Source organism: Lepidochelys kempii, chromosome 12 (assembly GCF_965140285.1).
Source record: "Lepidochelys kempii isolate rLepKem1 chromosome 12, rLepKem1.hap1, whole genome shotgun sequence".
NCBI classification, from domain to species: Eukaryota; Metazoa; Chordata; order Testudines; family Cheloniidae; genus Lepidochelys; species Lepidochelys kempii.
Window position 1 is genome coordinate 36,851,796 of NC_136391.1, and position 72,089 is coordinate 36,923,884.

Sequence of the window (72,089 nt, forward strand, 5' to 3'; positions counted from 1 at the left end):
GAATCAAAGAGATAAGCAAGAAAGCAATGCCAGATGCTTTGGGGGGGAGAAAGAGAAATCTCGACTTAAATCAGATGTAAACAGATGTTCTGATGTCTAGAGTTTGCCAAACATTTCATATTCAAAATGCCTGGTGTTTTTATTTGAACCCTGTCTTCTCCAGATGGGAAAAACCTGTTCAGATCAAATAAAAGCATCAACCTGCATCTTTACCAGAACTTGATCCCAAAGGCTTTTTGAGGTTTGGAAGACTTTGGTTAACTTGTTTTGCTTCTTTTTCTTTTCTTTTTCATTTCTTTCTGTGCTGGTCTCAGCTGAGAGTAGCAAAAGTAGCAGGAAACTAAGAAGAAAAAAGGCTATTCTTGCAGAGTTACAAACTCAGGAATGATAAGAAATATGTTTTTGTAAGATTCTAAAGAGGTTTAGATAAGATCAGGGTTGATTCAACAGTAGGCAAATTGAACCTCCAGATTTTCAGAGATTCCTTCATCATTCATACATTTTAATCACACTTGGGAGTTGAAAATTTAAGACTTATATGAACATTGCTAGTTTATTATTAAAACCCTGAGCTTTAAAAGAACAGCTTCCAACCACGGGATTCAATCTATAAGTGCTGAAAAACCGGCTGGGCACATTCAGCACTGCCAAAAGCAAGGTGTGCTGAGTATAACCTCTCAGATTAGGGTAGAGAGACAAAAGGTGAAACCCTGGCTTCACTGATGTCAGTGACAAGACTCCCATTGACGTCAATGGAACCAGGAATTCCCCCAATAAATAAATAAACTTTGCTGGAGTTGCTCAAAACAAGAGGAAAGGAGGACTAGTGGCACCTTAGAGACTAACCAATTTATTTGAGCATAAGCTTTCGTGAGCTACAGCTCACTTCATTGGATGCCTCCGATGAAGTGAGCTGTAGCTCACGAAAGCTTATGCTCAAATAATTTGGCTAGTCTCTAAGGTGCCACTAGTCCTCCTTTTCTTTTTGCGAATACAGACTAACACGGCTGCTACTCTGAAACCTGTCAAAACAAGAGGTTGTCCGAAACATTGGAGGCTTGTATAGGTTTAACTGTAAAAGATTTCAAAGGCCTACATGTGAGTCTTGATCTTGATCCCATGGCCCTTCCTGAAGTTCTTGCACAGATAAACTTCTCATTGAACTCAAATGAGATTTTTTTGGGTGGGGGCGGGAGAGGAAATAGGGGTTTGAAAGAACGCCTCGGGCAGATTCTTAATCAGAATGGTGGATACCAAGCGCATATGAGGATCTAGTTCTGCTTTCTTCACTTACCCAAACATCAGTGGGATGATTGAGGATGCATACAGAAGGCAGGATCAAGCCCAAAATGCGTTGTTTTTTTAAGCTCTAGAGCAAGAGTTTATAAAGAAACACCCTCTAAAGCAATTCTACTGGCAAAAACTCCACATTAGACAAGAGTTTACAGTAGAGCTCATAGAGCTAGGAGAGTGCTCCTTTGTCTAAATGCCATTAGCCTAATCCTTTGGAAAGCCTAGTTACAAGAGTCAGAGATCTAGATGTGCACATTGCCTGACATCTTCAGAGCTACACTGGGGCTTTGCCACAAGACCTGTGAATGGGCCAGTGACTTGTTGCACTGCCCCAGGACCAGCTCAGGAAGCAGAAGAGATTCATAATCTACCTCCCGTTCCATACCTGCTCTGAGGGTGACAAACCCTGTGCCACTCCCATACCTGGCATTCATATGACCCCAGCATGCTGGCACAACTGTGCTGCCCAATGCATGGGGAGGTGGAGCCAAGACCGTGGGAGATGCTTCCCTCCCATCAATGCTGAGAGCTGGTAGAAGGGAGTAAGGGAGACCCTTATACCCACTTATTCCCCTCTGCAGGCACACTGGATGGGCCACGATCTGACCTCAGTGAAAAAGTAAAATGGGATTATGAAGATCAGCAATTTGGAGAAACGTCTAGTAGAAGAAACGGGCCTCACTTTTTTTCGGAATGAGTGAGTGATTGTCTGAATCAACAAGGGACAAGTTTGGACTCAATCCAAATGTGTTACTTAAAATTCAGCTCAAATCTAATGTTCTAACTAGATTAGGAGCTCCTGGGGCAGGGACCAGTCTCGAGTTTTGTCTGCAAAAGACCTATACAAATGATGACTAGTCATCATCATAGAAACTAAAGATGGAATAATCTATTCATCTAATATAATCAGTTCTATAGGTTTTTTTTATTCCAAATACAAGTAAACCTCAATTTATTAAAGTCTTGAGGGACATACAAAACAGGCTTTGTAAACCCATCTTTTGGATAACAAGGAAATTTGGAATTCAGGTGAGCTGCTGATGAAAAGCACTATGTAAGAAATAGCATTATCATCATCACAGTCCAGTGGATAGGGCATGAGACACCTGGGTTCTATTCCCAGCTTCATCACTGATTCACTGGGTGACCCTGGGAACTCACTTAGCTTCCCTCTGACTTCAGTTTCCCCATATGTAAACTAGGTATAACACGGCTGATCTCTCTTAGAGAGATCTTTCAGATTTGTAGATTACAGATACCCTCTATTTCTTCTCAGAACACATTCATTTCTCTTTCAGAACATGTCCCTCCGCAAACTGAAAGTAAAATCACTCATCGCTCATCTCTAATTTCCTCCAAATGAGCTGTTAAGGTTTAGTTTGCAAATACGTCTTAAATTCTAGGAAGAAATCTAGTGAGGAGAAGGGCAGTGATATATTTCATAAGCTAGAGAATTTGTGTATTACTAGTATTTCACTCATCTATGTTTTCATTTTCTATCATTTTCCCTCCTAAAATCCAAAATTATCTATGTTATCCCACTATGGTTCATATTCTGCAGGGACACTTAAAGTCTGTGATACCACATGGCTTAACCAGTTATTCTTTGCAATAGGGTATGTGTAGCATCAATGCTGATATTATACAATAGACAAAGGATCCCTATTACAATTAAATCATTTTTTTCAGTGCAGCCAAACCCTAGAAATAAGGGTGAAATCTGCAAACTTCTCATTCTGAGTCGCTGCATATATCTTGAGTGTTCTCTGTGTGTGAATACGTGGCCTTGAATTCTTCATAAACAATCAGAAAGTAAATGTCATACCATATGTAATTTAAAAGGCAACTTTCCCTAGATTTGTGATAAAGTCTATTTGAATTATAGACTAATGCACATGGCATAATTAATAAATCTCATTATTGGTAATTTACAGGCAAACAAATTATGCTGTTCTTTTGTTCAGCTCCTAGAATTAATTTATAAATGAAGGCTAAGTAAGGGGCTGATCTGAAAACAATTGAAATCAATGAAAATACTGCCTTTGCTTTCAACAGGCTTTGGTCAGAGTCTAAATCATTTAAAGTGAGTATTCACATTACTAGGATGGATAGGTTGCGTAATATAATTTAGCAATATTTGCAGGAAAAGATACAGTTTGCTTTTCATATGCCACAAAAGCAAAGGAGAGGCTAGTAGACAGATTACAGAAGTATTGTCTGTGTCTTTTGAAGTTTAATATCCAGTTCATAATTAATATCTGGATCCTGTAGGGTAGATTTTTAAACAGTTTAAGTGAACAAAAGTATATAGAAAATGCAGGCCTAATTTTCATACGCAATAATGATTGCGCAGGAGTTAAGACAATACATAATGTACATAAATATCCAGTTCTGGTCCTTTGTACATGCAGAAAATGGATTTGCATAGAGCAATTAGGATAACTACACATGCAGATTAGGTATGCTATCATGCACACATTAAAGATTTGGCTCCAAACACTCATGCACTTCTGGGCAGTGTTCAAACTGCAAAATGTATAATAATTATAGCTATTAGGATGCAGAGGTGAAGGAAACAGAATAAATTCAACTTGCATGTTAATAGAGAGGCAGGGCTTTAGTTTCCTGTTTTAATGTATTAGTCTTCCATGAGTGGTTAGTACGTATTTGGAATATAAGGAGTTGGACTGAGCCAAAGAAAGTTCAGTGCAAATTTCACTATTTTCCAAACGATGCCTCATTTATAACTGTCGGCAGCTCCGAGTCTCCGGGGATTAACATTTTGGCTGCACAGAATGATTAGGTTCACGATCAGGAGGAGCCCTGAAGTCTGAAGCTCAAAGTATTTCATGCAACAACAGAATCGTCAGATGTAACATAATTTGCCTTTCTCTTCTTATGCTCCAACCAAAATGCAACTCTGAACTCTTCTCAAACAAGTACTGTCCGTTTTAAGTATTTGACATAAAAAATAAATATAACACTTTTTTCACTATAGTCTGAAGGTAACTGAGCCACCGCCTTTCTCGCACACAGATCTTTGTATAGCTGGGCGTCTCCAACATTATCCAGGATTCAGAATACATTAATTATTATTGCTAATCAGGATACTTTTCACTGAGCACCTTTCAACAGAGGCCCTCAACGCATTTTTGCAAACAAGACACAGATCATGTAAATGCTCAGCCCATGAGTAGTCTCATTGACATCAACTGGACTGCTCATGTGGTTGAAGTTAAGCAGCATTTACAGAAACAGGCCTTAAATCATTAAGCCTCAAAACGAGAACTAATTGAGCAGGTCATCACAACTCATGTACTCAGTGGATTTAGCCTTGTTCTGCTCCTGGAGTATCCAAAAGTAAGTCAGGATTTCTCCAAATTTGTTATTCAAATCTGGTCAAGGAATCGCTTTTCAAATTAGTTTCTCCATGCTTTGATCACCAATATTCAAAATCAGAGCGGTGTTGCTTGGTGTGATTTGTCGGGTAACACGCATGGTTTGTTCCCTGATGGGATGAGCACACAAGCATTTCAGGCATAAATACTTCGGCACAAAATTTCATATTTGGTTTCTGTGAATCCTCGAGTCTGTATCTCTGAAATTTGCTTTCCACAAATGTTTTTGTTAGTCACTTGAAAGTGAACTCAAAAGGAGCATGTATTATGGTTTGCTCTTCTACATATTGTATCTCACTTTAACAGAGGTTTTTCTGAGTTGCCCTGAGTCACAGAACAAATGGTTATGGAGCCTGGTATAACCCAGCAGCACTGATCCATAGATCCCTCCTTTAACCACCTCACTGCATTGCCTCTCTTATGAAAAACTTCCTGGCACCTAACACAGTAAGAAAAGAGTTAAAAGTTTACTGCACAATTGAAGGGAAAGAATCTCCACTTAGTCCTTCCTGAAAGGAACTGTAGGCCCAGGTGCAATTATACATGAAGTGTCTTGAGGGCTATGTCATACTCTATATTCTCTGCAGAGCTCTTGACGCTCAGCAAATAACATAACAGCAAATTAATAAAAGTTATTTTATACTTTACCCAACCAATTGTACTGTACTCTAAATCTCAAATGCAAGAGCAATTCAACTAGTAGTTTCGTGTTCAAACTGAGCTGGAAGACACCATGGGCAATTGTACGTTATAGATACACCAGCTTCTGAGTCAAGATTTAGGGCTAGATAAACCTCCTCTTTTTTGTCTGTGTACAAGGAGCAAGAACAAGGGAAAATGCCTTGAAACAGCCCAAATGTTGTTGGAAAAAAGATGCATTATCACCACCCTTCCAACGCCATCTGCATTTCATTGTATAAAAAAATAATAGAAAATAATAAATATTAAGGGGCGGGGGTGTTGGAACTAACCTTGAAAACAAAATAGAAAATGGATTGCTGTAAACTTCTGTAGAATCGTCTTACATTTCAACAGCGCCCTCACAGTCAATGGGAAAATTTTCAGAGGCACAAATGTTTCAGTGGGAGATGGGGGATCGAGCTTCCCTCAGAGACTTTGAAACTTTGCCCCATAATCCCTATTAAAATTTCCATCAGGGCGGAGCTCCCTGCTTCGGGTGGGTGTAGCTGGATGAGGAAAGAGCAGGGCCCTACTTCAATCTCATCTTTCCACAGAAACCCCGACCCGGGCTCCCTGCATCCTGGTCTGCTTCATTAAGGACCATCCATGGCTGTGGAAGACACACACGTTTGGCCCAGAGGGGGGGAGAGAGAGATGTGTGTGTGTTATTTTCGTCCTTTTTTAATATTAAACAAACACCATTGGGTGGATCCATGCGTACGTGTGCACACACACACACACACACGATACCAATGTATACTCCCCAAAATAGGATCCTAGGGTAAAAAATAGAGTTATATTTTTCCTGCTAATTTCGGGAAACCATCCCAAATTTCCGTGGCAAGGTAACCAGCCTCGATTCACCAGGGAAAGGAAGTTTACATACTTTAAAACAGATTGTTTGTCGCCACACTCAAACCAAAGAGGAAAGCATTGAATATCGTATAATAAGGAAATTGGGAAAAGGGAAAGAAGTAGCAATATTGTTGGACATTCATCTCTTAAGCATGAATTGCGGATCTGTAATTGTTCACAAAACTGTAATCTAAACAATTGGTGCCTTAAGCTATGGCAGAAGAGCAGCATCAGAAGGCCAGATCTAAATTTAAATCTCCATTCACTAGGAATTTTTTGTAATGGGAACCCTTTCAGCATTGTTTAGGAAGACTCCTATTTAGTCCATATCAGGAAAAGCAGATCCTCTTATTTCCTTATAAATGACAAATAAAGCCCAGGGGGTCTGAATTCCACACAGATATACACCAGCCTTCAGTGGTGCTACAGGAGGTATAAGCCAGCACATAATTTGGCCTGGTGTATTGTTCATTGTGATATTGTGACATGAGCCTTTAAGTCTGAGGTGGCGTGGCAGGAGCGGCGGGGAGGGTGGGTTGGGTTTTTTGGTACTCAAAAGAATTAGGAAATTTTTGGATGGAAAGCAAAAAGAAGGGGTGGGGGGGTTATTTAGGGATAAGTGATAAGCAATTGATCCAAGATGTAGAGAAGTACAAGCTGCTAGGCCTTGGAAATTCTCTCCCAATGGAAATAGATCTCAACCTGGACTCGCCTACACTGGAACCTAGATACCACAATGATGGACATACTTGAAATGGTACACGTTCAATACAGGTTGTGAGATTTCAAAATTCATTGCAAGCCACATTTCATTGTCTAGATTTTCCAACTGAGCCCGATCTAGGGAACACCGGGCACTTAGCCAACTGGGTGGGTTTTCTTTGCTGCATGGGGGTGGGTGGGGACATGATGCAAAGGCTCCTTTCATTAGAAATGCTAAAGGAAACCAATTGAAACCATGTAAAATGAGCCAAATTCCACAGTGATGGACATCCAATAAACACATGTAATAATCACCATCATAAATCAGTCAGATTTTTCTCCCATTCAGCACAATCACAGAATTTCTATTGGGCCAAGTTCTCCACTGGGGTAACTACTTTGATCCAGTGGAGCTATGTCAGGTGAGAATTTATCTTCCCCAGGAGCAGGGTGATTCAGGGATGAGATTCTTCTAGTTAAAACTGATGCATCTTGATTAATGCTAAGACAAAACCTATGGATCTGCATTTTTGGCACGTCTCCAGAAACTATGAAATCATATTGTGCGAAATATTGTGGATTTAGTTATGCAGCCTAAGACAGCAATCAGAATGTCTTGCATTGCACCTTGCATGTAGCTCTATTGTGGTGCAGAGGATGTCTATGCGATTCTCATCTGTTCAAATCCCATGGGAAAGAACTAGTGCAATTTATCTTAGGCCAGTATTTTCAAGGTATTCTCTCTCTCTCTTTCTCTCTATTGTTTGTTAACTGCTGCAAGTTTGGACGAGAGGCTGTGGGTCAGAGCCAAGGCAGAGAACAGAGATTTGCAGAGATCACGCAATGCTTCTCAGTCTGTGGCTGGAGTAAACAGAATCTCCTTAAAGGTCACTTCTTCAGGCTCCCGCTGCAATTGCCAAAGGAAGCTGCAATCATTTTTCAGTCCCTTAAATGCCAAGAGTAAAATGCACTGAGTCACAGTTTTCCTACATGTTCCTGGTTTGTGATGAGTCTTCTTAGGAGGCATTTCCTTGCCAAGAAAAGCTTCTTTTTCCTTTTGAACCCGGAATAGACCCATGGCACCTTTTTACAAAGTTAAGGGTCAGGGCATATTGGGTTAGGAATTGCAATCGGACCCATTTGTGTGCCCTATACAAAGTGTTTTCTGAATGATCAACAGTGTACTCTGAACAATCAGATCACGGTCTCTTTCTCCTTTACACTCATACTAGTCAAGGCTTTTAATATGGCAAGAATAATTAGTGTTGGGTGAAAAATTTGCAACACATTTTGCTCAATGCACGAAATCTCTTTTTCTGTTTGCAAACTTTCTTAAATTTCCCACTGTCGTTTCATCTCCTTCTTCAACAATGGCCTCTCTTGAGCTAGCCTACAAAGCCACCCCTTTCTCTTTATTTAGGATGTGGAGTTGGGTTTTTCCATTGTCACTAAATTTATCCTCCGTCTGGCACCAAAGCGATCATATCTGGAAGGAAATCCAGATAAAATCTGAAGAACTACAACCCTTATCCACAGATACGAGCAGCCTCAATGAAGCCAACAAGACTACTTGTATACACGCTACTCAGCCTGAAGAAGAGTTGTCAGATCTGGCACTGAAGTCCAGCCTTAGAAACATCCTTACATCAATAGTCGTGTTTATATGAACCATGCAACTAATCTCTTCTCTCTTACCCCAGAGTTCCAATCCATGTCCATAATAATCTCTTGGTTTCATTAGGCAGCCCTGGCTGGATACATAAATAATAAGGCTGTTGTCAGATTTCTCTATGGTGTGCAAGGGCAGATCTGGAAACGTAAAGGCCCTGACCTTCATGTTTCTCAGCAGGGAGTGAAACACCCTCAGAGCTGAAGCAGTGGGAAAATGAGAGTCTGTGTTATGCTTTAACGTGATACTGACAGGCAAATGTAATTTCTCAGAGCTCACTTGAGTGAACGCTGATCTGGTTTATAATCTTGTGCATTTAACACTGAGCCAGTTGTAACTCATAGGCTATGGCAGAGGCTTTAACAGGGTAACTTCCCTTTTAAGCTCTGCATAGCTTGGAAGGTGGCAAAGGAGAGCGGGTTGGTTTATCATCCCCTCCTCTGTTGTTAGAGGCAGGCAGAGAAGATGGAATTGGGCTCATTTAACGTTGGCCAAGATGTGAGTAAGGTAAAAAAAATAAAAGCTAGGTCATTGTGCTGCGTGCAGGAGATTGCTTAGGTTCAAAGCAAACACTTAAGGGAGGGGCAAACGTTCAAGTCCTTTCAGAGCCAGGGCAAAAACTGAGCAAGATCCTCAGGATTTGGTCTTTGATGCACGAGGCCAGACAAACTGTAGCTCTGCTATCTGAAAGTAGCAACACTGAAGTGACAGATGTGACGAGCCAACCTCTACTATGGCTTGTTCCTCTGTCTTCCAGCATCTCTCACCTTTCTCCCTCCCCCAGGACATCAGTCAGGGGGACGCACCGATCTCAATTGCAATGCAAGAGCCCAATGCAGTTTCCTAGAGCAGGGGGTCTCAACCTTTTCCTTTCTGAGGCCCCCCCAACATGCTATAAAAAGTCCACGGCCCACCTGTGCCACGATAACTGGTTTTCTGCATATAAAAGCCCGGGCTGGTGTTAGGGGGTAGCAAGCAAGGCGATTGCCTGGGCCCCATGCCCCGGGGGACCCCGCAAAGCTACATTGCTCAGGCTTTGGCTTCAGCCACAGGTGGCAGGGCTCAGGGCCCTGGGCTTCAGCCCCATACTGTGGGGCTCCTGCCCTGGGCCCCAGCGAGGGTAATGTTGGCCCTGCTTGGTGGACCCCCTGAAACCTGCTCATGGCCTCCCAGGGGGCCCCTGAGAACCACTGTGCTAGAGGAAGGCAACAATTCTCAGCGTCCCAACCAGTGGGCCCTGGGGAAAAGTCCTCCCCTACAGGAAAAGTGGGCCCAGTCATGCCACACAGATGTACTCTGGGTGTACTCTGGAGCTGCAGCACCCCCAAGGGGGGCTCAGGGAGCCATTGCAGTACATCACTCTGTGCAGGGGGAGGGCGTCTGCATCTACACGTCTTCACGCAGTGCACATATTCCTCTGCCAGCTGGTGCATATGAGGTGTGGGCAGATGCTGGGCAGACTCTATGGCATAGGAGTGGGTCCTCGGGGATGTATTATCACTGTTGTCATGGCTTCAAAATACAAGCTCCAGCTCCAGATATAAATCTAGCCTTCTCAAGCGGAGCAGGAATTTCCAGATTACACCCACACCTTATGTAAGCGTCGCTCCAAAAGACAGCTTCCAGCAGCGCCGCTGTTCTCTCAAAACATGGCAGCTCAGCAGCTCCCCATCACAAATGACCTTATCAAATGAAGACGTATGGCCAGGAGTCAGCATCCCTGCAATGCGCTGAGGCTTTGCAGATGGAGAGCGACTGGAGGAGTGGATCTGACTTGCAGCCTGAGCAGTAGTTTGGGGGGGTGTCATTATGATGGAAAGCTAACTCCTCTGCCTGCCCCCGGGTCACTGGAGAAAAGACTCCTTTAGGTTACACCATGCCTCCTTCCAAACCACCCCCTACGCATGGAACCTATCCAGGTTAAATCTCCCCCTGTCTTCCTCTTGCAAAAAATGTCCTTAAAACCCACTTGTTCCATGAACGATTCATTCCACTGATAATTGCCATCAGCCACATGGTTTCTGTACTTGTATTGCCTCCTATTGTTTTGCACTATATTCGGTTGTGCCTTTAGCTTGTGCTTCTCACCCTTCAGGGCAGGGAACTTGTCGGCAGCACAGTTCTCCCCTTTTGACAGCACCATGCATGCTTACATCACTCCAAGTAATAGAAATAAGCATGAGGTGCAACATTCAGCTCTGAATCTGAACAGTGTTTACACAGCTCTTACAGCTAGTTCAGGCCATTATTAAAGAGTCAGCTACAAAATCTGGGCTCAGATCTGGGCTCTACCAATTTCCCCAGTGCCCCAGAGTGTTCCAATCCAGACTTTTTGTTTGGGCCCAGTGCTAAGAAAAGAACACTGCAAGAGCACAAACATACGCCCCACTCGGGGCCAAGCCTTTGTGCCACAGATATACAGAAAATAAATAAGACGCTCACCTGGGCTATGAAAGAACCCAAGGGCGATCACTCTTCATGGGAAAAAGGAGAGGTGGTGGTGGAAGGAACATGTCTGAGCAGCTCTACAAATGTCACGGGAATGAAAGGCACATTGAGCAGAGCGTGGTGAAACAATTCAGGAACGTCTCTGCCTCATGACTTCATCCTGGCATACGCTAGAGAAAAAAAGGGTTGTTTACATCTAAATGTTGTGCAGTGGCTGAGAGCAACGGTTAACTAAATATTGTCAGATGAATTAACGAAAACTATATACAGAATGGTTCGCGGGAGGATTGCACATGCTGAGTGTGAGCATCATTTCAAGACTGCATGAAAGGCAGTTCATGCGTGGCATGGGTGATTTCTCCTGAAAATGACATTTGGACAAAGGGAAATTGAATGAGGCCGAATGATAGAACAGCCTTGAGTGCATAATAGATAGCAACTGAGAGAGGAATTATAGAGATGGTATGAATTTCCCTGGAAGGGAGACAAGGACAAGGTTTGCAGATGACTTTATTAGCTGTGGAAGTAGGAGGACACTAGGTCTCCTGCACAGGAATGTATACCATGTTCTTCAGCACGGTAGTGGAGTTAATCACACAGCAGGCAGGGGGGACTTGTGCAGCACACGCAGCAGAGCTGGTAAGAGGCAGGAAATGTTTCCAGGAGCAGGGCAGGAAGGCTCCTCCAAAACGTTTATGGCCCAGAAGAAATCTCAGCCCCCTGGTAGTGGGAGGAGTGTTGCGTGTGTGTGTGTGTGTGTGTGTGTGTGTGTGTGTGTGTAGCGTGCAAAGCCAATGCAGTCTGGTCCCTGTGTGGTCTAGAGGGGGGTTGTGTGTGTGGTCCTCCCAAAGCCCTGCTCATCTGTCCAAAGGCTGCTAACTGCCTGCTGAATGACCACGTCTGTTTACTTTAGCTCTGTCTGCACCAACCGAACTCTGATCGCTGTCTTCCTCCAGCTGGGCCGACTCAGGACCCCAAAGCGAAAGAGAGAGGGAGAGATCTGTGTGTGAGCCTCCAGAAAAGAATGGACTGCAAATGGACTGCAGTGTAAATCACAGTGAACAATTTATGGGCCATTTTCTCTCCCATCATTTCTCCCCTGACCCCCAGCCCCTCTTCACTCAAACAGGCCAGGCTCATAAATCGCCTGTGCTGAGTGCTGGCAGAAAGGTTTTTTGTGTTCCTGACAGATACAATAAAAATATGCATGGGGGTGTCTGTTCACTGGGGGGAGGGAGAGGTGAGGTGGGTGTGTATGCGTGGTGATTGTTTGTATCTGTGTATACATATGTGTGGGGGGGTGCAGTGACTGTGCGTGTGCATGGGCAGATTGTGAGGGTATGACTGGTGATTATGTCTGGTAATTACGTATGGGGGAGACTGCATGTCTGGTGTGTGCACATGAGTATACGGGCTAAGAGTTTTGTTGGGTCTGGTTTGTGGATGAGGCATAGTGGGGGGAGAGTTGTGAGCACATGTTGCATGTGTTAGTAGAAAAAAAAAGTATTCCCAAATATTCTTGCAAACAAAACTAGCAGATACACTTTGCTCATTTTTAGAGCTGGGTGGGAAACCGTTTTCCCATCCTGGGAAAATAGTTGAGATTTCAATAAATTTTCCCATCCCTTATTAGGACAAAGATTTGATCTCGAAAATTTTCATGAACTCACAAACAAAAACCAATTTCAATTAAGGTCAGTGAAAATATTTTGATTCTATTTTGATCACTTTTATTTAAACTATAATTTGTTCACTTTCAAAATGAAAGTCATTTCTAACTGGGAAAACAGAATTGTTCATTTTCAAAATGTCAATATGGGAAACTGACAATCTGAGAACTTATTATTACAAAAACCTTTTTTTTTAGCTGAGACTCCCATCAAAACTGACCCTTTCCCAGGAAATTTCAATTTCAACTAATCGACATTTATAGGCAGAAAAAAATGGCTTGCCAAAAAATAATAATAATCCCAACCATCTCTACTTGTTTTCATAACCCTCTTTTATTCCCCGACCAAAGAACATTTATTAGAATGATTTTTTTATTCAGAAGAATATTCATGGAAAGTAAAAGCATGGAAAACCCTGGCATGTGACACTCTCATGAGTTTGTGTCTATTTGAGAATGGATTAGAAGAATTATGAGTAAAGAGCAACCTAGAATGTGGACCTGGAATATTTGTGATAATACACTAAAAGAATTAGGAATTCCTCCTGTTTAGAAATTTGTCAGCAATCAGGAAACAGACAAAATACCATGTGATTTAGCTAGTTGTCCAGTCACAAGGTTTTAATAGCAAATATTCAGTGAACAATCTGCAAATAACTCACTCACGGACACTGGTTTGCTGAAACTAGTCAGACAATTGAAAAAAATTAAAAATGCATAAAAATCATAATTTGTTCACAGATAATTCACAAACAGAAAAAAGAGGATGGATAAATTAGCCACAATGAATAATTTGACCAGCCCCAAGCTCTGCATGTTTTGTGTGAGAGCCTCTGAACAGAAGAGGTGAATATTTTTATGCAGTGTGTGTATATACATATGAATGTGTGTGCCTTTGTGCATGAAAGTGTAAGAGCAGTGGGCGGGGGGTCCAAAATAAAGAGAGTGGGTATCTGTGTCTCTGTGTGTGAGGGTGTGTGTGTGTGTGTGTGTTTTATCTATATGTGCCTGTGCAGGAAACAAAGAAAGTTGATAAAAAGTGAATTATCCACTTAAGGTTGTGCCAGTTTCCCATCATCAATCTTATTTTAGAGGTTATTTATTAATCACTCTAGTCTTAACATTTGCATATATAATATGGTCTGAAAATTGGAAAAAATGTATTACCAAATTGTGCTTTTTTATATATATATGATACTATCCTCATTATATGATATAGATCATGATATATAATGAGTTCACAAAATACAAAGGTGTGTGTGTATACATATATATCATTAATCTCAGACGCTTTTAAACTACTCAAAAAAAAAATCCCAAAGTCTGAAAGTTATGGAAACAACTTACTGAAACAACTTTTGTTGTTTAGCTAACAGTAAGAAAAACCACAGTTCATCTTAAAACAAATAATATTTGGCAAAACAATAAAGTGCTTTCATGGAATTTTGGAAACAATTCAACTTGGTCATGATATTACACTTTCAATTATGACGTGAAGTTTATGGGGTCTAGAATAAGTCATGCCCTTTGGAAATGAGAATATAAACCCCTATAGAGTTTTAACCGATAGACTGGAACATATATATATAGGAGCAGAACTCAAGAACTGCTCTGATCTATAGGGAAGTGAATTCAACCAGTTATTTGTTTTTCTTTGTACCTCATTGACCTATTCTATTGAAATTTATGCTATTTCCCCTGATGGTCTGACTCCACTAGTGAGGATCTTTCCACTGTTACATGCTTGTAAATAATGAACTATATTTAATGATGGTATTGATCTACACCCTAGTCCTTCACTATCTGTGACTATCTAAAATACACTTTAGAAGTACATCCCACATACAGAGACAGAGCTAGACAAAGACAGAGGAAATGTTCCATTATACTGGGTACCTACCCCATATTGATTGTAAAAAAACAGAGGACCATGTTTTAAAGAAATAGTTCACAGTCTCCCTCCTGGAAAAAAAAAGAAAAAGAGAACTGTAGTTATTCTTTATTGCCCAATGATTTCATTGGTGTCCAAATACTTATTACACTAGAGAGACTCTTAGGTAAATTATATTTTCATTGCCTGAATATCTATTTAACAGACAGATTAAATGAGAAATAATATGTGCTGTATAATTTTCCATATTCCTTTCCCTTTGGATTTTAATAAGATAAAAGGAAGTCACATACAAAGCAGTAAGAGTGACTGACATTAAGTTTGGGAGACAAAGTAATAAAGATAATGGTTACTCCATCTCTTTTAGCTGCTATAATTGTTTCTATATTGTCACAACAGAGAGTTAAGAATGAATTAACAGATTCCAAAGCACATCTTCTGGCTTTTGTCACATGTGTTATAACCTGATCGTTATTTTAAATTCTCTTATTTGTATGACTGTAGATTTAATTCAGAGTTATGCAATGCATTTATATTCAGTTTATTTCTCCAGGTTATTTCTGGAGCCAGATAAGATTGTAAAAGCTGACTTTCCAGGTCTATGGAAATACATGCACATTGTTAAATGGTCTTCAGCATGCAAAACAAATACAGATTGGTCATTCAATATCCACGGTCCAATTTTACTGGCTAAAGATACTGATCTTTCAGCTTTACAGTTGGCTTCCAGACCTGATCAGTGTCCCATAAATGCTCATTTTTATTTTCCACCAATAGAAAAAACAACAACATGTGAGTCCTTAATCCCTGGAAAGAGGCAATGGCAGCAGCTTTACAGGGCTATTAGCTGTAGGTTATCTAGTTTGCCAAGAGAAAGGAAATAAGCCAGAATCAGTGTCTGCTGCTCCCAAATTGTGCAATGCCTTTCTGGGCGCCAGTCTATGCGCCAAATAAGTCCCTGACTCCTAAAATTAACCTCTCTTGACATGGGAGGAATACCGGTTAAACTAGACTACACTCCCTAAAACAACTGGCAGCTTTCGTAATTCCATAGGAGCACATGGATGGCTCCATGGACTAGGATAACCAGATTTATCCACTGGACCTACAACGACTTTGATTTTCAATTTCCCATCCGAATGGGTTTACATTTTAAAAAAACCCTGCCCACTATGAAAGCAAATCGGATCCTTTATTCTGAGACATCAATTAGCAAACGAATTTGTTTTGTTTCGTTTTTTAAAAGTCTAGAAACTAAGATGGCTAAAAACTATTCCCTGCTAAAATGCAAGAAATAAGAGGAACCGAGTTTCAGTTTAACTCTAGCATCATTGTGACTCGTGCTAGATTAGTTTTGATTTCATGATATTCACACAGAAAGGCGATGTATTTTCTCATTTAACAATCCCACCCCCATCAGAGATTCTTTGGTTTCTCCTTTCTGGTCTCTCCGGAGCTGTCACAATTTACTGGAGGCAGTTAGTTCATTTTATAGGAAAAGGAGAATGCTTTCTGCCTAACAGTCTGTTACTGTACAAAAACAACAGGTACGTTTAGTCCAGGATCGCATGCTAGTGTTTTTTCAGAGTCATTCAATTGCATCCACGTTATATTTCCTATAATTAGATAAGCCACTATTTCTTTTTGGGAGATTAGCTCTGAGCCGGGGGTTGTTCATTGACAAACACAATGTAACACGTGGGGGATTTGTATGCAAAAGAGATTCGTTTTCCGCAAGTGTATTTACGAAGGAGAAGTTAACGCGACCCTGTATTACGTTTACGGCGGGGGGGAGGCGGTTTGAGGGGGGAGGGAATGAGATGAAATTCGGAAAGGATAAAGAAAGGAGTTTGTACCCAGGTTGTATAAATACATATTTGCATTTTGCGGATTTCCTTTTGAACCCCCATCCCCCCGCTGCACTCCGATCATTTGTTTGGAAGAAAATGAATCTGGTCTTTGTGTTTAAATACTTGAGCTTCAGCATCTTCTGTGACACGGGATTTTACAGGCACCCGCCCCGAGAAGCCAAATCCAAACAGCGTTTTAAAGCCGAGGAAATCTCAGTAGAAATGACCAGGAGTAGGAGACCAAAAAAAAAAAAAAGAAAAGAAAAGAAAAAAAGACAAGCTGAGAGTTTTGATTCCTGCCACTTTAGCACCAGGCATTCTTATTATTGCCAGGTCTCTAATGACATCCCCGAGAGCTACCGGCTTTGAGTCTTTGCTTGGGAAGGGTAAACGCATCTCTTCTATGGGGGATCTTTTCTGCCACCCGGTCCTCCCCAGGAGGATACTCAACGTTCTCAACACGTTCAAGCCAGTCAATTTCCTCCGGACCATTCACCAGGCTGCCCTGATGACTCTGGTCTGTGGGTGATCTTCCAAGGGACGGGGGGGGTTACTTCTTGTGTTTTTGTATTCAAATATATTTGCAAAGCACCGACAGAAGATCGACAAAGGGGGAGAGGGATAAAAACAGGGGAAGGGCAGACCAAGAGCTGACGAGGAGGAAGGGTGTGCGGGTGGAAGGATGAGGGGTACCGCAGGCGAAGGAGTAAGGGGTGTGTAGTTGATGTGTACGTTACTCTACGAAAGGGTGTGAGTAGGGGAAAGGCTGAGTAGCTGAGCGTGTGGGTCGTTGGTGTAAGGTGTGCGCCTGGTATGAGCGCAGAGGTAGGGATGAGCCGTCGGGGGAGTACAGGTGTGTGCGTGGTTGAGTCTGGGGTGTGCATTAAGTGGGTGTAGGGGTGTATAGTTGGGGACGTGTAGTTGGAGAGGGGTGTGCCCAGGGTCTGCGTATTCCAGGGGGAATCCAGTGCCCGGTGAAACCCAGGGTCAAATCCCCATCTAAGCAGGATCGGGCCCCATCACAACACGCCGCCTACCAGAGCCCGGCTGTTAACAGCACCCCGCGGCGCGTCGGAAGCCATTGCCCCGGGTGCAGGGCGCGTCCCGCAGGCTGCAGACGGTCCACGCAGCCTCGGGCTCCCTAGGGGCCAGGGGCATCGCCCGCGGACTCTCTCCCCGCTGAACACGCCAAGGGAGGGCGCGGAGGGCGCGGCGGGGGCGCGGGGGGGGGGCGAAAGCTGATCCTGAAGTTTCCATCCTGTGAAATCGAAGCGCATGTGCCTCTAATGAAATATTTCCTCCCGTTTCAGGGCAGCTCAGTCATTCCCGATGGCAGGGAGCCTGGGAAAACAGATTCCCCCCAGCTCCCACCCACGGCGCCTAACCGCACTGGCCCGGCCTGGGGTGGGGAAACAAGGGCCTCGTTTTGCAGGGCGATGTCAGATTTCCCCCTCCCGCGGGGGGCCGGGCCCCTTCGATCGTTCTCCGAACACAGCCCGCCGCGAGCTGCGGCCCTGCTCCGCGGGGGCCTTGCGTTAGGAAGGCTCCATGGGGCAGGACTTTCACTAATCTAAATGCGCGGGGGGGGGGTCCCTTTCTTAGGGAGCGGGAAGGACAAATCCGCATTGAATCCCCTCCCAGGCTCTCACCCTCGAGGAGCTCATTCAGTACCAGCCCCATAGGGCGCAGGCAGCCGGGTAATCATTTGTGCTGTTAAAGGGGGGGCTGCCTTCAAGCTACAAGCCACTGTCCGCTAGCCCTCAGTGCATGAGAAACGGCCCAGGAGGAGCACAGGCTGCAGGGCAGTTTGTGCCAAGAGGTCAGGGGTAAGTGTTTTGCTCCTGCTTGGGTAGCGGTCAGCTTAGCCTGGGCTGTTAACAGTGCCACCGTACTCATGGCCAGTGACTTGATTTGCTTTAAAATTAGGGGCTGCTTTCAGCTCCTTTCAACATTTGCAATTTTAATTTCCTCATCAGAAAAAAGAAAAGAAAAAAAAAAGGTTAGTGCCAGAACAGAAGCTACTGTAAATACCCAGCATCAGCTTTTGCTCTCAGTTAAAGTGGTGTGAAGCCAGAGTCAACCTCAGCGAAAGCACCTTGGATTTATACCAGCATGACCAATAGCAGAATACACCCCTTCAGCTCTAATTCAGTCATGCTTCTTTTGTTTGTTTCAATTAGTTATACTAGTTGTGCTATACCCTTAAGCTGCTTGTATGCGGATGCCACTCCCTATCATGCTGACTTGTCCCCTGTCTGTAGCCAGGGGACTGATACAGTCCCCTGTCTGTAGCCAGCTGTTGTCTCCTCTTATACTTAGATTGTAAGCAGCAGGAGGCAGATGCCATCTTTTTGTTCCGTTTGTACAGCACCATGCACAATGGAGCCCTGGTCCATGACTCTTTGCCACTAACATTTTTATTCTTCGTTTCTTACGTAAAAAACAAAACAGATCGGATTTTCAAAGGAGGGCAAAGAGGCCTAACCATTATCTGGCCCATTATAGAAACAGGAGCCAAGAGTAAAGTTCGCCTCCAAATCCAAAATGTCCCAACGTCCCCAGGATTTGGCTCAGAGGTTCAGCCAAACACTTCCATTATGACAAATCAATAAAAAAAAAAAACTCAACCCACACTAACACCACAGTATTTTTTACAAAACTCCTAATCCCATAGTATTTAATTGTAATTGCTTAATATTTGGATCACAATTGCTTCCATAGGCCCCCAATCAAGTTCAAGGCCCCACTGTCCTGGGTGCTGTGTAAATCATATGAAGACACTGTCCCTAGCCCCTACAATTTACAATCTAAGGACTCAAGTCTGCAAACACTTCCAACATGCATAAATTTACTTACAAAAATGTAAAACTTTGCAGGATTGGGGCCTAAAAGACAGCTGACATGACATGGGAGAGGGATATAATCAAAGATATACAATATATAATTTGCATATTTAAAAAAATTATGACTAGATAAAAGTGCCAGCTAATCTGATCTGCCCCTCAAGCCATAATTAATTGGCTGATTTATTGTAGGCATAGCAACAGAGGTGGGGTTAAAATACTCTGAGTTTGTCATTTTAAGAGGACACAAACACATAGGGGCAGATTCTCAGCACATGTAAATTGGTATAGCTCCACTGAAGGCACTGATTTAAGCTAATGGTTGAAGCCAGCGGAGTTATGGTGATTTACACCTGCTGAAAACTTGGCCCATATTCTTTAGAGTTCTGATCAATTTTCCCTCCATATTCCCTCCAAATTTCCCTCTCCCTAGCTTAAAAAAAATGAAAACCACAATCTTTTATGTCACCCAAGAAGAAAGTATCACCTACACCTTTGCTTTTTTCATATTTTCTTCGCTCACCACTTTTTCAGCCCTAACCCCCAAGACATTGCTAACAAGGCAGAGGTAGGAACAGAGTGGCTCAGACCAGGGAGCCATGTAATCTAGCATCCCGTCTCTGACAGTGGTCAGTACCAGCTGCTTCAGAGGAAGGTGCTAGAAATCCCTGCAGTGGGTAGGTATGGGATAACCTAGCCTCAGAGGAAGGTTATTCCTAACCCCCATCAGTCAGCAGGTGGATTATGCCCTGAAGATTCACACAAGGGACAGTGTTGGCCAGAAAGGATACAAGATTCAGGCTGTCAAGAGTAAAACTTGCAATAGGTGCCATAAAAAATAAAAGGGAGTAGAATCAGGAGTACTCCCAGCTGATCCTCTCAGATAGACACCACCCACCCACCCACCCACAAAGAGCCATCAGCAAATCGGTACACGTATTACAGGAGACTGAGCTGCCAGTATAGATGGCAGAGGTTGTTGAAATACTCAAGAACTAATCCTGCACCACAAAAATCAGTGGTAATTTGCCTAGACTGGATTGTGATAGGCACCAGATACATAAAAACAAAGAATTTACAGCATGTTGTTATATCATTGCCAATTTTACTTTATGACTGTTAATTAGGACCATATTAATGGCCACACTGGCAGACCGGGGCCCACCTAGCTCACTACCCTTTCTCTTACAGTACTCAGGACCTGCAGCTCTAAAGCAGAACTCCTGCTGTAGGCAGAGATTGGGAAGCAACAAACTCTCAAGCTTCCAGGCATAAGCCAAACTTTTTTTTTTAATACCTAACAACAGTGGATACATTATACCTGGATATGGAATTGTATTCCTCAAATTTTTCCTCTTAGGGCAAAATTCATCCCAGCACAAGGCCCCTAGACACCACTTGAAGCCTCTGTTAAGTGGTCCCTAGGGGTTTCTGTACTGAGGTAAAATACTGCTCTTACAGGACTTTTTGAACTTTTTTACAATCAGTTTTATCATGTGTAGAGAACCATAGGTTTGAGTGGCCCCTCAGTGCTTACAGTCCCCACCCCAAAGAGTTTTCATTCTAAGGGCTTGATCCTGAGCACCCTTAGCTTTCATGAACACCGACAGGAGCTGAGGGTGCTAAGCCTCTTGCAGGATAATAGATTCAAACAGTGTAGTAAAATAGTTTAAAATATTTTCCCTGATCCTCCTTTCAGTAAGTGTCTCTGCTTCCTAAGGCATTCCCTTCCTATTCCCAAACACCACAAAGTGTAAATGGCTTTTACTGATCCACTACTAAAACCCACTCATGTCAGGTTAACATTTCCCATTTCTTTAGCACTCTAGATACCTCATTTGTGTGAGGTGAGTTATCTTGTATGTTCATATGGGCTCAGGGGGCAGAGGCAATGTCTTTTATTGGGCCAACTCTGTTGATGAGAGAGACAAGCTCTAGAGCTTGCAAGATTTTAAAAGATACCTTGTCCCGCTAGTATCCTGGGACCAACACAGCTACAACAATATTGCATATGTATCAGGTAAGATATTTCAAGCGGTCTAAGGATTTAGACACACATTTCATTAACTTTAATGGAAGATGTGTCTAAACCCCTTCTGATTTAATTCTGTTTTCCATTGCATGAATGGTCTATATGGAACGTGGAATACCTTTTTTCTGTCAAGCTTTGCTATGCATTTGGTTGGAGGCTTGGAAGACGTCATTAACATTGGAGAAGCTGCATGTGGTGGGTGGGTGGAAGGAAGAAGCCAGCATTCCTCTCATTTAAAAGGATGAGTAACTGTTTTTGAATTGGACTGTGAGGATGTTGCAATGGGATAGGTCTTTGTGAAACTCAGTTGCACCACCAAGCAATGACACATACATATTCTACATTCTTCACATGCTTAAGATAGCATTAGCCACATAGACAGAATCTTAGAAATCACTGAGTGGCGTTACCTCAAGTCAGCCTCAATGAAGTGAGCATCATTCACCCTTCCTTGATACATATCTTGATGCAAAAAGAAGAGCAATGGAAGTTATTTACTGTTCCTGGGTGACCAACTACTTAGCTGGCTACATTTATATGGCTACTTAAAGGTGCTGATGAAGACATTTTACTAATACCGTATTACTGATTAGATCTACGATTAATTAAATGATTCCACGACAATAATGGAGCAGAACCTAGTGCTTAACACAGATCTACTCCAATATTATACTTATATTCCAGTAAATGTTTTTACAATTACTCTGTCATACATCAGTAGTTGTGTACCATTTAATTTATTTTAAAGATCCAAATAAATTCTAAATAATTTAAAAGCAAGAAGATCTGATTCACCACCGTGTACCATTTATTTCAATGGAGTTAAACCAGCATAAAACTGGATTAATACTTCGGCAAATGGGACCTGATATTTGTAACTGTTCAGAGATATTACTGGTATGTTAAGAGAGTAGGTCCCCTAAAACTGGAAAAAATCATGATAATTTCTGGAAAATAGTTCTGTAGGGGCCTGATCCAATGCCCATTGAACTCAATGGAAAGACACACATTGATGTTAAAGAGCTTTGGATCAGAAGAAACAATAATATTAATTTACATGAAGTCGGTGTTACCTTTCTAGTAGGTTATTTTTAATATATAAAATGGTCGATTCCAAAAAGTTTCTGGGCATATGTACAACATTAACAAAACTATTATTACACCTGTTTCTAATGATTTCTGGACCATGTACTATTAATTATCTCCATACATGTCATATCTATTGTTCTAAGTCTTTATAAATGCACCCAGCATTGTGGCATACAGGGAAATTTGCTAAAATGTTATTAATTAATAAGGAGAAATTCAGTTAGGAAAACAACTGAAGTTAATCACGTTTACACTGCGTATAGCAGTTCTTGACAGAAGGAGTTACTTCTAGTAGCTTAAATAATTAAATTAGAAAAATACATACCCTCATTATTCAAGCATGTTCCTAAATATACCTCCTGTAACAGATGGAATGATCATAAATCAAAGAATCTCAGAAATATAGGGCTGGAAGGGACTGAGAGGTCATCCAGTCCAGCTGAGTCAGGACCAGGTATTCCTAGACCATTGCTAACAGGTGTTTGTCTAACCTCTTAAAAACTTCCAATAATGGGGATTCCACAACCTCCCTTAGAAATCTATTCCAGTGCTTAAATATGCATACAGTTAGAAAGTTTTACTAATATCTAATCTAAATCTCCCTTGCTGCAGATTAAGCCAATTACTTCTTGTCCTATCTTCAGTGGAGCAACTGACAACCGTCTCTTGAGAACAATCCTTAACGTGTTTGAAGACAGTTACCAGATCCCTCCAAGTCTTCTTTTCTCAAGACTGAACAGGCCCAGTGTTTTCTTAAACTTTTCCTCACAGGTCAGGTTTTCAAAACCTTTTATCATTTTTGTTGCTTTCTGTAATAGCGTAGCGGCGGGGTTCCTCCGTGGGAGGCCATACCACCTCACTCCACACCTGTCCATCGCCCATTGTGGGGAAAATCAGCAGGGCGACAAGCGTCTCTAGCTCAGACTTGTTTTCAGAGGGTGAGCAACAAACACCGTTAAATAGCCCAGGCCCTCAGTGAGTGGGGCAATAGGAGCCTAGGGCTCAGGCCTGTGGTCAGGGCTGAGGAGCACACACAGTTAGATGACCCAGGCCCTCAGGCAGGGCGGGGCAATAGGAGTCTTAGAATTAAATAGGCTCAGTGAGGGGTTCCTCTCCCTCTGTGTCCTTGGGAGGCCATACCACCGCACTACACTCTCCTATGGACTCTCTCCAATTTGTGCACATCTTTCGTGAAGTGCGGCACCCAGAACAGGACACAGTACTCCAGCTGAGGGCTCATGAGTGCTGAGTAGAGCAGAACAATTGCCCTCTGTGTCTTACATACAAAACTCCTGTTCATACACCCCAGAATATTAGATTATTTTGCAACTGCATCACATTGTTGACTCATTCAATTTGTGATCCACATCTTAAGTCGACTTGTGGAAAGATCATCATCTTCCAATCACCAGTGAAGCTCCTTTCAACATTCACACACAGTGCTAGTCATGGAATCCCTTCAGTGGTCCTAGATAAGAGAAAAGAGCCTATTTCCCTGTTAGGTTAAAAGCTACTTACACACACAAAGTAGGGTGACCAGACAGCAAATGTGAAAAATCGGGACAGGGGGTGGGGAGTAAAAGAAGCCTATATAAGAAAAAGACCCTAAAATCGGGACATCTGGTCACCCTAACACAAAGACACACATTTCGCTCTTATGCTCATCTGGATCACCACCAAGACATACTTCCATCATGCCTGTCAGCACCACCATGCACACTCCAGTCATGTTCCTTGGCACTACATAACTCAACTCTCTTCTTTTTTGGCACTGGAAAACTCTCTGTCATCTGCTGCTCTCTTCTGTCTGTGAGCAAAGAAAACACACAACTGTACAGAGCAACCAAAGAACACAATTACACCCAAGTTTCAGGTCATTTACCTCTGATTTCTGATGATAGAGAAAGCCCCTGCTTGACACGTTAACTACACACACAGAGACACGCACTCAGCTGGAGTCTTGACACTTATTTTCCTTGTCAATAGGTAAAGTGCATAGATGTGAAATAATGTGTGACAGGTTTTGATTGATTGTTGTACTAGCAATACTGTCCACATACCCGATTTTTATTCCAAGCTACAGATTATTATTTTTATTTGCAATACTGGCTAGGAGCACCAGTCATGGACCAGGCCCCCATTGTGCTAAGCACTATACAAACACAGAACAAAAGAAAACAGACATTCCATTGCCCAAAGAGCTTGCAATCTAAGCCAGAATGGTCCAACTGGCAGCCTGCTCTCAAAATGGCTCCCTCTGCACAGCATGACCTCACACGCAGTGTATGTGCAAGGTCACGATGCATGAAGGATGCCATTTTGTTTTTGTATGTTGCCCATGGGGTGCCACACAACTGCACACATGGCCCACATCATTGAAAAGTTTGGACCACTGACATCATTCTACTCTTCTGTATTATATTGACAAAAAGTTATACTGCACACATTTCTTGTTCTTAGGGGTTTTCAAAAACTGCCATAGGAACTAGTCCTCTCTCTACCATTGAGCTATGGGGACTGAGTCTCTGCTGACTTGCACCTTGTGTTATTATTGACACCAAAATGCTACCACCATAGTTAGTGAGTGGACAATTCTGATTCGGTAGCATTTTGCATCAAACTTTGCAGAGGTGTAAATGGTGACACACGAGGTGCAAAGCAGTGGAGAAACAAGCCCAGCAAGTGTTGATGCCTTTACTATAAAGGAATCATTTACTTGTATTTTTAAAAATTGATGTAAGTGCCAGATGCCTAGCCTTGGGACTGTCCTCGCAACAGGAATCACCTGGGCAAGAAAGCTGGCAGTGTGCCTCACCCCAACATGGAGGGCCAATCTCTAGGACATCCTCTTGCCAATAAGACATCCTCTTGCCAATGAGATCCTTGGTACCTCCTCTGAGGTGTACGCTCTTTGGCAGTTATGGTGGGTGAGCATTATGAACTGGAGTGAGACAACCAGCTCAATTCAACAGACAATCCAATGGCTGCCAGATGGCAGCTAACTACCAATTTACTGTATTTTGCTCCTAAATTCTGTTCATATTATTACCTCCTCCTATTACCCATCCCCACCTTGTGCGTCTGCTTTGCCGCATCCTGTCTGATACTTAAGGTGAAATCCTGGCACTACAGAAGTTCATAGGAGTTTTGCTATTGACTTCAAATGGTGCCAGAATTTCACAGGTAGACTATAGGCTCTCTGGGTCAGAGACCATCTTCCTTGACATTTGTCTGAGCAGTACCTAGCACAATGAGGATCCTTGATTTAGGATTAGGAACAAAGAACATAGGCCATACTTATACGATGGGGGTTTCTATCCTGCGAAGCAGTAACTCTGAAAAAGATTTGGGGGTCATGGTGAAAAATCCGATGAATACAAGTCCCAGTGTGATGCTGGGGCCAAAAGAGCTAATGCCATCCCGAGAGGCATAAACAGGGGAATCTTGAGTAGGAGTAGAGAGATTATTTTACCTCTGTACATGGCACTGGTGCAACCGCTGCTGGAATCCTGTGTCCAGTTCTGGTGCCCACCATTCAAGAAGGATGTTGATAAATTGGAAAGTGTACAGAGAAGAGCCACAAGAAATATGATGTACAGTGATAGATTCAAAGAGTTCAATCTATGTAGCTTAACAAAGAGAAGGGTTAAGGTTGACTTGATTGCAATCTGCAAGTATCTACATGGGGAACAAATATTTTAAAATGGGCTCTTCAGATTAGCAGAGACAAAACAATCCAATGGCTGGAAGTTGAAGCTAGACAAATTCAGACTTGAAATAAGGTGTAAATTTTAAATGGTGAGAGTAATTAACCATTGGAACAATTTACCAAGGGTCATGGTGGATTCTCCATCACTGACTGTTTTTAAATCAAGATTGGATGATGTTTTTGTTAAAGCTCTGCTCTAGGAATTATTTTGGGGAAGTTCTCTGGCCTGTGTTCTACAGGAAGTCAGACTAGATCACAATGGGCCCTTCTGGCCTTGGAATCTATGAATCTGTGACTGAGGTTCTGAGGGGTTACCGTAATACAAACAAATAGTAATAATAATGATAACATGTAGTAGGAAGAGAGCCTGAGACATAAGCCCTTTCTTTATTTCTTATGCTTTAGTTACTTTAAATAAATGCTTACAATAGCAAACAGGGGCAAGTATCCATGTTCTAAACCTTGCTCTCCTCCCAAAGTTTATGCAGGGAAAGTGTGGTGCATTCCAACCTCTTCCCTTCTGTCTTCGGAAACTTGATCGTGCCAGTCCTAAGGTGCCAATATTGCATTCACTCATCTCTCTTTTCAGAGCTAGTTCTAAAGATAAGGATCCTCTTCTCTCTCGCGCTCTCTTGCTTTAATCCAGAGATTTCACAGGCTTAGCTAAAAAATTCCCATTTCCAGAAGGTTTTGTTGTTCTTGTTGGTTTGTTTTTGGTGGTGGTAGTTTACTGGAAAATTTGTCCAGATTTACAAACAATGACTGCTCTTCCTGATTTTATCTTTCTCCCTTTTATTACTGCCAGTTATTAGTCACTTGGCCAGCACTTCCATTGGGACTTTCCAAACATCAGGTCTGGACAAAGAAGAGAGTTTAAGCTTATGTCACCCTCCCCTCCGAGACTGAATGATATCCAGTAGGAAAAGTGGGACTTGTCTGTAAATATGGAGCATGTTTACCTTTTACTGGAAGACGCCTAGAACACAGGAAGTACAATCAGGCAAAGGGATTCTATGGAGGTGGTTCCACTTTGTGGCAGCTCATTCTCCCAGCTGACTAACAACGGCATGGATGTGTTTCAGCACACAGTAAAGACGGAGACTATCAGAAAATAATTGATCTAATACAGTGGCAGACAGGACTGCTAAGGGACTATAAAGGTCTTTGCTATCACTACAGCCCCTCTGTATTTCACTCTCATCTCAGTCGTCCTCTTACATGACCACATTTAAACCATGTTAGTGGGTACCACAGTTTTCCTATACATCGTTCATCTTTTAAATCATGCTGCAAGGTCATTCTTTTACCAGATTGAAACCTTGTTCAAAGAGATGAAGAGGCAAGGACCTTTAACACCGTTCTTACCGATATGGCTCACTCGCAGCCTGGCCAAGAATCTTACTTCCTACCACAGCTCCTGGAGGGGAAGTGAATTCATTGACCCACTCGGGAAGTAGCAATTATTTCCCTAGTTACAAAACCCCAGTGAAGCCCCATAGATTCTTTTATACTTCCCCTGTAGTTTTATCACTTTCCTGATTCTCCATTTAGGGGAAGTTCATTTGATTTCACAAACGGTTACCTCCACTTTCACAGTCTTTAAAAAAATCCCTCAGAAAGAGTCTGCCTAATGCACATATTAGACGGGATGCACTGGCCTCTCTTCAAGCAGAAACTAAAACTAACATGTCAATGAAAACTGGTGCAACATGATAATCAGATGAGAAGGCAAATGGCTGGAACTGAGTGCGATGGTTGCGTGTGTGGAGAGCTCTTGTATAGATCATAAGCATGGATCATGACATGAAGCGCTTTTTATTATTATTTATATGTGCAGGGCACAATGAGACAACAAACAGAGGGGAGAGCAATCAAACAGTGAGATCACTATAATAAGCAAGAGTCACAGCACACAGACTATGAAGAACCTTTATTGTAGGTAAATCTGTGAGGCAAGCTGGGGATGGGGGCAAATTTCCATCCTTTGGGCAAGGAATCCCATTGCACTATTTTGCAATGATGAAGAGGAATTGTTTAAAGAGGAAGCAACAGACTGAAACAAGAAAAAAAATGTTCTAAGGGTCAGGTCTACTAGCATGTGGAATAGAATTGCAAGTGGTGGAAGCTCCATCACTTAAACCCAGACTAGACACATGCTCCAGACTGTGCTGTAAGGAACAATCTTGCATTAGCCAGGGAGGGGGGGACAAAATTATTCAGCACTTGCCCCATCTCTGATTAGCTTGAAATAGGAACCTGAATTATTTTATTATGGTTCTTCTGGAAATAAGAACAGACTCACAGGGAGTGAAATGCACATCACCTGCATAAAGCCAGAGTAATCAAGCTTTAAGCTAATTAAATGTGTATATGTATGTGTGGGGAGGCACCAAGAACCTTGGGAAGGCAAAATCAACCCTAAACATGGGAAGCGCTGAGCTGTAATGCAGCAGTCCTGGCTCCACCCACTCCCCCCAGATGCCACTCCAGATTATAGGCTGGAACAGCTCCTACATACCAGATGGATGGGGTGTCTAGGCCCCTTGATCTAGATAATTTTGGATTCTGTACTCTGCCTCCAGTGCCACTGTCTGTGCAATCCTACTACAGGGATTAAATGTTGCAGCTTTAAAATCTGGTCAAATTTCATTGGGTTTAAAAGTTGTTCACATGAATATTGGAGGTTTATGGGCAAACAGGATGGTTTAGCTGCCTGAGTAAATTCTTATGCATCTGATATATTAGCATTTATGGAGACACAGTTAAACTCTAGGATTATCAATAATCCAATTACACTAAACAGTACAAGTTATAAAGGAGAGAGAAGGGAAATAGATCTGGAAATGGGGTATTGGGTTACGTAAGGGAATTCCAAAACCTGTCTGGATGTCAGTACGGATAAAATTGATCTCAATTTATGACTCTTCAGGATTTTATTAGAGCACTAGTTTAAAGTTAGATACACGTTTATCCAGGAAAGCTCAGTTCCTGAATATGATATCAAGAAACTAAAATACAAATAAATAATTGGTTTTAATAATAGATGTCAACATTAGATGAACTGCTAGGCAATACCGTACATTTCATAGACTAGAGTCTGACAAAATTGACTAGGAGCAGCCTCATTTTTCAACACGAAAGATGAATATTTCAAGAGGCCTCTGACAATACTTCTGCACAGCTAGAGGGTCATCAAGTGATACATGCAAAATCCTACATTTGCCTGCGCATTTTTTCAGAAGTCACATGACTGATTGCACATGTGTACAAATACTGCAGGTGTATTTTCCAAGATCTTTGTAAATTTGACCCCAAATGCCATATTGACAAACCCAAGCATTCAAAAATCATGAATCACGCTCCCCAAAATCATGACCTTTGTTTTTTAAATAATAAATGTTGGGTTCTTTTTATTTGACTTCAGGTTTCTGAGCAAAGTTACACTCATTTTACATTTTCAAGCTTTTCTCTGAAACCACAAGGACCAGAAACTTACTTTTTTCCCCCCAATGAAAGCTAAGATTCTCATGTAATCACATCATTCTAGAAGTTAGGGAACAGCAATTTGATAATAGAGGGCTCTTCACTTTAGCAGACATGCTATATCTAGTTCCAATGGCTGGAAATTGAAGCCAGAAAATTCCAGAGTAGAAGTAAACAAAAAAAAATTTAATCATGGTAATTAACCATTGGCACAGTTTAACAAGGATGTTGGTAGTTTGTCAGTGGAAATGTCAAAATCCAGATTGGACGTTTTTCTAAAAGATATGTTCTTGTTCAACCACAGCTATTGGTCTTGAAGCAGGAATAAATATAAGGAAATCCTGTGGTCTGTGTGATGTAGAAGATCAGATTAGGTGATCACAATGGTCTCTTCTGACCTAAAAATCTGTGACTCTATAAAGGAAAAGATCATGTATTGTAAGAGTTGGTAACGCTGCAAATGTCAGTGAATTCATCAGTAATATAGAGTGGGTCTTTGGTTTGGTTTTATAAGGAGGAGCTTAGAAGAGCAATGGGTGTTCCCTTGCTGGAGAGGATATAGTTTAAACCACAAATTACATAGATGTGATGATTTCTCCAAAAATGTCGATAGTTGAGATGGACTAAAGCCAGAAGGAGCCAGAGGTGTTGCATGGAAGGATTCCAAGTCCTTTGCAGAGCTGTGATTAGGAATGGGGCATTTGTATAGCTCCTCTTGAATACTGCAGAGTCAACACGCGAACAAGTGCACACCCCGCATCAAGTAACATTCATGACCATCATTTTCCCTCAATGCATTTTTACGTTTTCTGTTGCCAGCTTCAATTTCTGCTGCTATGGAAGGGATGCACTTAGGCAACTGTGCAGGTTTCTGGTTTAGTGGGGGTATACGAACTATCAGTGGGTCTTCTGGTTTATGAAAGGAAGGAGGTCTTAGGGACAGAGAAAAGGACTGAGAGTCAGAAGATTAAGACATTGGACTAGAACCAGGAAATTAGGGTTCGATTCCTGGATTTGCCACTGGATTCCTGAGCAATGCGGGGCACGTCCCTTAACCTGTGTGTCTCAGTTCCCCATCTTTACAATGGAGACAATAATTCTTGCCTCCCACCCCACCAGGACCTTAAAAGTGCTTTAAGGTCTTCACAGACAGAGTTAATTGCCAGCTTTACCCTCTGCTGCTTGATTTCTTTGCAAAGCAAAGCAATGATGTCATCCAGAATATGCCATGTATGGAAAGCAACAGCAAATAATTTCATTGTCAACATGTGTTGGTCTGGAATTGGGACTCACGGCACAGACTAAAGGCTGTAGCATCAGGTCCTTTCACCATGTACTAATAATTCCCTGGTTCGTGTTAACATAGTCCCATTTCAAACAATAAGAATACAAGAATGGCCATTCTGGGTGAGACCCAGGGTCCATCTAGCCCAATATCCTGTCTTCCAACAGTGGCCAATGCCAGGTGCCCCAAAGGGAATGAACAGAACAGATAATCATAAAGTGATCCATCCCTATTGCCCATTCCCAGCTTCTGGCAAACAGAGGCTAGGGACACCATCCCTGCCCATTCTGGCTAATAGCCATTAATGGACCTATCCTCCAGGAATTTATCTAGCTCTTTTTTGAATCCCGTTATAGTCTTGGCCTTCACAACATCCTCTGGCAAGGAGTTCCACAGGTTGACTGTGCGTTGTGTGAAGGAATACTTCCTTTTGTTTGTTTTAAACCTGCTGCCTATTCATTTCATTTGGTGACCCTTAGTTCTTGTGTTATGAGAAGGAGTAAACAACACTTCCTTATTTACTTTCTCTACACCCATAATGATTTTATAGGACCTCTATCATATCCCCCACTAGACATATCTTTTCCAAGCTGAAAAGTCCCAGTCTTATTCACCTCTCCTCTTATGGAAGCTGTTCCAGACCCCTAATCATTTTTGTTGCCCTTTTCTATATCTTTTCCAATTCCAATATATCTTTTTTGAGATGGGGTGATCACAGCTGCACACAGTATTCAAGATGGGGGTGTACCATGGATTTATATAGAGGCAGTATGATATTTTCTGTCTTATTATCAATCCATTTCTTAATGCTTCCCAACATTGTTTGCTTTTTTGACTGCCACTGCACATTGAATGGATGTTTTCAGAGAACTATCCACAATGACTCCAAGATCTCTTTCCTGAGTAGTAACAGCTAATTTAGACCCCCATCATTTTATATGTATAGTTGGGATTATGTTTTCCAGTGTGCATTACTCTGCATTTATCAACACTGAATTTCAGCTGCCATTTTGTTGCCCAGTTTTGAGAGATCCATTAACATTAACATGCACTAGGGAACTTTTACTGCATGCCAGCAGGGTCCACACGGGCCAGTTAGTGCGCAACATGCTAGCCCGGACTAAAATTTTTAACTCCTGCATGCGAGCTAATGCACTATGTGGACAAGCCCTTCATGGCACTCTGGAAAAGCTAGCCAGGGCCTCACATATCCAGTTTCATCTCAGAAGCGTAGCACAATGTTTCACGTTGTGTTGATGACAGCAATATGGAGCTAGATTCTTGCTCGCTCACTTGCTCTCTCTCTCTCTCTCTCTCTGAGCAGTGCCCCAGGAACACGGTATAAAGACCATTTGCTTGGAATAGGAAATTAGAATTTCTGTAAACAGGGATTAGACATGCTATTCGATGACAAATGGATTTGCCTGCCAGTTTCAGGCATCTGGTGCCTAATGCCAAACTGGCAAACGCCCTCTTGAAATGCACATGTATAAGGCATCTGCACTCATTGAACTGCTGTACTTTTATGGTAATAAATACAGGAGTCCTTAACACTACAGATTTCTGTGCATTCAGATGTGTTGGCTCAGACATAGCTCACTGGCTATTAGATGTTTACAGGAGAGAATTAGCTGTTTACATTACACACGTATACTGTAGAATGCACACCCTGACGTGCAACTAATAACTTGCCACAAGTACTCCTTTTCTTTTTAATAACTTGCAGAAACCCACAACCCAGCCACAAGCGTATTGGTGAAGATAGCACTCTGTTCAAGTGAGTTTCTGCATCACATGCCAATGGGTCAAACAACTGTGAATCAGTGTCTTACTTGTACAAAGGAACATGCAACAAGTTGTCAGAGGGAATCTGCAAATTTGAAAAGAATAGAGTGGGCATGAGGGTAAACAAGGACACAAAAAGAACAACAACATCAATAGAACTGGTTGAAAGAGGGGGAAAGGGGTTTGTCAGCAAACAATTTATCCATTTAATAAAACTAAAAAAACCTAAATAGGTTTGGCTGAGAACTGCTGAAAAGTGCGGAAAAAATAATAGGGGAAAATTTGGGTTTTCCAACTTTTTTTTTTTTTTTTTTTTTAAGGAAAACAGACACTTTCTTGAAAAATTTTAATTGAGCTGAAGCCCCAATTTTCCATTGCTAAAAATTGTTCATTGAAAATTTTCAACCAGCCCTAAGAATAGTAACCTTTGCACGTCCTGCACCTGCTCGCATAGAGAAGACCCTGATCCTAAGTGTCCAATAGTTACGATCAAAGTCCATATCAAAACTCCAATAAGCATTAAATACCCATAGGAAAAAAGTGCTAGCTAGCCAATTATTAAAACAAAACTCTTTCCATATGCACCTATTGTGTGTCTGTTTTGGTGGAAATCTGGAGCCACTCTAGCTGTACTGGAAAACACTTATGATCATTCCTTTTAAAAAAATTAAAATATGGTATCAATTGCTGATTTATTTATGTCTATCCTTTGGGTTTTACCAGAAACCCTGTAAAATTCACTAGTTGAGCCAGAAAGGTTTGTTGCCAGTATTGTGCTTTACTGAATGTAGGTTCTGCATGTATTGTTTGTTATTCTGAGTCATATCACAAACATTTAGCAAAGGTATCCAAAGGCTTACAGGGTACTTAAGAGAAGCCAAAAACCACCAGATGGATGAAAAGCATATCTTAAGGGGACAACACTTGGGCTAGGAAACAGTATAGAATTAGACTTAGGTTCAAACAGAAGATGTTTGATCAGCTTCTATATTCTAGCACTACGTATAGTTTGCAGGAAATTGTTGTGGGAAATGGTTGAATCAAAATAAAGTTCTAACTTTATAGCATTTTCTCTCTAAAAGCTCTTTGAGAACTCACATCTTCCAGTACATTATATTTTAATTATAAACAAATATATGCACTCAGACACTGTACTATTTTGGCCTCATCTCTGGCTCCTAGAAGGAAACAACGGAAAGAATCAGTTAATTCAGCTGAAAAAAAGAAAAAAATATACTAAAACTAAAAAAAAATAAAATGAAGAATAAACTAGCTCTTTATGTTCTTGAGCACTGTCACCAAAAGGAGGTGCTGTTCGCCACACTACAGATCAGTCTTCCAGACCCTGGAATCAGTCCCATAGCAGGTGGAGGGAGACTAGCTTTCCCTGTGTCAAGGTCTCAGTAATTGTGAGAGCATAGCAGGATTCAGCCCCAGCCTCTCACAGCACATGAGGCTCCTCATGCAGGAACACGATCACTGGAAGCAAGCAACAAAACAAAGCAAAAAGGTGCTGAGGTGTAAAAAGACATTACAGCTGTAGATACGGTCATGCACCTGCTTCAGGGTGCTGTGCCAAGCACCATGGGATATGTGTGTAAGAACCCACAGCACACTTGAAATAAGATGGCTAGTGAGAAAGCTCTGGGCCATTGCAGCTTCTACCTGTGCAACCTCACTAGCTCAATTAGCAAAGGGACAATTCTCTGGACCAGCACCTTCACTCAAAAGCATCTCACTAAACCTTCCCCCAGTGTGGATACTCTTTCTGCACAATATACCTTTCAAGAGATGAAAACGGAACATTCTCCAGACTGTGGCAAAAAATGCCGAGGAACAATGCTTCTGAAGCCCACACAATGGGTGGGCTATCAAAACGAGAATGAACCCACAAAGCACATAATGACATTTACAAAGAGATCGGATAAGTGCCAGCAGGTATTGGACTGGGTAATTCCAATGTTTTCAGGAGTATGAGGATTATATGCATTTTGTAGATGTTGGAAAGTTTAGCCTTGACTTTACAAGAAAATGTCATTTAGAGCCCAGTCAAATCCAAAGCCCAGGGAAGTCACTCGGGATGGGATTTCTTACATGTGCCAAAAGTGACTCAAACACATAATCCCACCCTGGGAGTCTTTCCATAGACTCCAAAGGGCTTTGAGTCAGTCCCTGTGTAATTATTGAAGTTTTATTGCATTCAGGGGAAGTATTAACATGAATAAGGTCACTCACACAAGTGACTGTTTTGGATTTACATACTTAAAATTTGAATACATAATAAGTACAATGAGCCAGAGCAGCAGCTGGAGTAATTTTTTTTTTTTTTTTTAGAAAGCATATAAATAAATGACAGCAAAGTATTATCTTTAAGTACAATTCTGTTCTCATTTACATCCAGGCAATTACACTGAATTCAAAGGAGGCTGCAAGGGAGTAATAAAGGCCAGAATGTATCCCATTAAATTTATGGCAAAACCAATTCAATTTTGAGCTTAAACAACAAACTGCCAGACTAGAGAAGCCAGGAAAAGTAACATTTCTGAACCAACAAGAACATACAAATTAAAGCAAGATTCACCTTCCATAAAATCCAGGGTTAAGCAACAACTCAATGCTTCACTAAGTTATTTTCCCAGCTCACATGCATTAGGTACTCCTGGAACGGCTTTGTTTTAGTCATATCCCAGTTTCACTATGTGCTAATCTCAGAAATTTGCAGCTAGTTAAACTGCACTTGAGCCACGCACAGCTTTAGAACAGCATATAAGCATTGCTGGATTTCAGCCAGTCCCATAGCCTTTTGCTTTCAGGGGCTTTATTATTCTAATGCTCAAACAGTTTCTGGACTGAAGCTTGACATTGTGCAGGGGTACATTTTCAAAACAGCTTTCGGAGATTCAGATGGGTGATTATTCCCATTAAATTCAAGGGAAGTTTGGTAGCCAAAATACAAAGTAATGTTCTGAAATCTTACTTTATGAGGTCTCCAATCAGCAGCATAATGTTACTTCTTAGTTGTATTGCAACAGCCCGTTGAGGTCCCAACCAAAAATCAGGGGTCCATTGAATTAGGTGCTGTACCACTATCTGATAAGAGACTGTCCCTGACTCAAAGAATTTATAATCTAAGGCTCAGGTCCTCAAAGGTATTTAGGCACCTAACAATCATGGAAATAAAAAATAAAATATCTCTGAGGATCTAGGCCTAAATTCCTGACTGCAAAGACTTCCACACATGCTTAACTCAATGGGACTGCTCAAAAGTTTGAAGTTAAGCATACTTTTCATGACCCAAGCTTATACAGACAAGGCCAACGAAGCTGGGAGAAAGACAGCACTCTTAGTCCTAATTCACTGATGGAAATCGAGACCCGGTGAATCCCCAAAGGTATCACAGAGTCTGTGGCGGAGCCAGGAACTGAATGAATGAGGCTCACCTGAGCTGCAGCCCAGCGACTTAACCTTCCTCTCCGTTATTACTTTATATCACATTTACATTTTGTCCTTTCAAAATTATGCACAAGCAGAAGAGCATAGAGAACAAAGTTCCCCCTGAAAAAGAGGGGGTTTATATTACATTTTTAAAAAATCCATACCACATAATGTGACCCCCATCATGTTCATGGAGCCACGGTGCTCTAGAGCTGTGCAGTAATTAGCAGCAATCAAAATGTAATTAATACCTAAGATGATGAGCAGAGCAACACAGGGGAAAGTTAAGGGGGTGAGTATATCTTCGGGCCAAACTCTGCCTGACTTGTACCCAGGCAACTCCAGATTAGGGCAAAATCTGGTCTCATGGCACTGTCCCGTTTTGGTAATTTGCAAATGAAGAAATGCCTTCACTTTTCACCTCTGAAGGTCAGCAGGTTTTGCCACAGTAGCAAGACATCAGTTTAGCGTTCTATTTCTTTGTGAAGCTCATTTTTTAAACTTCACTACGTGACAGTAACTGGCAAATTGCCATCTGCTTCCAGAACCAGGGCCTGACAAATCTGAGACAGGTAGCAACCAGCAGGTTTTCTGAGCGCACCTTGCTAGCAGCTTGGTGACCTCCACCTGTGCTACTCTTGGTCTTCGTAGCAAAAACCAAACAAACCTGATAATACATGTGCTTGGATTGTGAATTAATGCTATCCTAAAAAACAAATTAAAAAAAAACACTCTTGGCCCTGTAAAGCTTGCCAGTTGCTTTAGATAAGTAAGCATTTGCAGTTAGATTACCTCAAAGTATTTCCCGTAGTGCAAGAGAATATAGCCGACACTGAGGTAACTATACAGTTTCTTTAGGTGTGTGACAGGGTTGGGGATGACCCTGTCCAGTGCGGGGCGAGTGCGGCCCATCAAACTCCTAAACCCCAGTCAATATACTCGCCCTTCTGAGCAGGGAAGGGCAGCCCAATGGCCAGAGTCAATAAATTGGTCCCCATCGGCAGGGCAGTAAGGCCCAGCAACTACAGTCTGTAAGTTCGCCCCAGTGAGACAGGGCAATGCGGCCCAATGACCAGCGTCAATAGATTCGCCCCTCTTTGTGGGGTAGTATAGGCTAGTAGCTACAATCAGTACAATCGCCCCAGGAAGACAGGGCAGTAAGGCTTAGTGGCCAGAGTCCATGGGTTCACCCTTCTCGGCAGGGGAATGATGCCTAATGGCTAGAGTTAATGTACTTGCCCCTAAGAGCTGGGGAGTGCGGCCCAATGGCCAAAGTCTATAGGTTCACCCCTCTTAGCGGGGCAGTAAGGTCTAGTAGTCACAGTCTATAGATTCGCCCTTCTTAGCGGGGCAGTAGGGCCTAGTGGCCAAAATCAGTAAATCCACCCCGGTTTGGAGGGCAGTGGGGCCCACTGGCCAACGTCAATAGATTTGCCCCAGTTAGCAGGGTTGTAAGGCCTAGCCGCCAAAGTCCATATATTTGCCCTTCTCGGCAGGGCAGTGAGGTGTAATGGCTACAGTCCATGTATTCACCCCTAATAGCTGGGCTGTTCAGCCCAATGGCCAGTCCCGTTGGGAAGGAGGCCACACAAGGAGGGAGGTGACAGCGCTGGCAGGGGACCCCAGCCCAGGGTCCTGGTGGCAGCAGGGGCGCGTGCCACTGAGTCAGCGGGGAGGTTCCGACCGAAACACACTGACCCAAAACATTGGCTCACTACCCAGGCCGGTTATCTAATTCCCCTGGGCTGCTTCCTATCATAGTCCCCAGTGCTGCAGTCTGGGCATCTATGCTGTCTCCAGGTTCTCCGGTCCGCGCTCTCTCCAGCGACTCCTGACGCAGAGGGGTTCCAGTAGATGCCTTAGCATCTGCTTGGGTTACAGTGTCTCTGGCCTTCCCAGCCTCAGGCTTCAACTGATCCTCAGCTGGAGCCAATGGAGCACGTCCTTCCTCCCCAGTGGTCAGCCCCAACTGAGCTGAGCTGCTCCCTCTTATACCAGTGCACCTGGAGTATGCCCAGTAGGGTAAAGGGGGCATGGTTTCTTCAACCTACAATGTAGGGTTAACCCTTCCCAGTCCAGTGCGGGGTGAGGGCGCCCCATCACAACATGCTTATGCAACCCCTCTCACCACAGCATCTGAACACCTCACAATACCCCCGTTAGATAGCACTACTTCCTCCACCCCCTTTGAAAAACCCAAACAGGCACGGAGTCTACACAGCCAGAGTCAACAAACTTGCAAGGGTCCTACCACCATGCTACAAATAGCTGTGCAGACATCACAGCTTGGGGTCTGAAGCCTAGGAAGGCGGTGGGCCTCAGACCCCAAGCTCCAGCCTGAGCCGCAACTTCAAAGCATGGTCTATGCAGCTATTTTTAGCACTGCCGCTAGCCTGAGCCCATTAACCTGGACTGGGAGGCTCACTGCCACAGGCTGTACAGATGTGGTAAGGCCCAGATTTGTAAGGTAAGCAGGCTCTGAACTCTCGCTGAAATCAACGGAAGTCAGGAGCCTCTTTGAAGGCCTGGGGGGTAAGTGAGTTGCCCATCATTACACAGGAAGTCTATGAGAGAGCAGGGCACTGAACATGGGTGTCCTATATCCCAAGCCAGTGTGTAACCCACACATTGTCTGGGTCTGGTGTTCTGTCCCATCCTAGTGCCACCAAGACCACTTAGAGAGAGCAATTAACGAGTCTGCTCTGCAGCCTTAGCTAACAGCCAGTTGGCTTTTAACTCATGCGGTAGAGCAGGGGTCTCAAACACGTGCCCCGCGGGCCGCATGTGGCCTGCGGCGTTATTTCCTGTGGCCCACCAAGCTCCCCTACCCCCTGCTCTCCCTTCCCCCAGCGCACTGCGTCCCCACTCCTCTGCCTACGTCCAGGCGCTTCTCACAGCCAAACAGCTGTTTGACGGCGCTTAGCGCTTTCCAGGAGGGACGGGGGAGGAGCGGGGAGCCACATGCTCAGGGGAGGAGGTGGAGAAGAGGCAAGGCAGGGGTGGGAATTTGGGGAAGGGGCTGGAATAGGAGCAGGGAGGGGGCTGAGTTGGGGTGGGGACTTTGGCAAAGGGGTTGGAATGGGGACGGGGAAGGGGTGGGAAGAGGCGGGGCAGGGGTGGGGCCTCATGGAAGGGGTGGAGTGGGGGTGGGGCCGGGGGGTGTCAGTGATGTGGCCCTCGGGCCAATGTACTAGTCCTCATGTGGCCCTCCTGGTGATTCAAGTTTGAGATCCCTGCAGTAGAGGCTCATGCACTAAGCTCCAGAAGTCCCCAGTTCGACCGGGGTCTGTCGGCGTTACAAGTGCACTAAGCACCAAACTGTCCTTTCTCCCTATATTGGCAGCTTAAGTAAAAATGGCAAGTCACTACTGTGTCAAACACGCATCAAATGTAATGGCTACTAGCGGGCATAGTTCTAAGTGCTCCATACCTCTCCCTCCCCTTATTTACTGTGCATGTTAATAAAATGGGAATATACAAAGAGTGAAAAAAGAACAGCTAACATGTAGCTTAATCACTGTTCCCATTTTGTTCCTTACACTTTTATCAGTTAATTCACATGTGCCTTATAAACATACTTTAGCTACAGGTGACCTTATCAGATGCCATAGTATGGATCTGTTGTCTGACTTGATTGTGCTTTATCAAAATGCAAGAAGTCAGACTGTACTCCAGGTAGGTGGGAACAGTGTTAGAAGAAACATGGGAAATGAAAGATTTTGGCGAGAGGCAGAAGGCATTTTTGGATTGGGAAAATCAGGCAAACCAATCGGTTTTTAATTGTGACCTTAGTTTAGACTGATGGAGGACTAGATACACAAACAAACAAAAAATGCTTTCAATCTGGATCCTCAAGTAAGAAAGGATATTTGTGGTAACGGTTAAATTTGCCACCCACTGCTGTTGCTTTGGTGTAATATTTCTGCGGTTGCACGTATCCAAAATTGGTTGCTGAAAGTATAAAAAAAAAAGATTCCATGCAGTGAAATGGGATTCCCAAATGATGCATCATTTCTTCGCAGCAGAACAAAAAAAAAAAAAAAATCTCCAGTGGAGTGTCCTCCTTTTCTGCTTTATATGGCACTTCATATTTCCCAATGCTTTTTTGTAGTATTCTTCATCATTTCCAAATAATACTGACTTGATGCTTTTAGAGCCTAATCTTGTCCTCTTTATTCACAGAAGTACGGGTATGTCTACACTGCAAAGTAAAAGTGTAATTGTAGCGCATGCTAGCTTTAATCTAGCGAGCAAGGTAACAAGAGCAGTGAAGACATGGCAGCACAGGGTGCAGCATAAACTAACAGCCCAAGTAGGTACTCAGGGTCCCTGGCACGCTTGTATTGGGTGGCTACCATGAGCACAAGCTGGACTTCCAAACCTTTACTACTGTTGTTACCCATGCTAGCTAAATTAAAGCTACCACGAGTATGCTTATATGCTACCGTTAGACTTTTCCTTTGCAGTGTAGACATGCCCTAGTGGCAGGACTGGGTCCTAAATTAATACCCTTAAAAGACTAGAAAAGAGTAAAGATTGGTGTTCATGATACAGGAACCCTTAGCAAGTTCAGTGTTCAGGTTGTAGTCAAACATCTAAAAGTTTGGGTGCTTACTTATCTGAATTGTCCAAGCCCTCTGTATCTACACAATGGAGCTGGGAGTCTCTTGAGTTACTTGTGAGATTGCCAGTAGTCTGGTTCCATTTCCAAGTGGAAGTGAAAATACAAAGGTTCAGCTTGGAGTGCAGTTCTTTAAAACAAATTCCATGGATTTGGAGCTAGTGTGTGGGGAGGGTTATTTCTACGGAACCCAGGTGTCCCTCCCGAATGGCAGAGACATTTTAAAATCGTGGACTGGCCTGTAAGGAATGTGCACCTTGAACATTGTGCAAGCTCCTGGTCTTGCTCCTTAGAACCAGCTCTTTATCGTCTTTTGGGTGCACTGACTTTTGATCTAACGAAATTTAAGTCTTAATAGTCAGACCCCCAAATATCAGACTGTGTGTCCCCAATATACTTGGGGTGGTCATCAAGAAGGGGCCCAGTGGCCTTTACCTGCTCAATCCCTCCGAAATGTTTGGGTAGTGCAGTGATTCCCAAACTTTTCAGGGTCATGCCCCCTCAACCCCATCCATGTCCAGGGAGCTGGGGCTGGGAGTAAGGGGAGGGGGGATGCAGACAGGAGTGAGGGGGACACAGCTGGGGGCAGGTCTGGGCCAGGAGCGGAGCCGCGGCTGGGGGCCAAACTTGGGTGTGGGCCTGGGTCTGGGAGCTGAACCATGGCCAGGCTGCAGTTTGGGGCAGGGGCAGGGCCAGAGCTGAGCTGGGGGTGGAGCGGGGCTTGGCATCACTGGTGTAGCAGCTGACTGAGCTCCTCCTCCTCAGAGGTCCAGGGCTGACTTTGGGTACCAGCAAAGAAGGCTAGTTCTACCAATCCTCCTGGTGTATTTAGGAGGCAGACATGCTGCCTATCTGCATTCCAATCCCAAAGCAGCAGCAATGTTCCTGGTCCCACTGCTTTAATGACCCATTCATGTGAGGTTCTACTCTGCCTCTGTAAAAATGGCCACTTCTTCCTCCATAGAGCTATTCCCCCTGTGTATCAGAAGGTTCAATAAGAAATGTGGAGTCAAAAATTAAACAGCAGTGTTCAGAAACCAATTATCTTTGCTACACAAGGACCATTAACAAAATCCTGAGCTCATCCGAATTTCAATAAGGAACTGTCAGTGAATTACAATGTATATTTCTTTCAGACCCTGCCAGTGCAGATTCCTCATGCTCAGTTGCGCATGAACACTTTGAAAATACTTTCTTTGCCCCCACCAGAAGGATGATGCTAAATCCGTAAGAAGTGCAAGGCCTGTCTTATGAACATTGAATACTTGCCCACAAATGGCAGACATCCTTACGCTGTTTGACTGTAGTCAAAGTATTTCTTAACGTGAACCGGAAGACTTGCAAGGGAGCGTTAGCATATGTTACAAGCAGAATCTCCTTACAGAGGGTTGCATGAGGTTTCTGACCACGGTATCTGTGTGTTCTTGAAGATGACATATCATGTTACTAATTCCCCTAATTGCATGTCTGGGCTAAAAACAGACTCAGTTTTCCTAAGAAGTTTCATTCTTAATAACGTTACTTAAAACACTGTGGTAAATTCAAGTAAATTTTAACTGATGTACTTATGTTATAAATCAGGATATATGTGTATTTACTGTTTATCTTAAATTTGTTTATCTGGCTTCGTTGCTCATTTGGCGTGTTTTGTCCAAAACCAGAGAGAAGCAGCCATGTCAGATTCAGGAATCGGAAAGGGCTTGAGAAGCTTTTCTGCACATTCCTACTGGGGATGCATGTGGACAGAGCATTTGTGTTAGTACAAAGCTCAAAGAAGAATCAAACAAGACACTTCTTCTCCCATTGGGCTAAGGGGGCAATACAATGGAAACCTCATCAGGCTGTCTATTCTCTTCATCAGACCAACTTATTTCAAAACAAGGGGAGTACGCTAACCCAGTGGAGTGCGTGTAAAATGAAAAATGGGCCAGAACCAACCTCCAGATTATCACCCTCTGACCTGAAGGAAGTTCACGTTCAGGCCTCAACTCTGAGGTTGAATCCATCTACGTACGACAGTTTTAAACATTACACAAGTTTGGGAAGTACTTTGCAATAAGGGTACCGCGCTATACATCACTGCAAGCATGACATTTGGGGAAAAAAGCCTTGGTAAAAGTGTCATGGATTGGAGGCATGCAGTCAGGGCGTTGGAACAGAGGTGCAGCAGTGGTGAAAGGAAGTTGAGGCACAGTGAACCAGAAGGCTTGGGTGCACAGCCTGGAACATTTTCTGCAAGGGGTTGCAGTCTTCATTTGATGTGACAATACATGTAGGGGCATCATCTCAGAGGGATCCTTATAGAGATTTCCTCCTCCACAGCCCACTCCCATAGGTCTTACCATGAGAGGGGATAATCTTGAGCCAAGTCATTGTTCAGGCATTCTCTCAGTTAGGATTCAACCTCGAAGATGCAGTCTGAACGTAATACACCAGGAGTCCTTTGTGATGGGAACGCAACATTTCAGCAGGTGGGTCTGTCAGCTGATATTTTCAAACAGACTAATTCCAGATCAGTTATTTAGGCTCTGATCACACATCATGCAATTTCCCCAGGCACCGGCATCACAGAACTCATGGGAAAGTGACATTTCAATAGTAGCCCAACCGTAGAGTACATAGGACAGGGATAGTCTCACGGCCCTGAGATCCCTCATGAAGCACAGCTACCTGATTCTTTCCCTTTTCTTGCCGGTATCTTAATTGAAACGTCAAGACAACTCTGTAAAACACTTAGCTCATCATGGGGCACTCCCCTTCGGGCAACAGAAGAGACTGGTATTACTTATTTCATAATACTGTGCGAAAGTGTGCCAGCGAGATAAGGTCCAAACAAAGTAGCTGTCAGAACTTGCCCATCCTGGGTGGTCATTTTTTGAAGGTTCACCCAACACTTAAGAAATTTATTGCAGTTATTATAGCTTTATAGCCATTTTCTTTCAGCAGTACTTTGACGTTTGCACATTTCATATTAGAAATATGTTAGAGTTCCATTCTGAGGAGGTTATTTAATGCCTACCTTAAACTCTCTCCTTACACGTGGGCTGAAGGGTGTCATTGTTAATTAGCATGACATTATTTTTATGTAAAAGCTCCTGTTTCAGGTCAGACAATGCTGTCAATGCATCACCATACCCTTAAACGAAGATAATTGGTCTTGATTTCAGACAGCAGTGGCCAGCAACCGGTGTGAACTCCTAGTGTGCACCACTAGAGTCCATGTCAAGTTTCAAAACGGTGAAATTAAGGCTTTTCCTGTCTCTGATGATGCACTATTGCTGCTTTCTATCTAAGGTAATGGGGTCCCATAGCCAAGCACCTCTCAAGCTTTTAATGTATTTATCCTCACAGTATCCCTGTGAGACAGGGAAGTATTATTCCCATTTTACAGATGGGGAACTGAAGCAAAAAGAGACTACTAAGTGACTTGCCCAAGGTCACACAGGAAGTCTGTGGCAGAGCAGTCAGTTGAACCTGGATTCCCAAGTGCATGCTAACTGTTGGGCCATCCCTCCTGTCTAGCCCCAATTTTAGCAGTCCATGTAATCTCCAGTGCAAACAAACATTATGATTGCTGATTGCAGGTCTGTTGAAGATTTAGAGTTTATGGCTTCTTTAAGTTTCCCACAATGTTTACTATTACAGTGCCCTCACTTATCTTCTCAGATCTCAATCCACCATCTATTGGACTTGAGATGTGCAAGCAACGTTTATTTCAGGCCCTACTGAAATGCATATTTTCCCAAGATATATCCATTTCGGAAATCCAAGAAGGCAGGGGAGGAGGGAAGAAAACCACTTGAATTTTACACACATGAAATACATTGGACGTGATGTCTGTAAGGTGGCCCTGCCACTCCGGAGTAATGTGGCTTCTGTAGCACACAGAAAGGAAAATATTTCCATCACCCCCACAAAAACATGCATTTTTTTCTGTATGTTACACTAGAGTCTGACTTAAAGCTTTTAATCAGAAAACAATATATTTTCAGGGACAGCATCCCAGAAGTTCTAGAGCAGTAAGATGTGCTAGCCAACTAATGTGAATACATTAAACACGGGCTGTGTTTGTGTGGGTTATGTTATTTAGAAGTTTAAGGTACTGAGAGTTTTTAACCTTAACTCTAGTTTTTTTTAAAAAAATTGTCTATTTCATCCCTCTCCTCGTCCATCCATTTGTTTCCTGGCTTCTGAGATTTGAAGCTCTTAGAGGCTGGGACTGTCTTGCTCGGTGTTTGGACAGCACCTAGCACATTGTGGTGGATGCTACCAGAGCACGAATAGTTAATCTCACATTCGGTGGGACTGGCAAACTGATTTAAATAAGAAAAAAATTCAGATGTAGCCTTTACGTAGAGAGGACTTTAGTTGCAAAGATCAGAGCCCCTGATTTGGGGATTTGATTCAGCCCTTTATAGAAGATGGGCCACAAAAGTCCAGATCTAAATTTCCAAACTCTGGAGTTTTGGCTCAGGCCTCTCTCTAAATTCCACACTTATCACCTATAATTTTTTAGCCCTCAGAAATAGTAGCTGCATCACAATACCTGGTCCCTGCACAAGAGAGCACACCATACGCATTTGACACGACATGACAACTGATGGTCATCAACACACAAGTGGGCAGAGGGGGGTGGACAGAGGAAGGACAATGGTAAATTCAGTCACTCAAAGTCATACACATCTGGATTACTCTGGTTCCTTACTGTCCTTCCCACCCTTTTTACACCTTTATCTAGTTACCCTTCTTACCTCTCAATTCCCAGAGACAAGGCAGCAGAACTGACGTTTTAAGAACAAGAAGAGTGTGACATGGGAGGTTTGGATCATTTCATTTCCTTCATGTTTATTTTCACCCACCTGCCCACGGTCCAGCTAGGGTGAGAAGGACTGCTGTTGTGTTAACTTGACCCAATCAGGAGCAAGAATTACTAGATCTCACACAAGCAAGGCCGCACCTGTGAGATTTCCTGACTAGTTTTGCAGGTTTAGTCAAGGCTAGTAAGCATCTCAGCACTTAAATGAACCCAGATGCCGAACCTTGTGAGTTTGGACATCACCTGTTGTTAGAGGGGATAAGAATTTTCTCATAGGGGCATATTTATATTGCACAGGAAAGATTTCAGATTGGAATTAAATCAATTTGGTCCCTTTCTTCTCAGTAGATGAAGAGACTAGAGATATTACATGGCTGTCCATTGCCCCAGTAAGACAGTAGAAATCAGCCATTTTATTACTTCTGTGTAGCATCAGAATGATTAGAACACTCCAAAGGCAGGGTTTTGATTCACTCCCATCTCTTAAAACCTACTATAATCACCCACAGGAAAACAAATCAAAACCCCTTGAACTTCTACTCAAAGTGGCATGGGAAGAGGAATTAAGAGTCCTGCTTCCCTAGCACTAATCAGGCCCGTGCAGTTCGTAGCCTTCCCTCTTCTCTCACCTCATCCGTTTCTTCCTCTTGTGGGGGAAGCCAGTGGGCAGAGGTGCCACAGGGCCATCACCCATACAAATTCTGAATAGAGCTGGTCTGGAGTTTTTCAACTAGGGTTTGGAGGGGGAAGGAGTTAATGCTGATTCATTGAAACCAAAGCTTGGGCTCGGGGGGTGCGGGGGGGGGGGGTAGTTTCAACAAATTTCTTGACTCCAAGTTTTTGGAAAAACGTTTTGGAATCATTGCCACAAAATATTTCACTTGATCCAAACAGGCTTTTTAATACTTTGTCCCCCTGATTTGCAAAACTTTTCAAGATTTTGACTTTTTGTCCTGATTTGGGATGGGGAAAAATTTCAAGCTTTTTGCACCCAGCTCCTGTTCTGCAGCCACAGTGCCGCTGCCTCCACCTGGTGCTTCAGTTGCTGCTCTGGTTTTTCAGCTCTTTTGCCTCAGGACTGGGCATTCCAGCAACCGGCATCATGATTCATGCATCCGATGTGTGCAGTACTGCTCGTGAAACCGAAGCGCCAAATATCCCCCACTTGGCACCTCGCGTTTGTAACGTTTCTACCCAAAGCAATCCTATTTTATGGGCTGTTTTGGATGCCAGGGAGCTTGTACGTCATTTCCTGCAAAAGCCCGAATTTAAACAGAGCACACTTGTTTAGGTTTGACAGAACTATGACGACTTGGCAAGCACGTGGCATGGCAAGAGACACACACGACAAAGCGTTTTCCTCGGCAATGCCCATGGCCCCACAGCGAAGCAGCCTCCTGAACTTTTTGCAGAATAAATTAATGCCAAGTTGGAACTTGACAGGGTGTTCACAGGCCTCGGACGGTCAAAACCAAAGATTTTCTCATGCCCTATATTTGAATTCAGAGTCAGATACATTTTAATTCTACTACGAGCCGGCTTGCATTTGATTGAATTTCACTCAGAACACATACTGCCTCAAAGACTGTGGCCCAGTCATGAAATGCTATTAATTAATTATGCACACTCTTTTTCTGTAACTGACAAACATTTCTGCTTCTAACCATCTTTCAGCTACCACCGGCATTGAACTAATTTCTCAGGAATGACCTCAGGCAAAGTGGTTACCACAGTGTGCGCCAAGGCAACTGGCAGTACTGACAGACTGCAGGCATGCTCAAATGAGATGACAGAGTAGGCGCTAAAAGTTACCTGTAAAGCTCTCCCCTGCTGTTGAAAGTAACTTTAAGTTCTGATGAAGCATTTCCCGAAGCTTCTAATTTTTTAAAGAGACGCTGACTCCAGATGGATAATTCTGTAAGGCACTCTGGGGTTGACAGACACTTTGCATATATATTCACATATACTATGTCTTTATTATTTCTCTTCATTTCTAAAATAATAGAGATTGAATATTAATATAAATAACCACACAACCATTACATCCTCTGCCCACTCTCTCAACTTCTCCCCTTACTTCTCCCAGCTGTATTTCCAAAAGCACCCCAGATAACTCCATACCAGTCTGTCAGCCTTTACTACTTCCTCACCTGGGTTGAAATTCCAGCTCCTCTGACGTCAATGGGAGTTTTGCCATGGACTTCAACAAGGCCAGAATTCCCCCCCACACTTCCATTCTAGTCCCCCGCCCGCCCTCTCTCTTCCTACATAAACACATTCTCCTTGCCACGGAGCTACCATCTGTTACACTTGAGACCCGCTTGAAACTCACTGAGCTAAGTGTCAGCTTTGCACCGAAGGGATAATATCCTAGAACTACCGTAGCAACCCCATTTCTAAACGAGCTTAGGTTTTGATTGGCAATACACAATAATTAATACAATTATCTTTATTGCATGATTTAGCACAGCAGGGAGTGAGAGCCATTTGTCAGGAAAATAGTGTCAACGTGATCATATATATTTCCAACACATGCCTCTTTATCAAAGCTAAATCTTTAACTGATCTGTTAGCAGTGCCATTCTTAACAAGTGCTGAAAGATTAGATGCTTCTATGGAACCTAGAGTGTGTGTTTCATTATGTGACATCCTCATACATATTCATCAAGAAACAAACGCCTGTAACTATTATCAGAGTCAACTGGCCATATGCCTCTTTCACTTATACTAGTTTTAAATTGGCTATTATTCCAGTGACATCAGGGGAGATTACTCCCAATTTATGCTGCCGCAAAAGAGAGGACAATCAAACTCACTATGTGCAGTGGTAGGACCAATGGAAATTTTTCCACCAAAACTGCTTTTCAATTTAAAAAATTGAGTTATCAACAAAGCAATTTTTTGTGAAAACTGTCAGCTTTCTGCAAAAAAATTAATTTTTCCATAGGAAAAACTGAACACCCAACACTATGGTTTTCGGCCAAAATATTCAGCATTTGAATTTCTGCCAAAAAATCAAAATCTCCAGAAAACTTTTTTTTAAACTGTGGTTTTAAAAAAGAATTAAATATCTATTTTACAAGCCTTATCTGGAATAGATTTATCAGAAAATTGAAGACAAAGGTTACTTTCTTCCTTGATTTATAGCCCAGGCACAATCCCAGGGAAGTAAGTGGGGCAGAATTTGTCCCTAAAAATGGAAATATCTGCCTATTAAAAAGTAGTAAGGAAAAGCCACAATGAAACTCTATCTTTGAGCAATTGTAGATATAACCCCCGGGTGTTACAGGGGTAAGAGCCTCAGTTCATTTAGATCAGGCTATGATCAGAAGGAGGCTTGGAAAGCAGATTGGGCTCAATAAGACTTTAAAAATAAGCACCTTGTGCCAGATCCCAGGCAGAAGGTTCCTGGGTTCGACCTTCCACGATCATCTTGGTCCACTCTGAACCGAATGCGAACCAACCATGGTAGATGTGGAGATCTAATGCACAAATGGAAAATCAAGGACTCCCGGTGTGCGAGTGTGGTTCCCCATGACAGACCATTGAACAGATTACTACCTACTGCCCAATTTATAAATATGAAGGCGGCATTACTGCAATAAATTCTGCTACTCCTGATGTAGCCATTTGGCTTGATCAACTTCAGGTGAAATTGTAATTGCTGCTGTACACCAGTCATAAAAAAGAAGAAGAGGGTACCTAAGTCCCATTCCACCAGGTAAAAGGACTGGAGCCGTGTAACGGAGCTCTGCAAGTCCGGTGTCCAGCTGGAAGAGGATTCCCTCGGCACAGACGCTGCATAAGACAGCCACGAGAGTTAGTTTCAAGGCCTCCCAAAAGGAGGGAATCAATGGGAGTTAGGCACTAAATCCTTTTGAGGATCTGGGCCTCTCTCTCTCTCAAACCATTTTCTGTGGGATTTAGAGGCCACATTAGAAATTCTGTTAAACTGTTTATTCAAATTACAGGGCTCACAAATAAATGTTAATTTCACCTGTATTTATAGCAAAACAGAAACTCAAACAAAAATGTGCCTTCAAGTAAATGACAGTGTGTGCAGAGTCCAGTTGATTTTCTTTCTTAGGGTCCCAGTCCAAACTTTTTACACTTCAAAAAACTTGAACACAAGGTGAAATCCTAACTCCATTGAAGTCAATGGGAGTATTGCCAATGACTTTAAGAGAGCCAGGATTTCACCCCAATCTTTAATACTGATTTGGTTGTCGCAAAAGGGAAACCAATTGTGAATTTCTCTACCCCTTTATCTCAATTTTAGTTACAAAGTCAGTGGCATTAAGACAGAATAATACAGGGACAAAAATCATTCTAACCTATATGAGCTATCACACAGAGGTTTGCCCCCCTTATAGAGTAACACTTAAAACAACATATCAAGTTAGGTTTTTAAAACTCAGTTTCTGCATAGTTATACCACTTAAATCACTGAAGTTGGTTGGGTTTAAGACAGCAGAATTTAGCCCATTGAATATTGATTGAAGAACATATTCACCAAAAACCAATTCAATCAACAGAGGCTGTACAGCTGCCTGCATAATATCCTGTATGTACGTTAAATACTAAAGGCCTAATCCTGGTCCTATTGAAGTTTATAGGGACAGACAATAAGATATAAAATATAATGATGCCCTTATGTTAATCCATGGTACGCCCACACCTTGAATACTGCTTGTAGTTCTGGTCACCACATCTCAAAAAAGATATATTAGAATTGGAAAAGGTACAGAAAGGGGCAACAAAAATTATTAGGGATATGGAACAACCTCCAGACATGGAAAGATTAAAAGCACTGGGACTGTTCAGCTTAGAAAAGAGACAAGTAAGGGGATCTCTTTGCTATATGATAGGGGGTCTATAAAATCATGAATGGGCTGGAGAAAGGGAATATAGAAGTGTTATTTACCCCTTCACATCAGACAAGAACCAAATAAATTAATAAGCAGCAGCTTTAAAACAAACAAAAGGAAGTACTTCTTCACACAGCTATAGTCAACCGGTGGAACTCGTTCATGGTGGATAGACCCTTCTCTGGCTATTAGCCAAGATGGTCATGGAAACAACCCCATACCCCAGGTGTCCCTAAACCTCCAACTATCAGAAGCTGGACAACAGGAAGTGGATCACCAAAATTATGCTGTCCTGTTGGAAGACAGGATACTGGCCTAGATGGCCCACTGGTCTGACCCCAGATGGCCATTCTTATGAGCTCTGCCACTGTCCTTATGGGACAGGATCAAGCCCCATTCATTGTTAAAACTAAGTCGACGGCATTCTTTTTGGAATACAGCACACTTTCTAAGGATTCACTTATACAAGAACTTTGTTCACAGTAAGTTGGTGTATAAATCTACCTCACACTAGTCTGCTGTGCACTAACTGTCTGTGTGGACCCTCCTGCCATGCACTATAAGTTCACTAGTGAGCTTTAATCTACTCCAATTTCAGAGAGAGAGTAGATCAAAGCACATGGCAGTGGGCTAGTGGGGGTAGATTAACACCCCAACTGGCCAAAAACTAAATGTTTGTGTATACAAGTACTAAGGTATTTCTAGGGAACTTATCACTATACAAATACACTGTTATGCAATGCCATGTTTTTAGCAATGGTTGGTCCACCATTGTACTCATATAATTTAAGAACTTTCTAGAGTTTTGCTCACAATTACTGAATGTTACATTTTTGACATTTTCACATTCTAACTATATTATTTCTCCACTGTCGAATGCTGTACTAAAGCACTTTACAGACAAATAACTAGACACGCCCCTTCCCCCAAGGAACTTGCCATCTATATAGACAACAAACAGATGGACGAGGAAAGAGAAGCAGCTGAAAGCAAAGGGATTGAGCAGTTTAACATTGCATATTATGTTTGAAACTTTGCTCAAATGGCTGCTAGTGGCAATAGTATCAAATCTAAATTGCAATTATAAAGAGAGCTTTTAAACTGTATAACAAAAACAGTATTTGTTTTCACTGGATTTCTTTAGTAATATTGATAACACTTTGTACTTCCATATATATCGTCTTCTGTCAGAGGATCTCAAGGTGCTTTACAAATATTTATTGATTAATATTATACTGCCACAAAAGAAGAGTACTGCCAAGCTCATTGCCGTGTTTTCACAGAGGGGAAAGTAATGAGAGACTTCAGGCAAGTCTGTTCCAGTGGCAGAGATAGAATCTCTCCGACTCTAAATGCTGTGTCATGTTACTTCAACAGCAATAAGGATTACATTGGGTTGTGGATTGCTCTTTTTCAACTTTTCAATTGCTTTGGAATAGTTCAAATATGAAGACAGTATAGCAATCTATTAATAATACTGTATACAAATAGTTTAATGCTTGAACATGTTTTTGTGATCAGTAATCAACAGAATTATGAATGAACTGATTTCACTGGTGGGCTGCCCATATTATTTTAATAAATCACTAGCAAGAAATGATTGGACACAGAGAAATAACAACTGGGGCCCTGATTCAGCAAAGCACGTTGGCACACGCATCACTTTGATTGTGCGCCTAAACCCCACTGAAGTCAAAGACACTGTAGGCAGCCCAGGATCAAGGGCGCAGAAAGGTAATTTAGAACCACGCTCCTTCAGCTTCCTGCCTCCACTCAGCTGCGCCCAATGAAAACTGCATGCAGATATGAATCTGGCTCGATAGGTCTTGTAAGATTGAGGCTTCATTCACCATTTCTAGTTTGTTTTTTCAAATAAAGTAAATCTAAAACAAAAGAAAAAAATCAATTCCTTTTTCAGATCAGGAAATAGAAAAACTAAATAGGCCAGGAGGTTCAAACTTTTAGGCCCTACAGACACTTGAGAAATTTACCACAGTGAGCAGGGCAGGAAATGAATGAGAAAGAAGTGAAACTCCACTACCTGCCACAGATATCTATTGGAAGAGCAGGTTAATAAACCAATCGATCACATCTTTCAGCAAATATTGGTTTCTTACAAAACTATAATTATTAAGAAAACTAATTGGCTAGATTTTCAAAGAGCCTACAAAGGCCTACAAAAACTGCATGTTCAACTATTTGCCTACTATACATGCACCGACACCATGACAGTACAAGCAAATCAGATAATTAGGCATTCAAATGGTTCATAGGGCACATTTGCATGTACAATTTGCCATTTGCATATGCAGTTAAAGTAACTAAACTCACACATACAACTGCACACCTAGGCCAAGATTTTCAAAAGTGATTTTTGGGTGCCTAACTTCAGAAAACATTGAGCACCTGCCTTCTGAAAATCAGACTCCATTAAGGGTATCTGAAATAAATTGAGGCACCCACAATTGGTAATAAGTTTTGAAAATCTTGTGGCCTCGATATGCATTTGTCCTTGGTCTGCTCACTCAGGTAAATTTCTAAAATCTCTCTTTGTATCTATAGGTTTGTAAAAAGTCAGCAAAAAAACAAAAACAAAATATATATGTCAGTGGAAGCTGAAAGCACTCAACACCTGCAGGATCTGTCCCATATTTTAGTTTATTGTTCATTTATTGTGTGGTTATCATTAACTAACGTGTTACATCATGGATAATTATTGTACACTAAATAGAGTTAAGTTGTAGAATTATAGAAGTATAAGATTGATCAGTAATTAGAAGGGATAATCATGTATTAGATATTGAAGTGAGTAGGGTTGAAATGCAAGGCCTGTAGGCAGAGGCCTGCAAGATTTTAGCTTCACTATTTTAGGCCTTGAAAATAAAAAAAAATCCTAATATCAGTAAGTGACCAAAGAACAACTCGATGCCCTAAGATTATGGAAAAAGAGGTACCAAGTGATATTATTGAAAAAAATTAACAGTAAGAGTAATTTTTTGCTGAGAAGATACCCGGTAATTACATTTTTCTAACACATGCCCTAACCACAGGGTGCACGATGTGTGTAAATACTAATGAGGTATAGTCAGAATTACATTATAAAAGAGCAGGAAAATTGAGCTCCCTATGGGAAACAGCAGGAACCATCTTTCTACTCATGATCAATCAATGAAAGAGCCATCAGACCAGGGGTGGGCAAACTACGGCCCGCAGGCTGGATCCGGACCACAAGCTGTTTTAAGCTGGAGCTGGGTCGGGGGCCACACCACGCAGTTCGTCCTCCTCCAAAGCTTTAGCTGGGGCGCAGGGTCAGGGGCCGCTCCACGCAGCTCCCGGAAGCTACGGCATGGCCCCACTCCAGCTCCTACGCGCTCCAATGGCCCCCTCCGGCGCTCAAACGGGAGCTGCAGGGGCAGTGCCTGTGGATGGGATAGCGTGCAGAGCTGCCTGGCTGCGCCTCCGCGTAGGAGCCAGAGAAGGGACATGCCACTGCTTCCGGGAGCTGCTTGAGGTAAGCACCGCTTGGAGCCTGCACCCCTGAGGCTCTCCCCGTGCCCCAACCCCATGCCTCAGCCCTGATCCCCCTCCTGCTCTCCAAACCCCTCGATCCCAGCCCAGAGCACCCACCTGCACCCCAAACCTCTCATCCCCAGCCCCACCTCAGAACCCGCACCCCTTCCCACACCCTTGCCCCAGCCCTGATCCCCCTCCTGCCCTCAGAACCCCTTGGTCCCAGCCCAGAGTACCCTTCTACACCCTAAACTCCTCATCCCCAGCCCCACCCCAGAGCCTGCACCCCCAACCAGAGCCCTCATCCCATTCCGCACCCCAAACCCAGTTTTGTGAGCGTTCATGGCCCACCATACAATTTCTATTCCCAGACGTGGCCCTGAGGCCAAAAAGTTTGCCCACCCCTGCATCAGATCCTAACACTATTGTTAAGGATGTGAGTATAACTATACTTGAAACTTGTGTATAGGTCTGTATAGAATTTCTATATGCTTGGGTAATCATAACTTTAATTGTAATTTTAATAAAACTTGTAAAATAGACTAGACCTTGCACTAGTGAATGTGTGTGTGGTCACTACCCTTGGTCTTTGTGTGTTCCTAGAAACTCTAAATCTGAAGCAAGTAACAGAGGTGACTTTCACTCTGTTAAGCTTAAAACTGTAGCCACCAAAGCGGAACCCATGGTGGTATAATATCACATTACAAAAATAACTTTAAATCAAATAAAAGGTTACCAGGTCCTTGTAGATGATGTCCTCTAGCCCAGTGCTTCTCAAGCTATCTAATGTGGGGGACTGGCAATTTTTTTTCCCAATGTGCGCGCAGACTGGCAACCGAAGGCTCGCGGATTGGCACCGGTCCGCGGACCACCACTTTGAGTAGCACTGCTCAATAGGGAGATTGGATCTGTAGGGGTTGAGGAATTTGTCTGACCTAATACTTCATGATATCCCGCCTACTTACTCATATGTCTGTCTCTAACTGATTACATGCATCCTCTGGACTTTCCAGTATAGCCTCACAAAGGGTGTGAGTTGATGTTTGAGGAATAGCGTAATTAGAAATATATTTGATTTTAATGGGTCATTCTCTCCTGTGACACCCCCTTTTGGGGAATTAACTTTATAGTGAGCAGGATCTTCAAGATGTTTATTTCAGGAAATATAACTAACCACATTCCCTCTGCAACACACAGAAATACGAGTGAGAAATTATCAGCATTTACTTGCAGGTTTTTTATGTCATAAAATGGGAAGTCAATATCATCAATGGCCTATACTCCTTTAACAGACTTGGAGATCTGCCTATATCAATCCAATTCAATAACTTACAATTCCAAGAATCATATACTTCTGGAGTGACCAACACTTTACCGTTGTTTAAAAGAAATTACGTCTACTATCCCACAGTGGAAGCATCTATTCCATAATTCTTGTTTCTAACACTAAATCCAAGCTTGCAAGCCTTACTTAACTTCAGAGGGGCTACATGAGTGAGCAAACAGGCTGAGCACTCTCTTGGTAAGAAAACACAAACTTGCCTTCAGTTGTGACCTGTTAAGCTTAGGGGCATACTAAACTCAGATGCATGTTTATTATCTTAATATATGTAGCGAAAAAAGAAGGGTTATGATTTCCCAAATTATTTTTCTTCTTACTAATGGCATCTGGCAGTGTATATATTTAAAATGTAAATATTTAAACATTGACGCCTATAGCCTATTTAAATTTTTTTTGTTCTCTACTAGATTAAATCAGAAGCTATAAATACCTGTACATGAAGCATACATCCCTGCTAAATTTTTGGTACATATTTTAAAATATCCATCTACTGAACAGACAATTGGCATTAATTACTGGAATCAAATAAATTAGTCTCATTTCATAATGCGCAATTATTATATGTCTCATTTCATGTGGACAGTACATGTTCATAACATCTAATATGTTGATTGCAACAATGATCAATTTGTTCTTTAAACTACACCAAGTGATTGCAGACCAGATACTGCTCTCTACTGCACTTGTCTAAAGCTGAAGTAATCCCACTGTGAGCAGAATTTAGTTTTTAGGGACTGACTGATTTTTATTTTTTTATTATGGGGGAAGAAAAGGGAAAAGTTCTTACTATAAAGGCAGAGAAATGACTGTAGCTTCTTTTCCCTTTCCTGACAGTAAAATGTACAGAAATGTAAAGCAATAAAAACTTTATTGAGGGGTGTTTTTATAATGTTTACATTTCACCCAACCTCATGTCTCTATGACGCTTTCCAGAAGATAGCATTTTAATAGGCGCTTCTTTCATTCGACTCCGATAATTACAAGGGAAAGACCAAGTTTTTAAAAGTATAGCATAATTATCTGACCTGACCCTATGATCCTTCTACATTGTAACGTTCTTCCAACAATCTGTTCTTCCCCGAAACGTCTTCTTCCCCCTACTTTATTTTATTGCAAGCTGCAATGTTATATTACAGTCTGCAATGTTAAATTCTGTTTCAAATTACATAATAAAAATATAGACTATTCATTTTATTGATAATTAAATGCATAGGGGGAAAAAGTTAATGCAGCTCTCTCTCTCTCCTCTTCCACTGAAAGTTATTTATTTTATTACATTTTCAAAGAAAAGATCATTTTAAAAACAGGCTGAAATATTTAGAGCACATTCACATTTGTTTCTGCTTTAGACAAAAAGATATAAAACATGATGCATTTTATTTTGAGAATTTAACTGAAACAGCTATTTGAAAAAATTGCATTATTGCAATTGGCCTCCTTTATTTTATTTTTTTTTAAGTATTATTTAAAAGTACCAACATTATCTTTCTTTGCCACTGTAAAGAATGATCTGCTTTTAAGCCTTAGTGGTAAAGAATATCTCCTTTTCATAAGAGAATTGTTTATTAGTCTAAGGTTCATCCTCTGATGTATCGATTCAGTTTTCCATAGCACGATGGGCCGTGTGCACAGCAAACCAGTGTGCCTGTCATATGTTCACATCTGAAGTGTTTACAATATTTTTGATTTACACCTTCCAGGTGCTCATTTGGAAAACATCACAGCATTTGGTTTACACATTTTTACAATATATTTGTAGCCATCAGTGAACTTCCACATTTGTAACAGTGGATTTGCCAAAAAGACTTTTTTTTTTACTTACTGGCCAGATACAGATTTTTGGCTTTTAAAATGTAAGTTAATTGATTGGTAAAATTCCCCAAGTACATATTTTAGATTAGAGGAAGTTATCTGTTGTAAGAACTGCAGGGAAGTGTGTGTCAGGTTACAGTTTTTGGTGTGTGTCTTTCAATTACAACATAAACCGTCTATCTTTACCTTCAAAATGGAACAAACATCTTTCCTGCTTCACCATCTCAATGTCTTGTCCAACAAACCCAACCACCACCACCACCACCACATATCTTATATAATATATACTGGCTCCTCTGTTTTAAGGCTGTGTATATTTTACATACATTAGGTGTTACATCTGCAAGGTAGTCATGTAACCTAAATCAAACAGATTATCAGTACCACCCATAACTTAAACCCTTGTCATCTTCATGCACATTTTTAATAACATTAATCTGTTTGGTGCTTTTTTTAAAAAAAACCTCAACATTGTGTATATTTCACATGGAGTTTTCATTATGGTTTATATTTGCTTTTTAATGGTCTGTGTAGCAACCGAAGCTCATTGCTGGGTGTTTTTATAACTAATTGACCATATTACTCTTTTTACAATCTGAAAGATTTTTGTATTTTCCCAGAAGCAGAAATATTTTGGGGGTAGCCGTCTGGGTTATCATCAGAGCATATTTGTGTACCTTTTCTTTCCTTAAAAATAGAAGTAGTTTCCCCCATATTAATGTCTACAAAATACAAGTTGTGAATATCTGAATATTTCCAATGTCATAGCAAAATGCTGTTAACATTTAATACATTTTTTTAACAATCAGCGGTCCTAAAAAGAACACATTTTAATAGACTCTGGGCCCAATCCTGGAGTCCTCACTACAGTAACTCTCCTATAAGAGTCCCATGGGAGTTTTACCTTCAAAAAGGATGAAAACAGATATCTAACCTCTTATTAGGATCAGTTTGTTTGTCCGGTACTTACTCATTAAACAGATCAAATTTATTATCATGTATTTAAAATCCCACTAGAGGGATTTTTATTTGGTCCCCCAGAATACACCCTTAGCTACAAATTTATTGGCTCAGATTCATGTATAATAGATATGCCACACTAAAGGGAAACCAAGTATTTTCATCTATTTCTTTATTATTCTCAGTGAAGAAGTTGTGGAAATGAGGCAAAACCCTAGGGTCTCATATACATTAAAAAAATCAGAACCCTTCCATATAAAGTTATTGACACCACAGAGATGATATACTCCTTTTTGATGTGTTGGTAACAAACTGGGAAAAGTTGACAGAGTTATCTGAAGATCAAGGACTTCTGTATCTATATGAAGGGTTTCAGAGTAGCAGCCGTGTTAGTCTGTATTCGCAAAAAGAAAAGGAGTACTTGTGGCACCTTAGAGACTAACAAATTTATTTGAGCATAAGCTTTCATCCGATGAAGTGAGCTGTAGCTCACGAAAGCTTATGCTCAAATAAATCTGTTAGTCTCTAAGGTGCCACAAGTCCTCCTTTTCTTTTTATATTAAGGGTTTGTCCTCTTAGATGTATGTGCATTCAATATATACAAATAAAGTCACTACAGAGTTAAGGCTATAACTGCATATTCTATATTCGCACACACATTATGTAAACACTGTTCATTGTGTGTGTTATTGTCAATGACGGTACAGTACATTTTAAAAAACTTTCCTGTCTATTTCAATTAATCAGCATAAAAGTTGCAATTTTTTCGTTAAAATGCTGGCATAAAAGGTACAGACACCTCAGCTTTGTGCAGTGCAACCAAACCTGTTTCCTTCTAGATTATTTCGTTTTATCCATTATTTGTTGACTTGAAATCATATCAAGCAAATACGTAACTCAAATTGAAAGCTGATAATGTAAAGAGAACGGATTTGACAGTTGACGATGCCTGTTAAATGGGCAGGCAGATTAGCAGCCTTACTCTTTAACATATAAACATCTGAAACCCGTTTCCTGTTTAAAAAAATCGAGGTGGATGACCTCAGGCAGATTTTTTTTTTTTATTAACAAATGTGAATTGTGCATCATGGTGAAAAAAATGGACCACGCTTGGTGGTCTTGCTACATTCTGTATATGGGAGAGTGAGAGAGAGAAAGGGGAGGAAAAATACAAAAATAAACTTTACCTTCTCACTTTCAGGGTGGGCAATGCCATTCCTGCATTGGGGTCCTCCGCTCTGGGAAGTGTTAAGGCTGTCATTGCAGACACAATCCCAACAGTATGTACTTCAGTAGGGTCCGAGGAAAAACATTCCCTGAATTCCTGCTAGTTAGGTCCTATCTTTGCTTCAGATTCAGGCGTTGCAGGTTCACGTTGCTACTGTCAAATTGAACAGGACATGGCTAATCTAAACCAGTGCCGGCCGATAGTCCGATTTTGCAGCGAGGCAAAACGTTGACAAATTTGCTGTTTAAAAAATATTTTCTACTCTTTCCAGATTTTTTTTTAAAAACCTATAAATACACAGCACCAGCTGCAACATGTTGCTGAAACCAGCTTTATGGATCTTGTATATTCTGACATGATAGATTTTATAGGGCTTTGGTTAAAATTTGATATTGGAAGTTAACATTCCAATTTTATGTCTTTAATGATAACAATAGCAGCTGACTCCTGTAATTTGTGTATTGTTCTCCCTTTATAAAGAGCATTTTCATTACATAAAATTTATTTATAGACGACACCTTATAAGGGAATTGGGATTGTTGGAACATCATTTTAGTTATTTTATCATTTAAAAAAAATCCAGAAATCCATTTTAAGATAACTTGACGTGTTTAGCTTAAATATTTATACCACTAATTTACTGTGTGACCCTTGAAACATCACTTAATCTCTTGGTGACTCAGTTTCTCCATCTGAAAGATGAAGATAATAATAATTGCTTGCTTCGAGGCTCATTTGTCATGCTCAGTTTCTTTCACAATGTTTGTAAACCACTTTGAGATCCTACAATTAAAGGCACTTGAGAAAATCAAAGTATTATTAATATGAATTAATTACGAAATACATAATGAGCTATCGTACAATAAATCTAGAAAGGACCTTTCCTGTCAGCATTAGCGCAAGCAAACTTGAAAATATTTCAGCAAGCTGCGGAACAAGACAGGCACACATCTATATTTCTACAGACTGGAAACAGTTCAATTCAGTGGAGAATAGGTGATTATAAGGTTATATTGACACTCCTATGGCATAATGGGCTATGTCAAAAACTATCTGGCCTCATCCAAAGACCATTGAAGCCAACGGGAAGCCCTCATAGAAATGCAGGGCTGGAAGGGACCTGGAGAGGTCATCCAATCCAGCCCCCTGCGCTAAGGCAGGAATTAAACATACATAGACCTTCCCTTGATGTCCACAGGCTTTGGCTAAGGCACATAATGTGTAATGATGCAGCATATCGAACTGCATTTTTTAATGTGAGGGATGCTTCTAGAACAGAGTTTTGACAAAGGGCATCTTGGTGCACCGCAAAGCTAATTTAATACAAATTTTGTGAATTATTTTATGAGTGATTATTCTAACGTTAAGTAAATCAATTAATCTTCTGTGCATTCTTGAGAATGAACCCTTGTATTATCTGTATATGTGCTGTCAGCTAGGAGAATTTAGAAAATACCAGCTCCTACCTTATCTTGTCAGTTCATACCACGGATGGAAAAAAATATGGCTGAAAGAGCCACAGGCTAGGATAATTAGTAAAATCAAGTGACTTTGTGTTTGTTTGCTTTGCAGAATGAACTTTTTCCCCCCAGATTTTCACCATCTTATCATAGAGCATTTGACATGACAGGTTAATGAGAAAACCCCCACGTTGGACTTTTGTAGCTAATTGCATCAGTGGTCCCTCCCTGCTCAAACTACTGGACTGTCTGGCTTCTTCTCCAATGAAATCTGAGCTCTTTGGGGAATACAAAAGCCATGATTGCAAATGCACAAAAACACTTACTCATACAGTTGTAAATTTCTCTTATTACATTCATTTTGACTTCAGTGTGACTGAGTCCTGCAACTTTTATAAGGTCTGTTTGACATGGCTTTATTCAAGTACCTCCAGTTCTATTTTTATATATATATATATATAGTGGACCCTATTACAGTGAATGAAGGATAAAACATACAGATCTTTGCTCTAAGCTGAGGAAACAGGAATTGCAACTTGTAGGCTGTAATAAAGTGAAACAATTTAGACCAGGGGTGGCCACCCTGAGCCTGAGAAGGAGCCCCCCCTGCACCCCCCCCCCACTCCCAGCACCTCCCCCCACCGGCAGCCCCGCTGATCAGTGCCTCCCCCTCCCTCCCCGCACCTCCTGATCAGCTGTTTCGTGGCATGCAGGAGGCTCGGGGGAGAGGAGGGGAAGAGGAGTGAGGGCACGGCAGGCTCAGGGGAGGGGGTGGGAAGGGGTAGAGTGGGGGCAGGGCCCATGGCAAAGCCAAGGGTTGAGCAGTGCGCACCCCCGGCACATTGGAAAGTTGGCGCCTGTACAAGGAGCCACATCTTAACCTCTGAAGAGCTGCCTGTGGCTCTGATTTAGACAACAGAAGACAGACAGTCCCTATCACTGTGACCAGGATGGGGGGACCACATCCTGCACCTGAGCTCATTAATAATATGCATCAGCAAACAGGTGGGTCTCTTTTGTCCTTACATGCTATGTAGAAAATTGTTACAAACATAACTTTCTTACAAACTAAGGCCTGTCCCATTAGTTGAATGTTTCCCATTTCCTTTATAGAATTAAGATAATTAAACAATTTGGGACTTCCATGCAACCTCAGAATAAAGGCAGTTTCATTGCTAGTGTGGGGTGAAATAGTCACCATGACATTGGGGTATATTTTGGATTTCAAGCCAGGATATTGCTGACATAGAGGGGAGCATTGATACAGAGCCAACGGGTGCCAAGGGATAGACCACCAGATTCATGGATGGTTGCTAGTGGCAGGAGACCCTTGCACAGAGACTAAGGGGACAGTGGCTGCTAACGCTCTCCTTACCAACAAGCAGCAGCAACAGAAGGGTTGTGCTGGAGTCATGCAGCCTACTCCTCGGCTGGGAAGTGGGATTTTGTCCTGCCTAGTCCTGGTGCAGGAGCTCTTTGAATTTCACCTTCTGTTTGATTTCACTTTGAAAATGGTTTCCCCCTGTCTTCAGGTTCTGTATCCTTCCTTTCCCCCGCCACCGCAGCCTTTACTGTGTGTGAAGATTTTTCACAGAACTGACTCTCTAGGCAATGATTCTACAGAAATCCAGGGCCAGATTTTCAGTCATGCTCAGCACCCTCCATACAGAGGCCAGAATATCAAGAGAGATGAGGTCTCATTTAGGCACCCAAATAAAGTTGTCAGATTCCCAAAAGTGCTTGCGAGCTGCTAGTTAGAATCCCCTGCTGCTCCCCACTGAGAACAACAGGAGCATCTGAGCACTGAGCATTTGGAGGTGAGGGGGGGGACCTAATTGGGAACTGGTGGGTGTTCATCTCATTTGAGAAACTGCTAGCCCCTAACTTTCTTGCCGCAGGGTGTTGACTTCCACATTCTATCAGAGTATTCTACTGTATCACCAATATATATACAGTCAAACTAGAAGGCAAAAAAATTTCATGCAGATCATACGTTAGATTTATTTTGAGCCACTGATTTATTTGTCTTATAGCGGCCTGCCCACACAGCTGCAAGAATAGAGTCAATTAGCAGGACAGGCAATCAAGGCAACAATGGATATTTGAGGGGGAAAAAACATAAGTTGTTAAACTGTCTTGAAATTGCATAATTTCATTCCTGTTTTGTCAGTGTGTTGCCTTGGAGAGAGTCTCACGTTGGAGCATCTTTTCCTGGAAAGTATGGCCTCACACATTTTTTAAACAGATTATATCTTATCACATGGCTTCATTTCATAAGTGCAATGTGAACTCAAGACAAAGTTTACAAGTTAAAGGGTTTTGCCCACCATATTAGTCTCTGTTCTAATTTTGGGTTATGCACAAAGGAAGAGTACTTTCTGTCAATCGGGACCCATGATGTAAAATCCTATCTCAGACAAGTAAATGAACAAGCACACAACGCTAACAGGTTTTGACTATATTGCTTTGGAACTGTGTGCATTTAATTACACTAACAATTTAACTATGGGATCAGATTATACATCATTCAAATCTCTATAGTGGTGTAAAGTCTGGCAAGTATTCTACCTGGGAAGGTGACATCATCTGCCTTTTCGTAAGCACAGAAATATATTTCTAGTGCTGACACAGTCTACATGTTGACCTAACAAAAAGAAAGATTTTCCCACCAGGTTGCTCTAAAGTCACCTGGTTCTTCGGTATACATGCACCTTCAAGTGTAATCAATACAATATACATGGCCATTTGCACTAAAAGGCTTGCAAGTAGTCTAAACTATAGGTGGGCCATGATCAAAATTGTATGAACATAAGAGACAAGGTCGGTGACGTAGGTTTTTTAACCAACTTCTGCAAAGGACAAGCTTACACGGCTTGAAAGCTTGTCTCTCTCACCAACAGAAGTTGGTCCAGTAAAAGATTACCTCACCCAACTTGCCTCTCTAATATTCTGGAACCAACACGGTTACACCACCACTGCATACTGCATAAATATAGTTAGTTATTCCTACCTCCAAGCAGTGCAGGCTTCTCATAGTTGCCCTATGTAATACCAACCAATGTTATTTCCTTTTTATTATAAATAGGAATTGAACTAAAACGGATAAACTAATACCCACTGACATGCTTTGTAACTGTAATCAGTGTTTTCCTGCAAAAAAATATGTTTATCTGAAAATAAAGAGGTGCTAATTTTATCTTGTGAAAGTAGATATCTGCTTATGTCCCTCCAATTTCTCGAAAGATAACCAGAGCATATTATATCATCTAAATACAGCATCCTATGAGATCAAACAGAGTAATGTATACATATGCCAAGGCTGATTGAAGCATTATTGGTGTTCACTTCCGCTTCACTAAGTATGTGTTTCATTGATATACGTAATTTGCCACTGCCATGAAAGAAATTCAAAGTCCTCTGTTTGTGCCAGTTGATTTCTATGATATCAGGAGGCTTTTAAAATAGGGATCCAAAATAGATGTGCCCTTGTCACCCTTGTGTTTCAGTTCTCTCCAACAGGAAATGGCACTGGTTCAATTTTTTTATACTGGAAGCTACATGTCGCTAGATAAGAATCACGTCTTCCCTAAGACTAAGCATTGACATTTGAATGTTTAAAATATAGTCAAAATGATACATGGCAAACCCCACCTGAGACTGTTTTTCTTTGTCCAGAGTCCCACTTTCTAGCCTCTTGAAAGGGAAGGTGGAGTTCTTGAGGTTATGACATTACTGTGTTATGTTACGGAAATGGAAGTTTGCTTTATTCTTGTGTTCAAAGAAGTCGCTGCTACTGTCAGTGTATCATTTCCATGAAGACTAGATTTTCCTGGTTTCAGAGGAACAGCCGTGTTAGTCTGTATTCGCAAAAAGAAAAGGAGTACTTGTGGCACCTTAGAGACTAACCAATTTATTTGAGCATGAGCTTTCGTGAGCTACAGCTCACTTCATCAGATGTTTACCGTGGAAACTGCAGCAGACTTTATATACACACAGAAATCATGAAACAATACCTCCTCCCACCCCACTGTCCTGCTGGTAATAGCTTATCTTTTTGGACTTGGACAACAGGTTTTATATGTGGGGCATGTTCTGCGGGGTTGGGGATCAACGCTGGCTTTTGCAAAATTAAGGATATCAAATTTACATGTTAAAAATTTTAGCGGCATTGCCTTAGAATTAGCGTCTTCTAAAGAAAGAAAAACAGGTCTGACATTTATGGAGTGTTGTCAGATGTTAGCAGGAAACTCGTGGAAGGAGGATAGATGCTTCAGAGAGTTGGCTATGGGCTACAGAGCCTTTCACTTCTAGGTCACCAGTTCAAATACAGCCTAGGTCAATAAGGACAGAAAGCTAATGACTCATTTCGTGTCCTATCAGAAAATAGCTGGTGGGTTTCGATCCCGTCCCTAGTGGGCCGCTAGCAATCTCTGGACAGAGGCCAAAAGGACAGAATGGTCTGTAGAGATTGAACTACACACTTACTCCAGAGGTGATCACTCTGGGTCAATAAATGACATACACGGTCACATGAGCACCATGATTCTGGCTGTCTCCTGTAGGGACATATAAAGGGAGGGGAAGACTCCCCATGCCCTCTTTCCCACCCCCGCCTTGTGCACTGGTGCAAGGGAAGCTATAAGCTATCCCAAGACGTTTTTCTAAGCAGACTATTCTGAATCTGTACCCTTCCTGTGCCATCAAACACCACTTAGGCCATGAACAAGGCTCCCCCTGTTTTTTTAAAACAGCATTTTATCTGAGAATTTGCAGATTATTAAAATTCAAAGACAAGTCCTCAGCATAGACTCAAGTAAATCAGAGATGGTGAAGACATTTAAAAGAGTCCAACCTTTACCATTGAAGGATATAGTTCCCTTCAGAAGGCCTATCAGATAGTAAAAGTATACTGTATTTTGGGCCAAAGTCTGCTGTCAATCACAACAGTGCAACCTCTTATCCAGCAAAATGCTTAAGCATGTGCTTAACTTTAAATGCATGAGTAGTCCCATTGGTTTCAAATGGGCCTACTCATGTGTTTAATATTAAGCTCATGCTTAAGTGTTTTGCTTGATCGGAGCCTACAATAATTGATGTTGCACAGATGTAACAGAGCAGAATTTGGCAATTTCTTTTAGCCAAGAGGCTAATATAATCAATGGCCCTCTACCGAATAGTTAAGATAAATTCAGCAGATCTGAACTGTTTGGAATTACAGAGACCTGTACATGTAATAAAACCAACCACTCACATGGAACAGCTAGGTGTTACTATTGTCTCATTTGATTATTATTAATAAAATAAAATAATAATAATGTTTCAGTAGAACCCAAAACTTGCTAGATTCTCTACAGATAGATAGGAAGACAGTACCTGACCTGAAGCATTTACTGTGTGAAAGACATAAAGGGTTGGAATGGGAGTCAGTATAAGAGCAAAGTGGTTTGGTTTATGACTGACAGACCTATTGTTACTTCCACTTTGGATTTTCTGTGCTTATTTGTATGTACAATCTACCCCCAGGCCCCGGTCTACCTACACATAATTAGGTGGCTAACTCCACAGGCATTAGGACAGAACTGGGTCTTCAGGAGGCACTCAAAAGAGGAGAGGCTGGTGTTCTTGTGGAATAGCTCAAGAAGATAGCAACCTTAAGAAGTGGCACAAACGGTATTGTAAGAGAAATGAAGAAAAGGGATATGGAGGCTGGCACCACTGACAGAACAAAAGAGAGAAGATCAAACTGCACTGATACCTTTGAAGCATCCTCTGTGAAATGATAACATATGAGTTGTGTTATAGAAATCGAGGAACACTTTTCCACATCATGATGCATATTTCCTAGAAATCAAGGGCCAAATTTTCTCTGATTACATGTATGCAAACTCATTGAAGCTGGACCCAGGAATTTGCTTGGTAATTTTTACTAGGAACAGCACATGCAATTTGTAATCTTACACTCTATTTTATAAGTATTTTATCCCTAGTATAGGCCTTATCTCATATCTTAAAACTCCTTGCTTTCTATATATTTTAAAGTTGCAAAATGCTCTTATTGCCCTTTGATTTTGGAATTCACCAAAAGCATCAGGATAACACATAATCCATTTTATCTAACACCGCAGCTTATATGGGAAACCAAAAGAATACATCTTGCAAACGAAAACAAACAACAAACCTAAAATTCCTGGAACAAGGAGATAAACTCCCCACAAATTCTTAAGCAATAGAAGTCTCCAAAGCAATTTCCCCAGTTATTAAAAGCAAAAATAACTAACTACCTATCTCCAACATACTTTTCCCCTTACAAATGTTATACACAAGCAAGTGATAAAAGCTGTACCACCACTTAAAGTTTAGAAGAGATGGAAGCATTTCATCCTTACCGGCAAGAGTTTGTCTCCCGGTCTCATTTTAAGTTCCCTATGATTGTAAGTATAGGTTTTGCTTTCTTAACTGGAGAGGGGAGAAGGAATGGCTTTGTAACAATAGAGGAAGCTTCAGTTTCTGCAATGTTGCAGAATTTCTGCTGCTCTTTCCACTTTAAAACACTGCAAATCAGCCATTGCTTCAGAGTTTTTGCTGAAGGTGGCTAAATGGGGCTTATTAATTCTGAGAAGTCAGGGCCAGATTCTGCACTTATTAACACTTTTAAACTAGTAGATTTTTGTGTGTGGAAAATTGTCATGAAAAACCAGAGGTTTACACTATAGATGGCAGGTGTCTGGTGTCAGATATTTACTGTTCTCTTATGCATCTGTTAACAAAATATAAATAATGTAAATTAAGAAACACAGATAAGCTTGTAGGATATCTTGGGGTCCCAATCTTGCCCACACTGAAGTCAATGGCAAAATTCTAGCGGGAGAAAGAATGAGCTCCTAATTAAAAAAAAAACGCATGTGAAGTTGATTCTTAAGAACAAGAAACTCGAGTAATGCCGGCTTCTTGAGCCTCTCTCTATCGTCATTGGTTCTGAGCATTTAGGACCTGATACAAAGTTCACTGAAGAAAATAAAATGACTTCAATGGACTTTGGATCAAGCAAATAGAGACTTAAGTAAAACCCACCTCAATACTGTAATCATCCCAGGTAGACAGGAGAATATCACCCAGGCTCTAAACACCCAGGTTTTTATTACATCCGTCCCTCTGTTGATAAGAAGTCTGTGTGTGGAGACAGAGACGCGCTTTGCGCCTGACTCTGTACCATAGTTTTTCACAGGGTGCAGAGGCAGTCCTCCTACCAGCAGAGGGAGCACAAGGTAACTATTAGCATCAATAATTGCATCGCTGGTGACATTTCCAATGCTTATGAGAAAAGGAATGCACCAACGTGAAGTGCAGAGCACGGGCAGGCATTCTGGTGTGCCCTACCCCACAGTCTGGCTCCACGCCTTGTGGGACATTTTCAGCGTTGTGTTGACTGTGACTCTGTCCTTCAAGGAGGTGGTGTTATTACGTCGCTGTAATGGGGTGCTTACATTGGCAGGAGACAAACTGTGGGGCAGACATGTGCACAACTGGGTCGACACAACCTAACTTTGTGGCATAGACCAGGGCTCATTATTCGCTTCCAAATTTAAGGACCGGAGATAAAGCCCTGAGATTCAGAGCCAAAAATGGCTACACGGCAGGGCTTTGAAATTGACACCACATTAATGCATTATCAAAGCTAAGGAATATGCTACGGGTACTATGAAATGTTGCAAAATAAAGAAACAAAAGCCGGGGTAGTATTCGATTCGATAGGAAAAATAGAATTGAAAAAGTCATCTATTTGGAGTTAACGATGGTCTTCCATAACACACTGTGCCATGATCAAAGATTCATATATACACGGTATTAACATTTTTTTATCCTTGCTTTATAAACAACACTTACAATAATGATAACTCGCCATAGTGCTCTGATAAGGGATTGTTATTTCAGAGTTACAGGAGTCCTTCTCTAGGGCAGAGATAACCAGCTCCATAGCTTCAAAAGTAGTTTTCTGCATGGTCTTTATAGCAGGCTAATTTGGTATTGCAACATTCATGTCTTGTGTAGCTCTACAAAGTGTTTTAAGATTTTTTTTATTTAAAAACTGACATCCTTTTTTCATCACAAACCGTGATACATGTTACAAAAAGACACCCAAAACAGAGAGGTAAGATTCCTTTGCTCTTAGTTGAGAGTTCCCAAACATCTCTCTAATGCAATACAGCAGGGTGAAATGCTCCCTATCCCCCCCTTTACAGAGTGCCTGTGCAGAGAAAAATATATGGGAGAAAATAATAAAAATAAAAAGATACAGCAGGTCTTTTGGGTTTTGCCTTTTTTAAAATGCCTCTTGTTTAAAAATATATATATATCTATCCAGAATGGGAGAAAAGCATCGACTGGCTCTTTCCTTACATAGGAAAGAGAAGGAATTGGAAGAAGCAGATCATGCAGCTATTACCCTCTCTGTAACACTTCTAAGGTTAAAGGGATAAAAATCCATCAATTTGTAAGGCCTGACCTTCCAGTGTTGGTTTTCATCTGAATTCAGATGTGCGGGATTAACCCCATGAAGTTTACATGACACTGATGTAAAAGCTGCATTACAGGGCCTTCCAGCAAATTACATTAATCGGAATCTTTAATCTGGGGTGGGAGGGGGTGTAGAGGGACCCTCTCTGACGTGCAGCATATAATAAACAGATGTCTCCTAACCCAAATTAATAATAAATGCCACATTCATATATATCACGCCAAACCAACCATTTTATCAGCACCGAGAATTGGGCAGAAAAAAGTTCTCTAACAACCGTATACAGTAAACCACAAGATATAGAAAATTCCCAGTTAGGGCCAAATTTTGATCTCAGTTACCTGGTGTAAATTTCTGATCACTCCAGATCTATGTCACCACAACAGAGGTCAAAATATGGCCCCTTGGCTTAGTATTCCTTTATTATCCCTTACTAGTAGCTGGAAGCTCATACCGTCACACAAGTGTGGCACCTGGGCCAAGTAATCCACCATCTGTGCAGCCTACCTCAGACAATCAATGAAATTGTTGCATGAAAATTAGCTGCAAAGTAAGGTTGGTGATTGGTTGAGTTACCTTTGATTTCACAATGACCTACGACTCTTGGTATGGCATAGACACATGACTTACTATATCCGTACACTGCCTGGGTATAATTCGTAAAGTCAAAATGGCCAAGAACTTAAAAATTGGACAGTAACCAACTTTGAAACCCAGTGATGATTCAACCTGGGGATACTCTAAACAAAAAAGAGCTCACAGCCATGCTGGTAGCTTTTTCCATCACTTCACACTGACTCAACAGACATTCAGGCTTCTTAGTGGCACTTACCTACAAAGCCACCCCAATCCCTTTGCAGTAAAATAAGCAGAGTTTGACGATAGTAAAAAACAGGAGATTAAAAGGATAAGTTAGTTTGGCCTGAAAAACAGCAGCAGTAGGGGGCCCATTGCACAGGTGCTGGAACGAGGGGTGCTGCCGCACCCCCTGGCTTGAAGTGGTTCCCATTATCTACAGGTTTTACAGTTTGGTTCAATGGCTCTCAGCACCCCCACTATACAAATTGTTCCAGTAAATTAAACGTGACCATTTGTTCCTTTAGAATGGTTCAGGCTCCATTTAGCCATGATGGCTTTTTGCCACCTCTTGCAGTGACTGTTTACTACAGTCGTGACACACACAGAGCACAAGAAGGATAAAAAAACCACTTTAATATCAGCTTCCAACTATTCGATACCCTCAACTAGCTCCTCCTCTAAAGAGGCAACGGGAAGGGAAACTGTACAAATTCAGCCCTTAGAAAAATGGCCTTCTGTAAACCACTGTCCAAGTAAGTGCTTGGAAGAATGTATTGGATACGTTTATCATCCATACACAAAACTATGCTAAAAGAACTTCATTCAGGTTCCAAAGTCAAGCACTCAAACGTTAGGAAATGCCAGAATTAAGGTTGTCCGTGTAACCTTAATTCAGCCCCCTTGTGTGTAGGCCTTATGATACCGTTCTTCCCGCAGATCCTTTGTCCCAATCTATTCCCACGACCAGGTCCAAATCTAATCTGCTCTGTATTGTAGTCAGGTAGCTTTCTTCTCGGCATTGCCAGGGGAGCACTGAGAGCACAAGAGAGGCAGCAGTCCTGCTCTCGATTGTAGTGCCAGCCCACAACAGCAATCGCGGGGAAAGGCCTGCTCAGTACCATCCAGAACCAGGCTGGAGCATGCCCAGAGCAGACAGAAAGTTCAGGGAATTTAGCTGCAGTCTAGCAAGTTTTTACTGAGCATGCGTGAATTGCGATTTTTTCAAAGGTTAGCAACTTGGCCAAATTTCAAGCCTGGGGGCACAAGAGAGTCTCAAAGAAAAGGTCACCAGATATTTGTTAACATAGGCAAAAGAACATTGCTTCCCCTGACCTCGTGCTCAGATGTGGCTGAATCATTTTGGCTGAAATTTTCCAAACAAATTCAGCCTGGGGCAGACACCCAGCACAGAAAATTTCAGTCCAAATGGGTAAACTTTGTCGAAGTTATAAGAAACTGAAATCAGGGGTCTTATTATAGGAAATATCAGGCAACCTTAACACCAGTTTTGCCTAAAAGACATATGCACACCCACCCCTTGCGAAAAAGTCTAATAGAAAATAATCTTTGTATAGGGCTTTTGAACCATTTTATGATGTAGAATAAGGAATTATATTCTTTCTATAGAAAGATTCAAAACCACTATCATTTTCAAAGAGTTTTTAGGACCAGTGTCTAGGAGAAGCCTATTACATTTCTATAGAACCCTTTTGAATTCACCTCTCTCCAGTTCTATAGGACTTTTATATAAGGAGTGTGCCTGAGAAGGTACCTCCGTGGACTTGCAGATCTGAATATAGCCCTGCTGTCTCCAGAGGATACATTTACAAATAGACACTGATGTTCTTAGTTTCTAGAGGCAGCCAAAATCAGAGCAGAACAAAGCTGGGATGCAAATGAAAACCTACTAGTGAGTACAGCTAAATAAAGAAATGATTATTTTGTTATGGAAACCAATGCAGGAAATCTTGAATTAGTCAGTAATTCCTGACCTCTCATTGCACCGCTGGAAAAAAGTGCATATTGTGAGAATGTATTTGAAGCTTATGTCGTACAAATGAGAAATTTCTAGACCTACAGTCTAAGCCTTGAACACTTTTCACTTGGAAAAACCCCTCCATATATTATTTTAAAATTAGGACAATATCTGATTTCTGCAAACACCAAGCCTAGTTAATTTTCAGCAGCCAACTCAATCACTGAGAACATAGCAAAGGCTTTAGTAGCTATTGTGAATGAACCATGTAGTAATTGTTTCCATG